Source organism: Haliotis rufescens, unplaced genomic scaffold (genome assembly GCF_023055435.1).
Source record: "Haliotis rufescens isolate VD_foot unplaced genomic scaffold, xgHalRufe1.0.p SCAF_64, whole genome shotgun sequence".
Lineage (NCBI taxonomy): Eukaryota > Metazoa > Mollusca > Gastropoda > Lepetellida > Haliotidae > Haliotis > Haliotis rufescens.
In genome coordinates, this window is record NW_025964355.1 from 1,476,094 (window position 1) to 1,548,182 (window position 72,089).

Consider the following 72,089-nt stretch of genomic DNA (forward strand, 5'->3'; position numbering starts at 1 on the left):
TTAGCTATGGGCAGCCCTGGGAAGGACACATAGTGAGTTGAGATTCGCGCTATTCCTTTCAGATAGGCCCTTAAAGATGCAAAACACACACTTGAAACAAAGCGATGTTGACACAGGTAATTACGGAAATGGAGAAACCTTTCTTGTGTTGGCCAGCACCTGCTGATGATAAGGGTGGTATGATAAAAGCGATATGGTACGATTTCTTCCCCATAACGAGATGGCCACGATACCGCACAAATATGCCGCGAGCTTGAGCTACGCCTGCATATAATAAGGTCTCGTGCAGTTTTTACTTATTGTTTAAACACCCCGGCACAACGACAATAGATGGCGCTATGTGCGGCACGTTCTCGTTCTGCACGTGCATCTCTTGGGACCCAGGGGTATGACGCGTTAAAGGAAACTTAAGATAATGCGCGCTGGCGGTAAGACCGTTGGGGAGCGCAACTATCTTTTAACAAAGTTGGGTGCATACATCTCTCTCCCTGGACATTTACTTGAAAGGAAATCTCCCAACACAGCTCGCCTGTGGTCTTGGATGACAGGGGTAACGGCTGCGGCCGCGTTCTCACGTGCATTAGCGTGCTCGTCGACATCACTTGACTTCCGATCCGACAAAACGAGGAAAATGCCGCGTTGGGGTCGTTAGAAATTCTTCCATGCACACAGATTCAACCCTCGTGTTCAGTCTCCCCGGCTCTTATCCAAATGTTGATGAGGATTGTCTTGACTTGATGCTCCTGTGCAGGAGAACACGGTAATCCAGGGTCCACGTCCACCCAAGTCGTCATTTCCCGGTCTGGGAACCTGCTCGGGGTGTTGTTTGGAGTTGCGGTGTAAGTCAATATAGGTGTCGAGGCGAAACAATCCGTCAACTCACGATGGTGTGAAAACCAGGGTGTGACGGGTGTCGTATTTCCAAATTGCCCCGCAAATAAAGTAATTATTGAAAACGGATTTTATTCGCTGGCAGACTTCATAAAATCTCATTACAACATACAAACTCTAATATTTCCCCACCGTGCGGTTTCCTCGCCGGAAGTCGTGCCGTTTCCTTGGGGACTGGTCACTTCCCGTTTACGTCATCGTCAAACAGCAGGACCGGGCTGAATAAAAGGGCGCCCCCTATTGTGAAACGAGTAAACAGTGCATACAAAAGAGCCTTTGATCAACGGCAAAGAAATCTACTGAGGGACGTAATTATTGTAATTAAACGCTTAATTGGTGGGGTAATTATCACCGCGCTGAAGGAACGTTTAGATAGGAAAGCCGATCCAAGAGGCAAACGTGCGAGTGAAAGAGTCGGGATTTGATTTTTTAGAATGGGTGTTGCTGCAATGATATCGCGTTCGCTTCTAATGGTAAACAATTAGGGATCCGGTAATTGACAATATAATCATCATGCGTTGGTGCAGAGTTGCTTTGATCAGTTTCAGTGTTATTATGACGAGGGTGATAACAGCGTCTATCCCCTAATGTGTTAGCAGTGCGGCCATGGGGTGATGGTGCGGGACTTGCGTCATTATTAGGTAGATAGCTTCATTGATGTGATAAGAGTGTTAACAGATGGGAGATAAGACAGAACGAAATTACATATGTTCGTTAATGGCAAGAAAAGACCGTCTTGTATCCAGAGGATGACGCATATAGGTTGGTAAAGACGCTGAGAATGGTTGACACATGTGTGTACTTGGAACTCTATCATAGAGACCATGCCGCACGTGCACCAACACACATTTACTTGCTAATCTTGTTTCACGTTCTGATTATTAAAAGTGAGTTTGATGTATAAACCCCAGGGAGATGAGAATGAAATAAGCGTTTTTACTGATTCATTGGCCGGGCTAATAATGTAGCGTTCTTTAGGGTGTGGATTTGTAGTATTAGAAGTATGACCCAAGCGAGTGGTTAGGCTCGATGTTTCCCCCACAAAGAGCGTTGCTCATTATATCAATCACTGGATTGTCAGGTCCGGACTCGATTATTTACACACTGTCGTCACATAACTGGAATATTACGGGGTTAAAGAACAAAGAAACAAACAAACGAAAAGAATTATATCCATCTTGTCTGAAATGACGCCAAGTCACCAATTAAATAATAGCCACACTCGCATAACACATGCACAATTACGTGTACGCTGTCTTTAAAGTACATTTTGGCATCAATGTCAGGGTCTCAGCGTTGGAAACATTTTCTCCATAATTACAGAAACATTACTTCATTTCCATACTACCCTCCCATAAACAGGTTATCAGGAACTCGAACATATTACACGCACATCTAGTACACGTGTTCGTAATAAAATGTTACATGTAATTAAAATAAAGTCTCGTTTTTAACGTTTTGATATATGCGGTCGGTGTTTGCTCGAGACAAACCGATCTGTTGATTACCAGCCTTTGCTGCTGTTTTTAACAAAGGTAATGCGAACTAAACGCAACAAAGGATCTGATAAATAGCCATGTTCTCTATCAATTAGACTTTCGCCGAGTCTGTACTTAAAGAAAAACATGGCATTCTGGTTATTGTACATGTGTTTTTGTTGATTAGCAGGGCACTGTTCCACTAATCGATCTTAACGCTACGATTGTCTTAAATCGATGTTAAAGTATGGGAGTAGTCTGTCTTACAGACCCTGATACAAATATATATCAAATACAGCCCATGCAAGTCTATAATGTTTGGCAAGTCTAGATTACTGCAGTATCAGGAATGAAGAGATCACTGGGCTCCCTTTTATTATATTTTTATTAAGATAACTGAACAACTGTTTTTTCTGTACAATATGTTCATTTCAAAGACTAGATGTTAGTCTAGTATGGGAGTTAAGAACACTTTGTGGAACGGCGCTCAGGTCTATAGCAATACCAGAAGGACGCCATTTTTTATATTTTAAAAGGAACACAATAAGATGATAGTTTATTTAAATTGAGATTACATTTTCGATTAAACGATAATTTTTCAGAAACTTATGACGGCCTATCTTGCAATCTCGCCAGAAGTATAGGATGCCGCCTTTACCATTAGCTCGCTTATCTACATCAGTGAATTTCGGAAAGTTGAAACGCTAAGGGGAGCTGATGACAGTTAGGAGTGAAATAGTATGTATAAATACTCCCCGAAACATAAACATAGCTACATCGGTTACACATTTTCTGGATAATGTGCAAAGTAATAAAGTCTCTCGTTTTACACGTTGAGGGATTTGATTTGTGCTGGCATTAGACTGACGAATGGCCTAACTGCAGAGATCTTCTCGCGGTATTCGGTATTTACAACCTTCGTCTTAATTAACAAGCAATAAACCTACTAAACATCAAGACAAGTGCAGGAATCTAAATAAACGCCACGAATACTCCACATGGAGGTGGGAAAGACTCCGGGGAGACAAATTGGTCTGGCTCTCTGGATTCTCGACAGCGGCCATCTTGTACAAATTATACAATTAACGACATATTGACATGTTGTAGAATGGCTGCTATCCCTCCCGTGTGATAACGGGGATAAACCACGGGGGTACATCGTCTTAATCACATAAAGCTGATTACATGTTGAAGGATGGCATACGCGCATTCCGCCATTTTCGTATCAGCAGACGATATCCAGCCTCGCTATGAGAGTCACGTGATGACAACCTCAAGTAGCAAGATGGCCGCTGTATGTGGTCTGTTATCTGCCCCGATGACACGTGACACGTGTTGCTGCTATATTTGCCCCCGTTCGTGATAAGACGGGATTCACGCTTCTGGTTGTGATACTTTAATTGGGTCTCATAAACTGATAATATCACAATTGCTGCTCCAATAGTCATAACACGATAGGAGGTGATTAAGTTTGAATAATAAACATCATTAATCTAATTGGAACATGAAGTGCCTGAGCGTGTGCTATACGCGATAATTGCCGCCCTCAATCTAGCATGTATTGTTTTCTTATAGGAACATTTTTCTATTCGACGTGGATTAATATCACGCTTGTGGGCCTATTTTAATAGTATTGATCTTGAATTTAATCCATAGTTGCGTACATTAGTGGTGCCGAGATAAAACTCTGATGATTCCAGAATTGCTCTCATTGCAATCCTTCATATCAATCCGTAGGCACCTTTCCGTGCAGGGGGTGTCATTAAGTGGAAAACATATCTGACCTGGGCACCGCTCCACAAAGCGATCTCAGCGCTACGGCTATTCTAAGCCAGTGTTAAAGTATGGATGTGATGGCTGAGCGGAACGGGGCCCTGGATGATCTACACCTACGTTGGATCGTTGCTCGTGCTATCAACCACTGGTTTGCAGGACCATCAATTGATGTCTCGGTCTGGCGTATACCAGTGAGAGAGTGAGCTGGGTTAACGCCGCCTTTAAATGTCTTTCTGTTATATGATGGCTTGTCGTCTTAATGTTAAGAAGACACAAAGTGCCGTTGGTCTTAGACGTTTAACTCTTTGGTCAAGCCCACGGGCACGATAGCTTCTGTCAGCTTCAGGGTGGGAGGATGCCTGAAGTGATGCAGATCATTGGCGCTTATACTTACCCCTTTGGTGAAGCCCATGGGTACACATGATGCTGATAGAGCCAGAAACATTATCAAGGAAACTATGGGATTCGAACCCGCAACCATACGTTTCTTGTACGCTTCTTTGCACATGAATCTGGGGCGCCTTGGACGAATCACCATTCGTGAGGTGAGGTGAAATTGGGCATTGCGTCGCATTCAAGATCATTGCAATTATACAGAGACGTGCATGTACGTGTATGTGTATGGCTGCTTATGCCAGTTTGACTGTGCTAGCCAAATGAGGTACCATACCGCAGTTTATCATAAGTACTCCACTTATACCAGTCCTGGATTTTATCCACTTAAAGGTAATCTTTTATCGTCTTTTGGTTTCGCGCGACCGGGGATCGAACCACCGACCAACGTTCTGTCGCGCCAAAGACAACTGGGATACCTACAATACATTCTTATACGAAGACGTCGACCCGTGAAGATTCGGGGTAGAACAGGTCTTCAGCAACCCATGCTTGTCGTAAAAGGCGACTAAGCTTGTCGTAAGAGGCGATCGGGTCGTCAGGCTCGATGACTTGGTTGATGCATGTCATCGTATCCCAATTGCATGGATCGATGTTCATGATGTATATCACTGGATTGTCTGGTCCAGACTCAAATAATTACAGACCGGCGCCATACAGCTGGAATATTGTTGAGTGCGGCGTTAAACAACAATTAAACAAACAAACAGATATATGAAGACGTTAAAACCTTAGTGAGGTCTGCTGGGGAGGGATCCTTTGTGTATATAATATCTACTTGGGATCAAAGTTAAGAGACACAGGACTTGTTTTTTGTGATCGTCTCACGATCCAGCTCATTCTGCTATAAGAAGAGCCCAACACGTGATGTTCACATGCACTTGAGCAAAGATGGGTTCGTTGCACAAACATGCGCCCTACGTTTAAATGATTGCTCTGCCTGTGCCTATCAGACAGTTCATTTTTTCGTAAGATTTTTTTACAAGCAATGATTGTCAGCAAACGGACTATGATAACGAAGGCAACGGGCACTTGCATTCTAAATCTCCAAATTCTATCAAACAGGCCCAGATAACATGGAAGAGGTTTTGTTCCACAATGTCATGTACACGCTAGTGACAATGGATTCTGTGGGTGAGTGAGTTTGATTTAACGCCGCTTTAAACAGAATCTGTTAATATATTACGGCGTGTCAGCTGTGCCACGAAACCCACAGTGACGCAGGTCTTGGACCTTCAAAGCTTTGGTAAAACCCACGGTTAGTAAAAGGTTAGTAATGGAGGCGAATCTGAAATTCGAAACCGACTACCGGATCCTGGCAACTAAGGGGGTGCAACTCTGCACAGTGGTTTACGGCGTCCTATGTGTCAGTGAGCCCACTGGCTGCTGAGACGAATGTCTAAGGCGCATGTCATGTCATGTTTGCCATGAGTGTAATATCATAGGAACTAGTGTTTACTGTCGTTAACCAGTTATTGGCAGACAAAATACTAATTATTTTTCTATAATGTGTTTGGGGAAGATGTTTGTATGGGTAGCAGAAACGAGGCAACCCAAGCTAAATTGGTACAGAATAACCCTACTTTGATGAAGACTATTAAAAACTCGGTGATTGACATCAACCGGCTTGATGAAGTTCCCATACTGAAACACAAGGCTACGCGATACATATACCTATAGACAGGCGCCCAGTCTGTGTCATGAACGATACAGCGACATCTGTTGTAAGTGAAGAAACTATATCCATCCGAGGCTTAATTGTTTACATATCATGGCGGCAGCAGACAGACTCTCAACACGGAGGGGGTGGGGATGAAATGATCTGACAGGTTTCTGTACACAAACACTCTAATTGCTGCCATTATAAACTATCAATATTGTCTCTCGTGCGCCCTTCTGGTCTGCGATGTTGATGTAGCAACGCTGCATGATAGTGTAATTATCACGTGTCAGACATGCGCACAAATGCGGACAATACGAAAAAGACATGCGCACAAAAGGGGCACTACCAATGGCTAATGATGATACGAAAGGGAGAAGGGTTGCATTTAATGACTTGGAGGGACAAAAGGAAGATGACAACGATAACGTTGGGAACGGGGAGATGAGAAAGGGGAGGAGTGGGAAGAGGTGGTGGTGGTGGAAGTGGAGGAGGGGGTCGGGGACTTTGTGTTTGTGTGTAGTTGGCGTAAAAGCGTCAACTCCACGATATAAAGTTTAGGCGATACCAGTAATTTCTGATGGAACGGCTTCTGTCGCGGATGAAATCCTTTCTACTCATCTTGAAATGGACTCCAGTGGTCATCTTTGTTTGTTTGGCCGGACAGCGGTAAGGTCAGAGGGCAATAAGGATGGACGTACAAACGATCACCTGTTGGTTATGCCTGCTATTATTGCCAGCGCATCCCATCCTGATCAACATCGACTGCTAACGAGAACCGTTCTTCGTAGACCGGCACGAATAGGCGGAAATGTTGTAACTGTTGGTTTTATTAGGCCGAGTCAGGGAGGTCTCGAGTAGATGGTTTAATGATTTAAATGGCAGTCATCAGATTAGTGCGAGAAAAGTGTCAGAATGTATCGTGTGTTTGTTTGCTGAATATGTGCCTCTTTACAACGATACTAGATGGTCAAATGAATATTACAAGAGACAGCTAGACAGATAAATGGACACTGCCAGGGGAGGTAATTTACATAGCTTCTGCACATGGATAGCGCTGACTCGTCCTGGGGCAGTTAATGCTAAGCTCTATCAGGTGGAGGAAGGAGACATTGACACGAGGGGGAGTAGACACGGGAAAGTGTTGATGAGAAGATGGATTATGTAGTGAGTCTCGCCAATGTTGCGGCAAGAAAGTATACACCTCATGAGTACAAATGTTGAGTGTTGTTGGCCAAGTTAATTGTCGTCGCTCCTTTTGAAGTACCCAATTACCATGGATTTGTCGTCAAGTTGTATTTGGGTAGAGGGATATCAGTACTAGGGATGTTGGTACAGGGATGATTGTACTGGAGATGTTGGTAGTGGGGATGTTGGTAGTGGGGATGTTGGTAGTGGGGGGGTTCGTAGTGAGGATGTTGGTTTTGGGGTTGTTTGTAGTGAGAATGTAGGTACAAGGGATGTCGGTAGTGGGAATGTTGGTATTAGGGATGTTGGCACTGGGGATGTTGGTACAGGGGATGTTAGTAGTGGGATGTTGGTACTAGGGATGTTGACAATGGGTATGTTCGTACTGGGGATGTTGATAGCGGGGATGTTGGTAGTGGGGATGTTGGTAGTGGGGGTGTTCGTAGTGAGGATGTTGGTAGTGGGGATGTCGGTAGTGGGGATGTGAGTAGTGGGGATGTTAGTGCTGGGGATGCTGGTAGTGAGGATGTTGGTAGTGGGGATGTTTGTAGTGAGGATGTTGGTAGTGGGGTTGTTGGTAGTGAGGATGTTGGTAGTGAGGATGTTGGTAGTGAGGATGTTGGTAGTGAGGATGTTGGTGGTGGGGATGTGAGTAGTGAGGATGTTGGTAGTGAGGATGTTGGGACAGGGATGTTGGTAGTGGGGATGTTGGTAGTGTGGATGTTCGTAGTGAAGATGTCGGTAGTGAGGATGTTGGTAGTGGGGATGTTAGTGATGGGGATGCTGGTAGTGAGGATGTTGGTAGTGGGATGTTTTTAGTGAGGATGTTGGTAGTGGGGTTGTTGGTAGTGAGGATGTTGGTAGTGGAGATGTTGGTAGTGAGGATGTTGGTAGTGGGGATGTTGGTAATGAGGATGTTGGTAGTGGGAAAGTTGGTAGTGAGGATGTTGGTAGTGGGGATGCTGGTAGTGAGGATGTTGGTAGTGAGGATGTTGGTAGTGAGGATGTTGGTAGTGGGGATGTTGGTAGTGAGGATTTTGGTAGTGGGGATGTGAGTAGTGGGGATGTTGGTACTTGGGATGTTGGTAGTGGGGTTGTTGGTAGTGGGGATGTTGGTAGTGAGGATGTTGTAGTGAGGATGTTGGTAGTGAGGATGTTGGTAGTGGGGATGTTCGGACAGGGGATGTTGGTAGTGAGGATGTTGGTAGTGGGGATGTTGGTAGTGAGATGTTGGTAGTGGGGATGTTGGTAGTGAGGATGTTGGTAGTGGGGATGTTGGTAGTGGGGATGTTGGTAGTGAGGATGTTGGTTGTGGGGATGTGAGTAGTGGGGATGTTGGTACTGGGGATGTGAGTATGCGGGATGTTGGTACTGGGGATGTTGGGACAGGGGATGTTGGTAGTGGGGATGTCGGTAGTGGGGATGTCGGTAGTGAGGATGTTGGTAGTGGGGATGTGAGTAGTGAGGATGTTGGTTGTGGGGATGTGAGTATGCGGGATGTTGGTACTGGGGATGTTGGGACAGGGGATGTTGGTAGTGGGGATGTCGGTAGTGGGGATGTCGGTAGTGAGGATGTTGGTAGTGGGGATGTTGGTAGTGAGGATGTTGGTTGTGGGGATGTGAGTAGTGGGGATGTTGGTACTGGGGATGTTGGGACAGGGGATGTTGGTAGTGGGGATGTGAGTAGTGGGGATGACGGTATCGGGGATGTCGGTAGTGAGGATGTTGGTAGTGGGGATGTTGGTAGTGAGGATGTTGGTACTGGGGATGTTCGGACAGGGGATGCTGGTAGTGGGGATGTTAGGTCTGGGGATGTGGTACTAGGGATGTTGGTAGTGGGGATGCTGGTAGTGAGGATGTTGGTAGTGAGGATGTTGGTAGTGAGGATGTTGGTAGTGGGGATGTTGGTAGTGAGGATGTTGGTAGTAGGGATGCTGGTAGTGAGGATGTTGGTAGTGGGGATGTTGGTAGTGAGGATGTTGGTAGTGAGGATGTTGGTAGTGGGGTTGTTGGTAGTGAGGATGTTGGTCGTAAGGATGTTGGGACAGGGGATGTTGGTGCTAGGGATGTTGGTACTAGGGATGATGGTACTGGGGATATTGGTAGTGGGATCTTGGTAGGGGGGGGTGGGGGGGGGGGGGGGGGTGTCTGTAGTGGGGATGTTGGTAGTTGGTAGTGAGGATGTTGATAGTAAGGATGTTGGTACTGGGGATGTTGGGACAGGTGATGCTGGTACTAGGGATGATGGTACTGGGGATATCGGTAGTGGGATCTTGGTGGTGGTGGTGGGGGGGGGGGGGGGGGGGGGGGGGGTCGGTAGTGGGGATGTTGGTAGTGAGGATGTTTATTGTAAGGATGTTGGTACTGGGGATGTTGGGACAGGTGATGCTGGTACTAGGGATGTTGGTACTAGGGATGTTGGTACTGGGGATGTTGGTACTGGGGATGTTGGGACAGTGGATGTTGGTAGTGGGGATGTTGGGACAGGGGATGTTGATAGTGAGGATGTTGGTACTGGGGATGTTGGTACTGGGGATGTTTGTAGTGGTGATGTTGGTACTGGGGATGTTTGTAGTGGGTATGTTTGTACTGGGGATGTTGGCACTGGGGATGCTGGTAGTGAGGATGTTAGGTCTAGGGATGTTGGTACTGGGGATGTTGGGACAGGGGATGTTGGTAGTGGGGATGTTGGGAAAGGGGATGCTGGTAGTGAGGATGTTAGGTCTGTGGATGTTGGTACTGGGGATGTTTGGACAGGGGATGTTGGTAGTTGGGATGTTGGTAGTGAGGACGTTGGTAGTGGGGATGTTGGTAGTGAGGATGTTGGTAATGGGGATGTTGGTAGTGGGGGTGTTAGTAGTGAGGATGTTAGTAGTGGGGATGTTAGTAGTGAGGATGTTGGTAGTGGGGATGTTGGTAGTGGGGATGTTGGTAGTGGGGATGTCGATAGTGAGGATGTTGGTAGTGGGGATATTGGTAGTGAGGATGTTGGTAGTGAGGATGTTGGTAGTGGGGATGTTGATAGTGGGGATGTTAGTAGTGAGGATGTTTGTAGTGAGGATGTTGGTAGTGGGGATGTTGGTAGTGGGGATGTTGATAATGGGGATGTTAGTAGTGAGGATGTTGGTAGTGAGGATTTTGGCAGTGGGGATGTTGGTAGTGAGGATGTTGGTAATAGGGATGTTGGTAGTGGGGATGTTGGTAGTGGGGATGTTGGTAGTGAGGATTTTGGTAGTAGGGATGTTGGTAGTGAGGATGTTGGTAATGGGGGTGCTTGTAGTGAGGATGTTGGTAGTGGGGATGTTAGTAGTGAGGATGTTAGTAGTGGGGATGTTGGTAGTGAGGATGTTGGTAATGGGGATGTTAGTAGTGGGGATGTTGGTAGTGGGGATGTTGGTAGTGAGGATTTTGGTAGTGGGGATGTTGGTAGTGGGGATGTTGATAGTGGGGATGTTAGTAGTGAGGATGTTTGTAGTGAGGATGTTGGTAGTGGGGATGTTGGTAGTGGGGATGTTGATAATGGGGATGTTAGTAGTGAGGATGTTGGTAGTGAGGATTTTGGCAGTGGGGATGTTGGTAGTGAGGATGTTGGTAATAGGGATGTTGGTAGTGGGGATGTTGGTAGTGGGGATGTTGGTAGTGAGGATTTTGGTAGTAGGGATGTTGGTAGTGAGGATGTTGGTAATGGGGGTGCTTGTAGTGAGGATGTTGGTAGTGGGGATGTTAGTAGTGAGGATGTTAGTAGTGGGGATGTTGGTAGTGAGGATGTTGGTAATGGGGATGTTAGTAGTGGGGATGTTGGTAGTGGGGATGTTGGTAGTGAGGATTTTGGTAGTGGGGATGTGAGTAGTGGGGATGTTAGTAGTGAGGATGTTGGTAGTGGGGATGTTAGAAGTGGGGATGTTGGTAGTGGGGATGTTGGTAGTGGGGATGTTGATAGTGAGGATGTTAGTAGTGAGGATGTTGGTAGTGGGGATATTGGTAGTGAGGATGTTGGTAGTGAGGATGTTGGTAGTGGGGATGTTGGTAGTGAGGATGTTAGGTCTGGGGATGTTGGCACTGGGGATGTTGGTAATAGGGATCTGTCAGAGGGTTTAGTAGCTGATGATAACACGGCATAGAATCGTCGATGCAGGATACAATATACCTGACAGCCTATTATTAACAAGAAAGAAATTCAGAATCACAGAAACATATCTGAAAATATCATGTTTAAACATAACTATGCGTGAACAACATGCAGTACATGTTTTGGTTCATAACCGCAGTGTAGTTGAGGTTTATATACTACTCAAAACAAGTTAAAGAACACCACTACTGGAAGACGTTGTGTTGCAGTACCCACAGCCATGGCAGATTGACTATAGCCAGATGCAAAACTCGGGTGTTCTGTAACTTCTTTTGGGTAGTGTAGAGATTCATATATCGATCGTTCGATACACGTCTATGGGTGATATCAGTTCAGGAAACTGCTTGCACGCAGCTCCACGTATATAATTTAAACTGTGAACAATAAATCTATCTAAACACCAAACCAAAATAATTCTGTCCGTTGAATGATCAAACGTGTTTGACTGATCTATTTAATTGGACACATTGAGAAATATCATGCTTCTTGTCTGTCAACCAGATGATGCATATACCTACATATAAAGAGAAGGAAACGAAAGTTGTGTTTGTTTGTTGGTTGTTACGCCGCATTCAGCAATATTCCAGCTGTATGACGGCGGTCTGTAAATAATCGAGTCTGGACCAGACAATCCAGTGATGGGCATCATAAGCATAGATCCACGCAATTGGGATACGATGACATCTATCAACCAAGTCAGCGAGCCTGAACACCCGACCCCGTTAGTCGCCTCTTACGACAAGCATAGTCGCCTTTTACGGCAAGCTCTATTCTATCCCGGAATCTTCAGCTGTACCAGACGATCCAGTGTTTGATATTGTGGGCAATAATCCACGCGGTCAGGGTACGTTGACATACTAGCAACCATCCGATCCTTTTGGTTAACTCTTCCCACAAGCATTGTTGCTGAAGACCCGGATCTTCACGGGTAGAAACGAAAGTACTTTCAGAAACAGTCTATAAAACATACTAAACATTTTCGAAGCACTGACACAAAAAGTAATTACATTTTCGTGTGTTGCGTATTAAAAATCACGGATATTCAAAACATGCCTGGTGTAATTTTAAAATAATCCGACGATGTGCATATGTAGGTAGGCTTTGAACATCACATAAAATAACTTTTATGGCCCCACACATCTCCCGTACGGACGAGGTGGATAGATAATGTTGGGTAAAGTATGGAGATTAGTGGAGTAAGGATACACCTTTGCGTCTGTGAGTGTTGATACGTTGAGCTGACATATACAATGCCTCGGTGTTGGCTTCTCTAGGCTCTTCCAGAATGACGTCCATGTTCTTCTGAAATCTTATCTTTGTCTCCCAGACATGTCCTATTCATGTTTAGACCCAGGAAATTGACGGGGAGCTATCATTTGCAAGATTAGTGTCAAAAGATTTAAATTTAATTATGCCATTGTTAGCTTCCCCATTCTATAATGCCAGCGTCACCTTAATCCAATTTGTCATCGCAGTGCCTAATTTCCCTGAAAATTCATAGGCCCATCAACCGATGGAAAAACATTGATTCGAGAGTTTAAATATATATAAGATTTCTCATTCAATATTTTCTCAACACTCTAATAATTGACGCGACCCGCAACCCGTCAGGCTCTTCGGGGGGAACGTGTAATATAATCCGGGAAATACAAACCCGAGAACCGGATCGCTTGGACCGGGCGGATTCCACCACCCCTAAGTGATCGTTGAGCACTCAACGACACTTGTTTTGTAAACTACCCCGGGTGGCAGTATATTCATCACGGCGCTGCTTGTTTTCGTTTGCCGTATTCCTTTGTGATCTTCACGTTAACAAGGGAGACAAATATTTGTAGACAGACTCCTATGGCTCAACCCTAATTCAGGGGGCGGGGGAGACCTGTGAAGGGGGCCGGGGTATCATCTGGTAATTGATTGTCAAAGCCACCTCAGTTCACATGACAGTCAAATCTACCCAGCGTCGCAGCGTTGAACCCGCATTCATTACGTCATACGAATGCTTTTATGACTGAGGAACATGCACAAGAAAAAAGCGAGGCCAATGTCAGTTTAACAAATGATTTGGCAAAAAAACTATCCATCTGAAATTAATGTCTCATAAAATGTCTGATAAAAAAGTGTCAATACGAAACTATTGTCTGATTCGCGTGACCGAAACTTCTTTAATGCAACGTTTCGTGACGTTGTAAATGTTAATCGTGTTTTGAACCTTGACATTAATTTATACCATGAAACGCTCATTTCACTTGAGCATCGTACTACTTTTGGTAAAAACTCAAGAGCGTGCAAGGTATAGGTGCAATAAATTGTGAATCTAATTTATGATAGATATATATCGTCAACGTCAACGCCAGAGATTAACGCCAGAGAATAACCAGTTTCGACCATAAGACGCAACAAACGCCATTGAATGGATAACTGTAAATCAGTGATGACACCCGTTGTTCGCGAAAAGGTATCACATTTTCAAAATGAGTCACTCATATCCGGCTTGAACTTCTACCCTATTGGGTTTTAATCTCATTTTGTTATTAAAGAGAATACGGTAAACGTCCTGCAAACTTGACCCAATATCTACCAACGTTAAAACAGAACATAACCAACATTCACTACGTATGTACACACGAAAATGCCGTCGAATCACACCCCGAGCTTAAAAAAACCCTTCCAATCACCCACCGTTTTCATTGAACTATATTATAATTTTGCATTTAATATCAGTATCATTAAATATATCTATTTCCTGTAAACGCGAAACAGTCTAGACTAATTCAAGGAGTCACGTGACATCCCGAAGGCCAGCCCTCCGGCGACAAAATTCGCCTTCACCAATGTGCCGCGAGATGAGAGCCTAATAGTCTCCTAATACCCGGTGTGCGACCTCGCTATACCTGTCAAGTGCGTATGAATATTTGAAATATTTTTGTCATTACCATAAGCTAAAACCACTCTTACCATGTATGGTGTGTCACGCACAGGCTGCTAAGTAGGGGTCACGTGGTCATTAATCTGGCTATCTTGATTCGATCTATACATACCATCACGGACTGGGAGATTTCTTTTGTCACCCCGAGTGGGATATCTCTTTGTCAAACTTTACTATGGTTAAATATTGAAGGAATAAACATATTAAAGCAGAATAGTTCACAAATTGGTAATAAAAGTGTGTTATTTGATTTCGCGAGTGTACATTCAATAGCTTAATAATAACGGCAGATCTTACCACATTCCAGCATAGGAAAGACGATCATGTTATGAAACGCGTCCTTGAAAAGAATATGGACGAGAGATTTGTGAAATATAAATATTTGCTAATTGCAATGACGAGTACGGATGGATGTGAAAAAATAACATAGCGTGATATATCTTATTGAACAGGGGAAAAAACATTGTGAAGCGAAGTAGGCTAAAGAACAGCAATAACAGAAACAGGGAGTTAAGTCGTGACAATATTTTCATACGTAATAAATAGAAGACGCACTCCCACATCATGCGCATCTAAACTTATGATAAAAATTAAAATTAAATAAATAGAAGACGCTGTAATACATTATTGGAATAATATTGTATAAAGAAAAATAAGCAAGATGAAGTAGAGTGCTTTTTCACTCAACTGTTGCTTATAATTTCGATAAAGTATACCATAAGTCCTCTTTTTGTTTGTTTGTGTGTTTGTTGTTTAACGCCGCACTCACCACTATTCAAGCTATGTGACGGCGGTCTGTAAATAATCGAGGCTGGGCCAGACAATCAAGTGATTGACATCATGCGCATCGATCCACACAGGATACGAGGATGTGCGTCAACAAGTCAGCTAGTCTGACCACCCGATCCCGTTAGACGCCTCTTACGACAAGCATAGTCACATTTTACGGCAAGCCTGGGTTGCTGAAGACCTATTCTACCCCGGATCTTTAAGGGTAGAGTCATCTTTCTTATTTAGAGGAATGAACATTGCAAAAATAATCTTATTCAGCATATTTCCAAGTGACGTGTTTTATTGTTTATAACTGGTTACTGTTCAGCTCTCTTGCTTTAAAGTTAGTTTACAAGAAAAGGACAAGGTCAAAGCCCGAAGTGGTGCCAAGTTTGGTCTCCTTGGTCTGTTGAAACTACCGTTACTTCACTCTCATATTGTTTTATAGTATTAATCGTACACGTTATCAAAGACAGGGGCGTGAACAATGGCAACTTGTCATCGCTGAGCCCCAGCACAGAGTATGTTTGTGTTATTCCGGACCAAATGTAGGTTTCAAGATATGGAATTATGTTCATAAACGAAAAATGATTACAAAAGAATAGGAAAAGAAGGCATCAATTTCAACGAAGAAAGGATCACTTTTTTTGTTTACTTTACCATATTTTGTAAAACATTCATTATAAAAGCCTTCCGTCACAGCCTTACACATCCAATCAAGAATGTAAATATTTCAATCAACACACAGACTATTTCTTACTATACTGTCGGGCAAAAGAAAGTATACACCCATGTTTGATGGTGGCTAAAAATGAAACAACCAAGACACGGTTATACGATGGGGATGTACAGTTAACTACGTTTATAACGAACACGCTTATATCGAACTGACGGATAAAACGAACCTACTTTTTTGTCCCGACAATTTGCTGTCGTTATGCTGTCGTTATGCTGTTAACGAACTACGGTTATAACGAACTAAGATTAGTGGTCCCTTTGAGTTCGTTATAACCGTACTTTACTGTATGTGATACGGGTATCATAGTTGTGTTTTGGACCTTGCGGTTGCAGCGTTTCGGCGACTGTTTTTAGCTGAAAACTGTATCAGATAACGTTTGTAATTGTTTTGGTCACGTCCAATTTTCATATGTACACTTACTTTTGCCTGGGATTTTTTCCCGTGGAATACCAAGAACATTTTCAAGACACATTTCCTGTTTGAGTGAATACCTTCTTATTCCTAACAGTTTACAAAACGTGGAAATATTAGAAGAATTCAAATGAATTATATTGCATTACTAAACATGAATGAACAAATAAAACGTAGTTATTCTATAATATTATTTTTAACATAAAAAATGAGCATCTGTTTTATTAAGTGCATAAGCTAATTTGACCTGCAGCAATTATTCATTGTGATATGGACGGAATTATGAATATCATGAACTCACTTATGATTCATGTTAAATCCCCCACCCCCAGTTGTGTACACTTTCTGCCTGACAACCTGTAATGGGTGTCTTTTCACTTGTAATCCACTTTCAAGGGATTAAAATCCTGGAGATGTTTAAGATAAGGGGATCGGTGTCCTAACATGATAGTCCGCTGTTGGCCCCTAATAGCATAAAGTAAAAATGGGGATTTAACAATTAACGTATTTAGATCTCAATAAATCTACAAATACGAATTTGAACGCTGACATGACAAAATCAACAGGGTAACTAGGATACGCGAGAGGAGGGACCAACGACATCGTCGTGGGTTATCTGATTGAATAGGGTCGTCACAATAATAGACGCCGTCTCGACGTTTGCAATATTTATTGAACTTTCAAGTCTTCAGTAAAACAAACGCGAACACGTGCATGAATATAATTATTCTTAAACGTAGTGTATTTATGTATGCAGTGGACATTTGCCCTGTTCGTGGCATGTAAAGTATCGGGCAAAAGAAGTATTCACCCATGTAACATAGTGGTAAAAAATTAAACAAACAATAAATGTTTATTCGATGGTCATGTATTTGCCACGGGTATCATAGTTGTGTTTTGGACCTAAAGTTAGCAATGTTTCGGCGAACTTTTGTATTTTTGTGGTCTAATCCAAGGGCATATTTTCTTTTGCCCAGCTGATCATGTGCGCGCATATACGATATGTGGTTTGTGTGGGGGCTCCTTTGTGATTGTAAACATTTATGTATCTATCTTGTGTAGTTACATTCTAATATCATCCTTTGTATAATGACATTTAGAACGTCTCCTTTGTCAGAAACGGCCTTGCAAGGACCTTATTGTACTGTTTACTTTATGTATAAATGTATCTTGTATGTACGCGTGACACCTTTTAATAAACATTCATTCATTCATTCATTCATTCATTCTGAATTATTTGTTCTCGATGAGGATTTTATCGCAACGTCTTACACTGAACTGCCGGGCAAAAGAGAGTATATATCCATGTTTGATTGTAGCTAAATATGAAACAAACAAATCATGGTTAATCGATGGTGGTGGGCATCATATGCGATATTACATTGTTGTTGTTAAACAATGATTGTAACTGTATTACATTGTTTCTGATCCGATTCGGTGGAAGCTCATTGCATTTTATTTGGAAGAAATGGTAAGGAAGTTATTATATTTAGATGCTCGAATTATCAGTAAACTTTCAGAATGGCATAGATAGTTGTCAGGCGTTATAGAAACATGACGAATATTCTGTGATGTTCTGGTGACACTTGACTCGTTTGGCACTCTGTGGAAAGTGCTGGAAGCCAGTTAGAATATATAAGTGGAGCGGGCGCGTGCCTGCCATCTCACATTTCATCTGACATTACATCAAGACCAGCTTTCGTGTGAAGATCACTCACCATCCCGGATTCCCAGCCTAAGCCTATCTGGGAAGCTTGACCACTGTAACGGCGAGGTGATTATTAATTCTTGTACATGTCATTGTCATTTCCACTCCTCTCACATTTATGCTGCCATCGAATACAGCACTACCACTCCGCCATATTGCCATTATAACTGCTGTCATTTGTATTGATTTGTAAACCTTGTTAATTTCGCGATACAATTGTTGATTGTGTACCATTTGTTCGCTGTTTGTTGGTTTCACACTTATTTCTTTTACGTGCAGATTTCTGGGTTAATATATTGTTTCAATTTGGAAAACGACACGTAACAACATGCATTACATCAATGAGTATCAGGTGACGTGCACATGACGTCTCAAGTAAGATGGGACTCGCAATTTCAAATCCAATGTAAGTGTGTACTTTCTTTTCCCCGGCAGTTTATACCAAATACTGCGGGACGTCGCTTTTCATCAAGTAATCATGTTCACACTTTCACCGAAAGACGTCAGCGAAGATGCCATGAAATGAGGGTTTAATAAAACTGTAGACCTTTGAATATTTTACCTCAATCCACACATCGTTACTTCGGGTAAATCGTAATTAACGGTATTTATATCTGACTTCGCTTTTCGTGATGCATGCACGTGTTTGACGTGAGAGAGTCACGTGACTATCCACGTAGGTGGCGCGTCGCCTGAGCCGGGCTCTTTTTCTGCGAACCTAATTTTCGAACTCATCAAAGATGGCGCCAATGGCTACAAACGTGATAGGTTGAAGCAAAAGTCGACGAAATGTCGCGGCAAAGTAATTGAGATAAATAAGTTAATCGCAGCCATAAAGCGATATAAAGATATAAGCTTCGTGGGTTATGAGGTATCCCCCTGTCAACCGCCATGCTGTGTTCGTCGTCTCAACCAACGTTTCGCCGCTAGTGTTTTAATTACGTGTTTTTCAGATGCATGTGCGCATGCGGAACGACTGTTGCATTATGGTATAGAATTTCTAATCAGATTCGGACGATAAATGCAACAGTTGTGGATCGCGTTCGTCTTTTTATTCCCTGATTCCTTACGCGCAGAACAACCACCAATCATTAAAAGCAGGCTAGCATGGCATATAAAATCAGTTTCGTTACATTTTATAGCTTACACTCTCATTCAAAAAATGAAATGTTAATTTTTTCCCTCGATATCGCGTAATTTTTGTCGAAATAGAGATGTGAAAGCAGCCTCTTAAGGTTGAAGAGCTGCCCCAGGGGAGACAACCGTGATTCTACCAGGCCACTAGCGATTCGAGAAATGATTAGCCGGCGTGTTTGGTACAAGTTATATGGATAGCGACAGGTGAATTCGGCCCCGCCAATTTGCGGTGTCTGTGATTCGGTCATGCTTGGCTGATATTTACAAGCAAAGAAACAACACCAAATTTTCACCAAATTTCTATAATTACTCGCACAGGGAACGGGGAATGTGAAACGTTTTAGCTACCCTTGTCTCCACAGAGAAAGTATTCCAGAGAACAGCTGACATTTCATGAAATCAACACCACTGCGGTGATATTATTTGATATGAAATGGCCATTCCCATGACGGGAGGGAGCTTCTCGCACAGGCGAATACGCAACGCACCGTTTGCCAAAATCGTAAATTTTCTCGCAAAATGTTTCGCATGGGTATTGAGCAAACGCTAAGAAATCCCCGGGATGCTGTTAAATGTTTTAGGTGATTGGAACTACGAGTTTATTAACTTTATTATCGCCCATGGTGTTCTGGGGATTTTTTACGAGGACCATACAACCATGTTTTCTGAAGTGTGAAGATGCATGTGTTTTTAAGCGTAATATGAAATATTAGTTCGTCAATTGCTTTTTGGAAAAAAATATGTTTTTGCACGGAAGAGCTTTATTCCTAAAGGCGCATTGCTAGGATATTTGATGTTCTTTTGGGACTGAAAAACTACCTAAACAATTATATCGGAAGGCAATCTGGGGGTTTATTTTCCGTTGATGAATGCTCATAGGTTTAACAGATCAATTATAAAAAGAAATGTAATCATATGATTCTGATAACGCTGTTTCCATTTTCCCAAATCTCGTAAATGTAATGTTCTTAAGAAGCAATCGATAATGGGTGTTTCGTAACACGTGTTTGTTTGAAGCAACCCCAGGAATCTCATCAATCACGGAAAGATGTTTTCTGACATGGTCTATTGTGTGTCCTTTATTGACAGAACATGCAGATATTATCTCATGAAGTGTGAATGTGTTTAGTGTCACGTGCTTGAAGTAAACTGCCGGGCAAAAGAAAGTACACACCCTTGTTTTATGGTGGCTAGAAGTGAAGCACACAAGACATGGTTATTCTATGCTGATGTATTTCTTACGGATTTCACAGTTGTGTTTGGACCTTAAAGGGGAAGTGTACACGCAAAAAACACTTTCTTTCTTTTTCTAAACAAAACGCAATTTTAGAATTAATTAGTATCTGTGTTTGAAAATATACACTCATTTTTTTCACAGTGAAAGTAGGAAGCTCACAATAGTGTGAAAATGATATGCCGTTATGAGGCCTTCGTTTTTCGAGCTAAACAGGCCTGAGTTATCCCCCTTAGATTATGACGTAATTGGTGCCAATTCAACTGGGTCCCTGTCTATTCTCAACGCAAAAGATATCAAGTACCAGTTTGCGGTAAAACAACATGGCCTACGACACACTCCGGCGCAGTGGTGACTCAGCATAACACTATGCTGGCTGGCATCTGAGACGCAAGAATCACACACCTAGACCTACACCACGTGAAGCGGCTCTAACAAAGCATGATGACGTCATAATGTTTATCAATTGGCACCAATGACGTCATATTGCAAGGGGCATAAGCCATGGTGTTTTTGTTGTGGAAATAGAACACTTGGTAAATGTGAAAAATATAAATCGTTTTAATGCGAAAAATATGTTGATTAATTGTGATATTTTTATATTTTTGTCTATGACACTTCTAGGTTAACACTTTTAATGTGGAAAAAGTACTAGAAAAATAGGTTAATTTCCGTGTGAACTTGCCCTTTAAGTTTGCAGTGTTTCGGCGACTGTGTTTAGTTTATTGATAACGTTTGTGATTTTTTGGTCAAATCCAATTTTCAAGTGCATACTTCATTTTGCCCGAGTCACTTGCATATTGAAGGCCGTAGATGTGTTGTACTTTAGCATGGCTTTGAGCTGACAAGGATGATCATAATCATTTGTGGGATTCGAACTTGTCGGGACTGAACAGAATACTGTTCCAAACTATAAACTACAACATATTCACGACCAGTAACGGTAGAAGATTGATATATAGTCCTCGATATATAGAGGTGCTAGAGCTGGCTATGGTGCTCTAGGGGCTAAGGGGTGCTATAGATGGGCAGGGGTGCTAGAGCTGGTTATGGGTGCTCTAGGGGCTAAGGGGTGCTATAGATGGGCAGGGGTGCTAGAGCTGGCTATGGGTGCTCTAGGGGCTAAGGGGTGCTATAGATGGGCGGGGGTGCTATAGCTGGTTATGGGTGCTCTAGGGGCTTAGGGGTGCTCTAGGGGCTTAGGGGTGCTATAGATGGGCAGGGGTGCTAGAGCTGGCTATGGGTGCTCTAGGGGCTAAGGGGTGCTATAGATGGGCAGGGGTGCTAGAGTTGGTTATGGGTGCTCTAGGGGCTAAGGGGTGCTAGAGCTGGGAAGAGGTGCTAGAGCTGGGAAGAGGTGCTAGAGCGAAGGAGTGCTAGGGCTGCGAAGGAAAACAGTTGTCCGGTTACCTCCAGCTAAACAATGTAAGGTTGGCTGGTTTGTTGTTTAACGCCGCACTCAGTAATACCCCAGCTATATGACGGCGGTCTGTAAATAATCGAATCTGGACCAGACAATCCAGTGACTAATATCATGAGCATAGATCCATGCAATTAGGATCGATGACATGCATCAACCTAGTCAGCTAGCTTGACCACCCGATCAAGTTAGTCGCCTTTTACGACAAGCAATGTAAGTACCTATTGGTACATATACATACATAATATGATCAAATATTATCCCTTTAATTAAATTGAGACATTCCATATATTAATTGCTCACATGGCGGTGCTTCCGAACGAACGTGGTTTCACTTAGAATAACATGTAGTCACAGAAATAAAGTTATGCTACTTCAAATATATATCAAGAAAATAAAAAATACAATCCGAATGGAGACCAGAACAGTTTCAGATTTGCGGCAATCTAGTCAAATTATTCTGTACATGCATTGAATCCTTTTTGAACTTATTTTATTCTTTGAGGTCTTGGAGACAGACTACGTTAAACTGTACATCTTTCCTCCCATCCTCATCCTTGTCCGGGTTATGTATTTTTTTACACGTGTATGGGTACAAGAAGTGGTGCAGATGCTAAAGGCACTAAGTTCACCTGTTCTCTACGTTAAATCCTTATCTCCGAATGAAATTGTTTGTGTTGGTCTTTCAATAAAAACTACAAACGACAAGGTGACCTCTGACCCAGTGCAAGGAGCCAATACATCACGTTCTGCTATAACAACATGTTGAATAACTGCCCAATCTCCCACCGTCATCAGTCGTCGTGTCACGGCTCACCGCTACGTAGTTACGGACGTCGTGGCTGATGTAGTTTGAGACTTTGATGTCCATGGTGGTGGTATTTCGGCCAGGGGTATAAACACATTTAGAACTAGAGTCACAAAGCGGTTGGTCAAAGACTGTAAACGTTAAACTGGGCATAGCGGGCGACTTGTGAAGACATCAGCAGGGATATGGTCAATCACAAGTTGTACTGGTTAGCTAACTTCGCAGCGCCAGCGCTGTTACCGCACTAAGACTTGAGTATACGTTCTCCGTTGTACAGCGCCGTGACTGTGGAATTAATAAATTCTTAAAAACTATTTTTTACTGAAAGCCAAAGCAAGTCTAGATCAAACTAAACCAAGAGAATCAAGAATCAAGGACCTGGTACAAAAATAGAGTATTAAAATGGTGCAGAGAAGACTAACAACTAGTCTCTGAAATGAACATATCGTACAGAAAAAACAGTTGTACAGTTATCTTAATAAAAATATAATAAAAGGGAGCCCAGTGACTCTCTTCTTTTTCTGACTTGCCAAACATTATAGACTTGCATTGGCTGTATTTGATATATATTTGTATCAGGGTCTGTAAGACAGACTAGGTGCAGAGTTAAGAACATGGTATATATATATATATATAATATACATAACATAAAATGCATGAAATCATGATGAAAATGGAAAAAATACAGGTGATAGAACCCAATCCATATGTATGATTTTCACAAGTTTTTAAATTTATTGTCATCGTTCATCAGGGGTATATTTGGGAGATAAAAGTATCTGATTATAATTTATCCATAGATTTTAATGGCAATTACAGAAATTGTTGAAAAAACGCCAAATTACAATTTAAAAAAAATAATGTTTTCATAGACAAAGTATTAACCTACATTCTCATGTCTGCTAAAATTGTAGATATCAATCTGAAGGTTAATATCAATAATTCGATATCAGTTTCCCGCTGCGATGATTAAAAAAAAATAGGATCAACATATCATCAAAACAATTATTTGAATAATATTTGGTTTAGAAAAATAAATATTTCCTTCCAACGCATGTCCATTTTTTAAAATTTTTCTCTCCAGGTGTATATATTTGATGTCATGCAAATGGGAAATCTGAACAGATCTGTCCGTTAAAACTCGATCAGAGCGGACAGATCGCGACAAAAAACTGGCGCAACGTATTTTCAACTAAAACCTGCTTCTGTTTCAATGACGTCATTTCAGCGCGTAATACATTTGCTTTCCTCTCCTTAGAGGAATAAGAAACTTTGGAATCTTGCGGATGCGCTAAACCGTGACGTCCCCACTGGCGTCCTACGTCAGTGAATGAAAGAGGGAGCGTTAATTTAAACATATTGTATGGTCGTTAAAAAAAATAGTAAAAAACGTGTAGACGCATATGCAAAAACAAATCGGAAAAAGAAAAAAAATGCAAAAAGGATATTTCCTAAATTTCCTATTTTTTACACTCTGTAACAGTGCAAATTGTTTACTTTTTTTAGAGAAAATGTTTGCAAAAAAACCCATTTAAAACTTAATATTGTGGAAAAGGGAAAATAATGCACGGTTGTCGTCTTCAGAGGTAAAGTTGAACTGGTTTTAACCTCGCGTTCAAAATCGTTTGACTTACATAGCGACGTGTATTCACGTGTGCGTGGCAGCTTGTACTAGTCCGAACTTAAGCCGGTTTTATTGTGCTAACCTACTGAGATACCATGCCGCTGTTCAACATGGGTACCCCTCCCAGACACTGTGTAATGGCTCCACGCCTACAAATCCTTGTTTCCTTAGTGTCGAGCGCCAGGCAGGGTAACAACAAGTACCATCTTTTATCGTCTTGTGGTATGACGTCTTTTGATGGTGATGATGATGATAATGATAATAATAGTCAACTAATATCGCACATTTTTCCATGCACAATGCATGCTTGAAAAACACAATCGCAGGGAATGACTCAATCTTGAAAGACGATCAGGAACAGATGAGGTTTAAGACGAGATCTGAAGAATGAAACACTTGGAGGCCGTTTCAATTGGAGATTATTCCTCTCTGTGGCGGCGGCGAAAGAGAAGTTTTCAAAGCTGAGTATTCTGTTAGTTGTCAGTCTTTTGTATAAAATGAAAATAACTAGTAGTACTAATATTTGGTATTTAGATTCTAGTTAGTAACAAACTAATCAGAAGCAGTTTCGATATTCGTTGATAATTAAATATAGAATTTTAACACAGCCAAACACCGTTGTGACGAATTTAAGGGACCTTCGTAAATACTTCGAGTTATACGAGGTTCGACACAACCGAAATTGATGAAAAAGAAGGAATACGCTTTTACTTCGAGACAAGTTCGACACATCAAAGTTCGACACAACGGTATTTGACTGTATATACGAATACTAGTATCCCGGTAAAAGTATTCTTGCACAAATTTATTCCTACCTTTATACTAAAGATATTTCGAATGAGCGATTTAATTTTAGAGATAAGCCTGAGAACAAAATATTTTTCGGGCATTTTAGAAAACAGTTTATAATCCAAAAGCACTCCCTCCACCCCTCCCCATCCCCGTAGAATTGCATTACGTGGGCTACTGTTAAGAAAATAGTCTTGGCTTCAAAATGACCAACTTTGGTTGAATGCCGTTATCATCTTTGAAACAGATCTCATATCTCACACTTGCTTTTTAAGCAAGAATCCCGTGCACGTTGTCTCAGTACTGTATAAAACAAAATCTATTGCTTCCGTCCGTGCATGATAATAGCAGATGTGCTACATTCTGATCTTCGTTTCTTGAAACATATTCACAACAGAGGAAAAAAACCCTAACCATTTGTCATCGTTCATGCGACATATACAATGTCATTGTTCAACCAGCACTTCGCACTCGACACCCTGTCGGCATAACAAGACCGTGAAGCCATTTGCTGTGTCAAAGACGGGTACAAAGATCGTACATTGATGAGATCGTGTTGTTCATGCTTCTCCTATAGCTGAGCAACAACTACAAAACTAATTAGGGTCACTTGTTCGAACACTGGTCCGGAGAAAAACACTTTGACCGGAGTTGTACTCATTTTTTATCCACCTGTGCGGGTGCTGAGGAAATAAAATGGTGTCCTTTTTTAGACAAGAACAACGAAGGTCATGGCACTTGAACATGTTGTTTTCCTACAACCAATAACACAGCCAATAAGTTTTGAAAAGGTGATAAATAGAGGATTTATTTGCAAACAATTTGCTCACCTGTCACCGTCACTTAATAGAGTTTCGGGGAATATTGCAAAAACTACGGTTAAATAAAGTACCTCTTCGCGCACTCTGCAGGAACAATCTGGCTTAAACGCGCAGCGCATGTCGTGATTCTAAAAGCCAAAGTTGTTACCAAATTCTAGGAGAACTCGCGGAATGTTCTTTATTCCGAATGCTATTCTTCTCCCGTTCATTCCGATCCTGTGGAGTTAGCAGAAAAGTCTAAACAAATAATCTACACAACGTTGTTTGCGTCGATCTACTTCTAGTCAATTTTCCGCCGTTGGGAGACGGAATGTCAGCTTCGTGTACAATGTCGAAGATAATGGCAGGGACCACGGATGGGGACACACAGGAGAACATAACGCTATCCATTCGGAATTAACATCTCATACCTCGTTTCGCATTTGGCAGCAATGGGGGCTCTTCTTAGCTCCCATGACAATCCAATTCGTCAAGACATGCCACGAGAATCAAGGAGAAATTGCGTGAATTACTTTGAAAACGCCGGAGTGAATAGGCTATTAAGATAACAAGCTCATCAACCGCGCTTTGTTACGGAGTTAATTACTTAGACTGTGAGGGGCTACCGGACCCCACCCCCCGCCGCGCCACCCCCGGGCCTTGCCACATACACCCAAGGTGCTCAGGGCATCTGTATTGTGCCATGGTCTGTTTTCTGTCAGAACTGGAACTGGGTTCCATCTACACATTAAACCAATCCGTACACAAACAAAAGAACCAGTTTGGTGTCAAGATCCTTAATACGTAATGACTGGTAAATGAGAGTTATCCGCCCTTACTCAACACCACTCAAGGCCGCTGCTGTTCAATGTCATAAGATGGCTACTTGTGTAAAATGGTGTAACGATTAATCGCGAGTGGTCCTTCAATGGCTTAATGAGTGTTCGTGCGAGCGATCAAATTAAATCAACGAGTGCAATTAACGTGAGTGAAATAGCGAGAAAGATGATTCCAGGCAGTGTAACTCATTACGTCTATGTCAGATGCCAGGACACTCCCGTATTTCTGTTTTATTTCAATGGCGAAGCAAATCTCAGGCAGCTTTAAAAATTATTATGATAACCTTTCGTGTGTACCGAAAAACTTTCCCTGGTGTCTGTTTTGATGTCCCCACCTCCTCCCAAACCGTGCGTAATATACTTAGTCTAACATTTTTCAGGTATTGTAAGCATGACTTTACATGGCTCGAACTGTTGCTTATATCGAAGTGAACATGCTTTCCTTTGATCCATTCAACTTCGAGACAACCGTAGCATCATGGGAATCTGGAAATAACCACGCGTTGATATATCTACTTAATTTGATAATTTAATAGGAGTCGTGTGTACTACTGGACTCGATTACATAGTTTAACTCTTATTAAGCTTGTTCGTAAAATACTATTCCCGCATTCACACAAGTATATGAACTTAAAGAACTGTAATGTTAATTCTTTAAATTACTTTTGCTGAGTTGCGTCCCTTATCGCTGCAAGGATTCTCTGATGTTGGGTTCGATACCTAGGTTCTCCCCGTTTTGTTTTTTTGGCAGTGGTTTCAAAGAGGAAGCTCTGAATTAAGTGACGCTTGTCGTACGCGAGACGATCTAACTTAAACCCTGCACAAAACGGTTGAACCCCAATTTACACGTATCCATCTCATTCGATTCGTGGTCTGGACAAAATTTGAATTAATATTAACAAACAAATCATACAATGATAATCTTAAGTTTTCAGTAAAACGTACGCGGTGGGTGGCAGGGTTGCACACTCCCTTGCTTGTTTTATTTGTGTGTTTTATTTGTTTGTTTGTTTGTTTAACGCCACAGTCAGCAATATTCCAGCCATATGAATGAGGCATGTGCATAATCGAATCTGGACTAGACAGTCCTCATTGATATTCTGAGCAACGATTGACGCCGATGGCGCTATCAACCAGGTCACCAGGCCTTACCACCCAATCCACTTGGTCGCCAAGCATAGGTTTACTGAACGCAAATTGCCAAATCATTAAATTCACGCCTCCTTTTCTTCTCAATTTTTTTTTATCCGCGTTATATGCAATATATAAACTGCAAGGCTAAAAAAATAAACACTTTAAGATTGGATTTGACCAAAAAACCCAAATGTTATTAAAACGTTACAAGGCTGAAAACATTCGCAGTCGAAACAAGGCACACTTCAGGTGCAAAACACAACTTTGATACCCGTATCAAACACATCATCATCTAAAAAACATTTTCTGTTTTTGTTTCATTTTTAGCCACCATCAAACATGGGTGTGTATCCGCTTTTAGTTTTAGACGTTCTTATGTCGGCTCTCCGAGTGATAACTCTTGTGTACGATGGTCTAAACACCTTCAAGAATATCATGTCCAAAAAGAAAGCACAAAATGTAAATTCATTATCAACAACGAAAGTACTAATGTTGTTATTTGTCAACTCAACTGTCAGCCATGGCGATATCGGGATGATGATGCTCGTGTGTGGCATTCTGGGATATTTCTCTGGATTGCCTATTAGTGTCATATTCTTCAGTTAAAGATAAACAACAATATATTTATCGCAGTGTACTGACATGCAATTTCCTGGGACACTCGAAAGTAATGAGTTATTGGAATTTTTCACTTTCCAAAAATATCGTCAAAATATGGAAGTCGTTTTCTTAGACGAAACACAAATAAGCTATAAGGTATATAGTTTTAAGGAAGACATTCCGGAAGTGGTAGTTAATCAAAGATTGGTTTGAACACCTTTCACCAGTAACATCTTACAGACTGCCTGGTGAACTGTAGTTGTGCCATGGGTGTCTACAAGGACCAAATCCACTATTGGGATGGTATTGCGATGTAAAAACACTATTGCGATACCCTGACAGTATTATTGCAATTACAGTAAACTACGGTTATAACGAACTCATAGGGACTACTAATTTTAATTCGTTATAACCGTAGTTCGTTATAAGCATATATACAGCATAATTACAGCAAATAGCCGGGACTAAAAAGCAAGTTCGTTATATCCGTCAGTTCGTTATAACCGTTTTCGTTATAACCGGAGTTTACTGTATTGATTCTTATTGCGATAGAATGACGCCCTTGGGTTATATTCTCAATGCAATGTAGAGATTATGAAAACTCATGGTCTCGTTTGTGTGAGAGACTTGGCACTACAGACATGGTCCAGTTTTATTTTTTTATTTTTTTAAAGTAACGGGGAATCTGAAGAGAAAAAAACTAAAATCGTTCCTTGGAGCATCACAGTTCTCACTGCATGACATATGTTTGAATAGTTACCTGAACTGCCGGGCACAAAAAGTATTCACTTGAAAAGTGTATATTACCAAAATATTACAAACGCGATGAAAAGGTTACCAGGCTGAAACAGTCACCGAAACACAGGACTTGTATCAGGCAGGTCGCGTCCATGATACACGTATAAAATATATCACCATCGAATAACCATTTCTTGTTTGATTCATAAACAGGCACCATCAACCACGGGTGTATACATTTCTGGCCAGGAATCTGGGTTTGATTCCCCACTGGGTTCACTGATTGAAGCCTATTCTTGGTGTCTAAGACACACTCACTCACCCACTAGACTCACTCACTCACTCACTCATCCACTCACACACTCACACACTCACTCACGGCTCTTGTAATTGAATAAGAATATGTGAGTAATCTGTTATAAGCTATATTTAAATATGTACAGATTACAACAAGACCCGTATAAAATTGGCATTTGATTCCTTTAATGATGTATTCCCTAGGCCACAAACATATGCGTTTACCATCCTGACCCAACGCGCTTTAAACACCATGTACGTTATATCAAACCGATTTTGAACTACACATTTAGTGTACACTGATTTCAGAAAGGTTTCGCTGCACAGTCGAATCTACAGAGAAACGAAAGGGTGTAATTGTTAAATTACTTTTTAAAAAGAACAAATAGAAAATAAATGTAAATAGCTTGTATTTCTCGGAAAAAAAGTTTCTGGAAATCGGTTTTAAATCGAGGTGTTAGAGCCGTACATAATCACAAATACTATTGAATTTCTTGGTTCTTCCTATGAAAACAATTCCTGCAACAGAATTCTTATAAAAACATATTCCCATCACGTTTCATCGTGCATTTTATTCATAACACTGCTTTTGCAATTGCAAGCATTGTGAAACTGTTTTGTGCATACATACGGGATGATATAAAGTCCTGGTCCCCAAAAGTAAAACGGTTATTTCACTTTAAAGACTGGTATAACATCTTTTGTTAACACCGAAACTTTCACAAATATAACACCATACGGTCATGTTTCGCTGTAGTTTTGCATAACCTTATAAGACATCATCTTGCTTGGTCAGGTGAGAATTTAATAAAGGGTTTGTTATGATATTTGGATAAAATTAGGAGACAGGTGTCATCCGCAAATGGTCAAACTGACAGATAATATTGCTGTAGTGATAGCTGTCCGTGTCTCGTGCTGGTCCCACGTGCTGTCGGCCCGGGGGTAGGGAATTGGCCCTAAGGGTAGCGGGCACCTGTCCGTGGTGTCTCGTGCTCGTCAAGGCGGGGCGGTCATGGTAAAAGTGTCTTCATTAGAGTACCACAGGTTCCGTTCGATTTAACTTTTCTTGATAGTGGGATAGGTGCTTGTACGAGCAAATATGTGTCAAATCCAATCTGTCATATATTATTGAACGGTACTGATAGTGTCAAATTAGTAACGGTAATATTGGTATTTCTAGCAACCCTCAGATTTTAATAGAAATACAATTTACATTTTGTTGAAGTAAATCAATAACAAATTGCTGAGTGTTAATAAAGTAAACCCGGCTGTTAAAACTATTTGTACTTGTAACTGGATTGACATTATATGGTTAGGTTATAAAGAAATATTTAAATGTTTTTCATACGTATGTATATATACCTGTTATTGGAAAGTGTAAAGCATGAACATTTATTACTTCAAGTACATTGTTATACCGATTTCGATATCTTAAATAAGAACTATTGCCAAATATTGTTGATTGTTTGATATTATTTGAAATATTTGCAATTATCAAAAATTATATTGTACTCGTTAAAATATGAACATAGAATACGTTCTTATGTTTGTTAATATTTTGAGAGCATTATTAAATTATTTGTAGAATACAATGGTAAAAACCATTGTATTTATGAAAATATATTTATGTACGTTAAAAAGTTCAACGATCAAATGTAAAATTATGCGTTTCAGTAATGATGTTAAAATAGTTTCAATAGAGCAATATTAGAAATCGCCTGGGGAGTTTGGAATTTTCTTTCTACTTCCGACATATGGAAAAGTTCTTTCAACTTGCCGCATTCTTACAACAATGCATTTTTGTTGAAGCACAGGGACACAGGAGCTATGAAAAAACGCGACAAGAGAAAACACTCCAAGAATTTGCAGCTGATGTTAATTTTGTTTTCGAGCTTCAACTAAACAACAAATAATAATGAATTTTGTCAAGCATATTTTGGCAGCATATTTATCTTCGTACATGCGTACTTCCAAAATATCGTGTTAACAATGTACCGTGAAGCTCTCACCATGCGTCGAGTTCCGTTCATCAGCCGGATTCAAGGATTCAACAGATTCATGCATAGCTTTCCCCGAAGATGCTTCAGTATAAATGGAAAATAGCCAAAATGGTTCATGTAAGAAGTCCTCGTATTCTTCACTTTAAAAATTGAACAAAATACAAACGAAATGTTAAACTCGTTTTATTCGTTGAGACAAATAATGCAACTATTTTCCTTCGATAACCAGTGTTGTAAAATCACAGCCCCATTCCTGCCGCTGAGTTTGCTTGACCAGTGGTCAGTATAGCACGTGAGCGTTCCCCTGGGTAGTCCGGCTGCGGTCAATGTCTATAAGAAAATACACACTGTAATGAGCGGCGGGGAGACACTTGTGTTTCAACAATTGAAAAGATAGCCAAATATTTATCATCACGCTTGTCGGACAGGCTTATTCAGGCGATAACAGCTCGTGAGTGGTGAAGTCATTATAATTTGTCATTATACGCATTTGAAGGGCTGATGGCTCGAATGGACACAAAAGAAAGGTCAATCGTAAGGTGAACTATCTCACACAAGATAGACACTTTAAAAAATATTATTTTGTTAAATTGTTATTTAAATATTCCCGAACTTTTAGAAATACGTGCTTGTTGAAATGAGTGTATTACATGCTGTTGTTTGGCGAGAAGGGTGGATATCCCTCGATAATGAAATTTACATTTAACGGGGGGTTTATATACAATAAACTCCCTAGATATACGTAGTTTAGGTCGATGTTTAATTAATATTTCATTCATTTGATTAATAATTCCATAGAACACTGCAATAAAAACTCGAAATGATTTTAACACTCAATGGCCAAGCATATCAAACTGACAAGTATATAACTCGAGTGTTCAACATATTAAAAATACGTCGAAACTGACACAGACGTTGGCCTTGTTTTTTGTCATTCATCCATCGCTAGCAGATCAATATTTTCTTCGAGATTTTCTGTTATTTCTACAAAGAATATCGGGTAAAGATGTTTCTCAGAAAGATATTTCTAAATGTTTTGTTTTAATTAACGAAAGAATTATTTAGAGTATAAAATGCATCTTTCTTAAAATTATGTAACTTTTAAGTCACGTGTCCTCGCGTGTTTCTGTTATGACTTAAATTTTATTTCGATGAAATCGGTAGATTTCGTTCCCGTTTTGGTTAATTATGTATTGAGGTAAGCAACATACGGAGGAATCAGTCTCATATCCGGGACTTGCACAACGTTCATGCATTAATCGATATCACGCCACGAGGATACGCGTGCAAACCGGATCATGTGTCAACGCTGATCAAATATTACACATGCATAAAACCAAGTTGAGAAGAAAAAAAAAGGTTCCTTCCGAGAATAAATATGTTAATATCACCAACGAATGTTCATAATTAACACTTAAAAAATATAAAACTGACACCCAATGCAATTTACGATAAAACGACAAAACTAATAAATGCGATAATATGATGTTGAAAAGGCGCAATAAAAACAGTCCCTTTTCTTATGTATATACAGATGTGTGTGTGTGTGTGTGTGTGTGTGTGTGTGTGTGTGTGTGTGTTCAAATGCATGTTTATATTCATGTGTGGTGTGTGTTTAAATACGTGTTCTTTGTGGTTGAGGGTAAATGACAGTATAAATAGCATCACACCCTCAAGTTAGATTCAGAGTTGAGATTTGAAACATTTCGTAGATTCCTTGCCACATTCGCGTTATTTAGCTGGAATAATCCAAATGAAAATCTGTTAATTATATGTATATATAAGATCACAAACATGACTGATTTTACATATGTCACATTTAAAAAAACGTGCTCCTGTGCTCTTTCAATTACTTAGATAAAAAGCCCTTAAATTTAAACTCAAGGAATTTCTTGAATTTCTGAAAGTGGCAGTTTGATTGAGATCTCACTTTATGTCGAGAACGTGGGACATGTGCCCTCGACCAGATCCCCCGACACATGATTTCCTCGTCAAACCCCCGGGGTAGCGTTAGATGGGGAGGGGGAGGGGGGTAGAGGGATAATGTTCTCTTAGTTTACCCACGTGCTGGTCAAACCATAATGACATCTCCTGAGACCGATTCTCAACATCACTTTCACTTTTATCTCCCCGTGTCTTAAGAGCTTGGTATTAACAATTTAGAACTTCTAAAACGAAGCAAGTTATTGCCATCACACAATGAAAATTGTCATTTTCCCCTCTCTATACGCTCAAATGATCCTTTGCATGTGTGAGAAATTCCTTCTAAAATCGCGGATAGATCATTCGTTATTGACTATGAGTTAGGGCCATAGAACAGCTCGCTCCCTCACACTCTAGTCAACACATTTCCGCGGCAGTCGATCGCGTCTCCCAACGCCCGCTAAATTTATTGTAAAATTACCGTCAGCTCTTCTTCATCAGTAACTTGGAGCTAATCGCGCCCAAGCTCCAAGTCTCATCTCATTTCCAACTTAATGCTATCAATTAAAGCGATAGCCAATTAGCGACGCTCTGAGGAATTAATAGGAGTTCTCTTTCAATTAGGCTCGCCGACCCACAGGAGCGAGCGCACGAGCGAGGGGAGGTACTACGCATGCGCATAAGTTAGGATCGCTGAAAGCACTTGTTACTGCCATCCCATTATAACAATCAAGCAAGGTGCATACGGGTCGCACTCGGAGTGAAGACAGAAAGCTTGTTTTGAAGACTCGTCTAGTTCGGTCGTTACCTTTCATCTCAGCTAGCCGGTCTGTTGTGTTCCAGAGCGACAGAATACCCCAGCCGAGACGTAGTTTGAATTTGAAGTGACGCTCTAGTTTCCAAACGTAGGCCACTGATGACAGATTTTATTTTGTGTTTTTGTTCAATTTGAGTGTATGCAGAACCAGACAGAAGTACCCTGCCCTCAGGGTGAAACGTATGAACGACTGAGAGAATATTCGGTCCGTCTTTTGCAACAGTTATATCAACACAGGATGGACACCTTAGTCAACAGACTCGCCGATACCCGCGGCCCAGACAGCCCGGTGTCCGATGACGATCACTCCGAAACATTTCCCGACACGGATATAGAGGAGAGTGAGAAGATTCCCAAGGAGGGGAGAGAGTCGGACACTCCCACACCCACCCCTAGTCCCGGGGGGTCACGTCACACACCCTCACCCCACAGGGCGGAATCTCCGGATGAGCCGAAAGTTCAAACGACATCGTTTAGGGTGGCAGATATTCTCGACCCCAGCAAATTCACCGGCACTACAAAATCCCGGGTGTGGCATCCGTGGAGGGACGAGAGCTCCTGTGACCCCAGTCAACTGGATGACCTCACACATAGCTCAGGTAAAATATTGATCTGCTTTTTTTGTTGACACATTTTATTGATTTGTTCTTATTTTCGTATCTGTTTACACAGAAGCACATGTTCGTCAATGTTATAGAATAACCATAGGCAGTCTCACAGAGTAAATTGTCAGTTCGTTTTTATTATTATATTCTTTTGACTTTCTCTTGAAAATAATTATTTACTCAGAAATATCAGTCATGCAAAACCTTTTATTTAAATTCGATTAATGTGTATCAGTCGAGCGTAAAAATAGCATACGTTTTCTTCTTAAAGTAAATGTGTTGCATTCTATTCAATGTATTTCATTTCTATCAAGGAAATTGTAGAACAGACCTATATATATGTCATAGCATATTTTGTTGTCAAAACGAACAAATATATACATACTAAAATTACTTGTTTTTTTGTTTGTGATACTGTTCTTTGATTATCAACTTATAAACTAAACATTGTAGATTTTTTGAACGACAGTTGCAGTTTTCCAAACAAATGTGGCGAAAATTTCTATTTAAACGGATCAATACTGCGACCACGTATTTTGTTCATATTAAAACCTCACAAATATACCATATACATATTTTCACCAACCCATAAAACCGGTTATGTTTTGCCATGTTGCTCTATGTTTTGTTTATCATAATAAATCTTTATTTCGTGTCACGTTGAGGTTATTTATTCTTATATTTATTTTATTGAGCCAATACAAGCTTTCTTGCCTCCTCCGTCTGCATTCGTCATTATCGTCGTCAAACTTGGAGCCATTACGCTTCGCTTCTACTTTTTATTTGATCTGGGTCTTTATGCAATCTGCTTTTTACGTAATCGGTTCAAGTTCGTTTTAAATGGAAATCCACATTTTCCAACACCAGAACGAATTTTTTGCGGAATCCGAAAAAACACATGATAAAATTCAGCCGAAAAAACAACCAACCCACTTTTAAAAAATTCAATTATATCAGTATACAGCCTTTTTTTAACACTTTAATTCTTATGTGTCGATGTGAAAGCAATATACTTGAACACAATATGCCTTTTCCAAATCGAAATTATTTAAGATACTTTCACGGTTATTTCATCTTAACTTAATCTGTCAACGCGTATTGTAAGAGACCCATGTCCCAATGATAATAATTAGTTAAGTCAGATTCCTAAGAATTTCTACGACGGGGATACCAATGTTCCCACGGGGAGGGTAGATTAGAAGCGTGTGTCCCGGCTAGCTGTAGATCATCACACACAAATCTAATGTCTCGTCACGGCAAATCACCTATCTGCTAACTCTACATAACCACAACAAGATCTGGTTACATGCCCCTGAAAATCAAGAGAAAGAAGCTTTTCAGTAATTATATATTTATTTGTATTACTCGCGCAGCGTCCTGTAAGAGCTTCTGTCAACAAATCTGGTAAACTCATTAATAGATTAAAGGCACTGTCGCTGTCTTGAGTGTCCCTGACCAGTGGTCAATGACTTTGTGGGGTTATTAGACAGCACGTGTAATGCGTTGTACCAGCGGGGGGGACTTTGAAGAAGTCGTTATGTTATATTACAAGAGTCATTATCGATGTTTGGGTTCACTTACATAGCACTAAACTCTAAACTCCACACATCTCCTGGTTTTACAGAGACCTGTTTACCCTAAACGTGTTTTACATTGACCGTGACGGCATTGTAGTACATCAAGTCAGAAACATACGTTACAAAGGCCATCAAATACCACTCCTTTTAACAAAAAACATTAACACTAAATTGAAAAAAAAACCCTATTTAAATCACCCAGTCGAATATATTTCATGGTCACTGAATACGCAGAATAAGTGATATAAATTGACTGTCACGGTGCAGTTTTGCTGTCGAATATATTTCATGGTCACTGAATACGCAAAATAAGTGATATAAATGGACTGTCACGGTGCAGTTTTTGTTGAGATTGTAATACCGATTAGTTGAAAGTGTACTTACATAATCATTAAATGTGTTTTTCAATATTGACTATTCCTATACTTAATAATCAATGAAAGTAAACCATCTTTGACAACATTTTTCTCACATTCTGCTGGTGAATCAAATAGTAATTTTGATAAATTCTTTATAAACAGTTCCACGTAATAGAAGGGAGCACAGTGTAAAGACGAACGCTCAAATAGACAAAATGGGATATTTCCTCTGTGACAATATCTCCCCATCTGGAGCATACTGGGTCAATAGAAATTGGCAACATATATTTACTTAATAACATAAAGCGTCAACATATTTAATATACGAGTTTATATTGAATTACTGCAACATTTGGAAATGATATTTACTTGACATATGCATTACGTATCATCGATGTTAAGAAACGTCCTTCCCCTGGTACTCGCCTGTCAAACTGAGATATACTTCTAATTACTTTTTGCCGTTTTATTAAATGTTGAAGTAAACACCATCGACAAATTGAGTGAAAAATCAACCGCACTGGCGATCAGATTTTAATTAAAGCCTCACAATTCCTGCGTCAGCTGTCATCGATCTGCAAATTCCGATTGGAGGTTAAGCCGAATTATTTTGATACGCCTATCACATTACAAAACGAATAATATATATTTAATAAGAAATCGTAGAAAGGGGGAATTGTTTTCCCCCATGGAATATGTGAATAATTCGATTTTTAAACCTTCAACTGACATTCCTTCGATAACATACATTTATGTCAGGATGTTTATGGAAAGGAAAATCGGGCCATAAAATAACATATATTTTACGAAATACAAACAGTTTAGCAATACGCGAGTTGATGTTAGCTGCTCAAATACTGGGTCATTTCAATGCGTGGTTTTTATTACTTCGGCTTACGACAGTGGAAGATATTTAGCGTTACCGACACGTGTTGTTCATGTGTGCGTTCTTATATAAACATACAATAATTACCATGTTAATTAAAAGCTCATATTTCCTGTATGAATTTCAAACATAACGCGTGTGCTTAACGCCGGTGATGTTGCGTAAACATTGGGAGGAACGAATCTCCACGGAAGTAGTTAACTAGTTAAGCGACAGGCATCATCAAGAAACTAGCGGGTTAATTAGCTTACATGGAAATAACACGTTTTTAAATCGAAAATGCCACTTTTTAACACACGGTATATGAAGCAAGAAGACAGCTCGCTCTTTTAGACGTGATCGTGTGTCTATCACGTTCGTTCAAGGCTAAACTCCATTAGCCAACAGCATCGAGATGGTTCGCATAGGAGCTCCCAAAACAGGATAAACGATTAACTGTAATAATTTTGAAATCCATTCTTTCCGGAAACATGGTTGGTAAATGAGCCATGTCAAAATATTGATTATAAGTTAGCAAATGCAACAGGAAAAGACCCCCCCTCCCATTCTGCCTAACCCCGTCCCTTGTTTCTCATGGTCTTGGTTTAAATGTCCATGCATGTAGCTTAACCGTAGATAGCTAAGAAAATTTATCTTGCATGCAAAGGGGCGCTATTATTCTTCTACATATGAACAGCGTCAAATGGAATTTTAATGCATCGTATGATTATTACAAGAAAACATACCATTACAATGTAGAGTTGTTTACGTTAGCCAATAAGAAAAAACTACATCAAAATGCATTTAAATGGGTATTATGCTGTTGGTTGTGTCTTGCAGAATGTTAAGTGTTATTCGATGAGAACTTTGCGGGGCAGAAAATATGCTGTAGAAAACGTATGTACGAACTGAAATAACAGTTTATAAGGTTTAATGTTTTCGACAAATGCATTCAAACAGGCAACCGATCGCGATGTTTTAAAAAAAACCACCGCACGTACTGTCAAAGGTGTAAAGATGTTTTTGTGTGTGAACTTTTCCTACATTTTAAATAAAAGAATATTACAATTCTTGTTAATCTCAACATGAATTATGTATGAAGACATTGGAATTAACAGAGTGGGGTGATAATAGGGAAACTGAATTATACTGGTGAAATAACTTATGGGCGATCTTCGGTTTTAATATATTGTGACGAGTGGCTTAAGAGCTGTCGTGTCGTTTGACGTAGCTGATACGTTGGGTCGGGTTAGGAAGCTGATTGTCGGGGGTGAGGGGTAGGGGAGGTGATGGGGGGGGGGGGGGGGGGGTGTAGGCTGGAGAAGGGTAAAAATAGTTACTCTAGAGGTTGTTCGATTGCGCGGATGAATAACATGAATGGAAAGTTAGAGAGAGACGCTAGTTGCGGGTGGGGCTTGGGGGTGGGGGAGGAGATGGGGGTAACCGGTTTGCAGTTCATATAATAGCGACTTCATCAGACTTGACCGGTCTCTACTCCAACACACAATCGCAGGGTCAACTCAGGCTATCTCGGCTCCATCACAACCACTAGAAAGCGTTCAACTGAGAAATTTGCCAATTAAATATTAGCGATTTTAGTGTCGCGCGACACTAGGGCAGAAATTAGCAAGCACATCTGTTCCACTGGCTTCTCCCATCTCCAGCGATTAATAGACGGGGGTGGGGGTGAGGGGTGGTGTGAGGGGGAGGGGACTGACCCGATATGAAAAGATTGGAAATTGATGATGTCCCATGAGACTGAATGTAGCTGGGCCGAATGGCGATCTAAAGATGCGCTTTAAGATAGGTTGAAAAGCGTCGCTGACGCATTTAATGTTTAAATCATCCCTTTGTCTGCTCGTTTATTCTTCTATAGTCGGTACGGCGGGATCGACCCAGTATTTATGCATCTTTAGACAAGACGCCACTTGACAATGATAAACCTCTCCCGTTGCTGAAAGTCCTAATGTCGCAAGGAGGCAATACAGCTATGAGTGTTTGTTCCTGTGATCGGACACATATAAATCAAATATGTATGCGGGGAAAACAGACCGATATGCGGGGGGAACAATGTCCTAATTTGGTCAGCAGCTCGTGAAGTACTCCAGGATCAGAGAGAATCAGCACCGTGGACAATTGTTTCTAATGCTGAATCTGTTGGCTAAATTGTTATATTGCCGCCATGAATTGAACGCGGATCGCGACAGTGGGACGGAGCGGGTTTATCCAATCAGACACCTCCACAGAAGGGCTCGCTGAGCTATTATCATTTCAATAACATGTTCTTTTGCATTTTCACTTTTACTCTTCTTGTGAAACTTCACCAAATGCTACAGAAATTCAACTTTGTCGAGCTGGACAAAAGTTTCCATTTAACGGAGACAGACGGAGTTTTAAGATCTCAGTACCTCGTGGTGTGAACCTTACATCCGCATCTGTCACTCAAGCCAGCACGTGCGTTAAGTCATTTGTTACTATTTTCGAAAAAAATAGATTTTGCTAAATTTATGAAAAAAGCGTTTTCATATACAACGAAAATTCTAGAAAATAAAATCCATATCCCTCAATCATATATTACCGCTGCTGTGATAACATCAAACACATACTAAACAAACAACTTTATTGTAACTGCATATTCCCCAAAAACTAACACAAATCATAATGATGCAGAACATTAAAAAAAATCTATCAGTCACTACCAAGTTATACATAATGTAACCTGTAAATAGACTTACTAACGTAAGGTACGCTGTAAAGCTGAAATGATTACAACAAGCACTTTTCACATCCCTAGCAACCGTTTAGTTCTCTCAGCAACCAAATAAGAAAAACTAGATCAACCTAAACCAAGTCAAGTTTCCTTGATAAGACTGCAGATTCTTTTGAAAAAAATACAATTAATTGAATTATTTTAATTTTAATTAAATGTAATACTATTCATACACGTTATGTGTCCTACGCTTTAGAAAGGTTGGCTTTGTTTAAAACATCTATTTCCGCCCGGAGAGCGGAAGGTCCAGGGTTCGATCCCGGGCCGCGTCATACAAAAAGACGTTAAAAGATTGTACTTGTTGTTACCCTGTCTGGCGCTCGGCATTAAGGGGCTAAAACAAGGACTGGTCGGCTCGGAGTCAGTATACTGTGTCTGAGTGGGGTATTCATGTTAAACTGCGGCATGGTATCTCAGTGAGCTAGCACTATAAATCGGCATCAGTCCGGACTAGTACAAGCAGCCACACACACATACACGTGCATGCACGTCGCTATATAAGTGCAATAATCTTGGACGCGACGTTAAACCCAATTTCACCTCACCTAAAACATCTATTACGACTGGGGCATTCAACCGGAACGCAGGCAAACCCCGTTAATCGGATGTTACCGTCCCAAGCGAAATCGTCCGGAACGACGAATTTCCAGATTGACGAAACTTTGTTACTGGCCTTTGTGTTATAATTTTTATGTAGCATTTTTAGCAGTTATCGAAAGCAGGGGCTCTTTACTAACGGTGTTCGCTCTAAAGTTGTCCGGGAAAACGAGGTTTTACTCTGTGTCTTGAGAGTTCCAATTGGTACATTATTTGATTCGTTGCTCCAAAATGTGTTTCACATCTCTACCGAGTCGTCAATAAAACTATTTTAAAAGAAGAAAAATAACACCGACGAGTATTTATTGAATACATGCCATCAGGACAAAATACATATGTGTTTTTGGCGCTAACAAATTTCTATATCTGAATCTTGATCGTTTACAGATGTTGAAATTGGCTGTGAATATTGTTTAAGTCCGTATTCTCACTTTCCAGGTTCACCTCACGACGATGATCTCTTGTCACGTGACCATGGCGGCGACTCTGACGACAACGACATCATGGACGGTGATGACAAATGTGATGACGACGATGATAATGACGATAAGGACCGAGAAAGACGTCGTAATAAGTCGTCGTCATCTGACGGTGGAAAGGCAGGGAAACCAAGACGGGCGCGAACAGCCTTCACTTATGAACAATTGGTGGCCCTGGAAAACAAGTTCAAAACGACTCGCTATCTGTCAGTGTGCGAGCGACTCAACTTGGCCCTGTCCTTGAACCTCACTGAAACTCAGGTCAAAATCTGGTTCCAGAACAGAAGAACAAAATGGAAGAAGCAGAACCCAGGTTTGGATGTGAACAGTCCTACAATTCCTCCCTCATCTGGAAGTATGAGCACTTTTTCGTCACCTTACTCTGCCAGCATGTTGTACGGCCAAGGCCTCCATCCATACCTCCCAAATCACAATATATTAGGGCATCTTGGACTATTCAGAGCGCACGCGTCATATCCCGGACAGGCGCATTCGATATACTACCCCTACTTTAGCCAAACCACGTGATACGAATCACGTTATACGACATGGTGAAAAGTTTGCGTCAGAATGACGTGAAATGTATTACCACTCGTGGTAGACGTCCTGTCTCAGAATGACATCATAAACGGATATGACGTCACACCTAATTTATTGACGTCATAAATGACGTCATCGGGAAGAAATAGTGCTGGAGAGTCCTACATACTCTTATATTGAACTGTGCCAATAGACACCTCTCCCAGGAACACAATTGCCAGAAACACGAGTCAGAACAACAGAAAAGGAAGACTTCGGTCCGTTGCCATATAGCCGTCATTGAGACACCGTGTCCACATTGTTCGTCGTTGTCAGTTTCGACGGAGATGCTGCTGCAGGTGCAATGATGGAAGATGATTCTGGCACAGATGTCCGCCCTGGGGACGTGGTTAGGTTGTTACTGACGACGAAGTGACCTCATTCATAACTATTCTTCTGTACATATATGGCTGTGGTGAAATTAGATGTATATATATATATATATATATATCTGTATATATATATATATACATATATATATACATATATATATATACATCAAAGGTGCAAAAATAAATAGTGCTGAAAAAATAATGAATACAATATATGACTTATGTTTTGTTTTGGATCGCAGTGCTTTTAATTTATTCATAACCTTTGCCAATTAATGACCTTATTTTTCAGTTCACCCTCGATTATTCAGTGTATCTTACCCCTGTATTACGACAAATACCCTAACCCGGTCCATTCTCCGTGATTGCTCCTTTCGAAAGTGACGTCACCATCTATATATCTCTTATCACTAACAAACCCGTTAGCCCGGGATTTATCATACTAGATTGGGGATACAATACACTTGATAATCGAACCCTTTAGCCCCGGGATTTATCATACTAGATTGGGGATACAATACACGTGATAATCGCACCCTTTAGCCCCGGGATTTATCATACTAGATTGGGGATACAAATACACTGGATAATCGAGGGTGTTTTCAGTTAAACCGCTGAAAAACCCAGATAGGACCAATTTTATTTTAGTTTAACACCTTCAGGAGTAGCAAAGATATTCATGTGAATAGAAAACTTTGGATGCTGTAAATGTGTTTGGAAGTCTTGTTTATGTAATATACAGTATACTACGGTTATAACGAACTAAAAGGGATTGCTAATTTTGGTTCGTTACAAACGAAGTTCGTTGTAAGCATATATTCAGCATATCTTCAGCAAATGGCCGGGACATTAAAACAGTTCGTTATATCCCTCAGTTCGTTATAAGCGTGTTCGTTATATAATACTCGATACTTCGTTTAATTGCGTAGTATGTGAACAAAACGTTTCGACACCGATACGAGAAAAATAGGGTTGAAAATTGCAAAACAGCATGAGTTGGAGCAACGATACCGTTGATTGAGTTATGGTTACAACATATCTAAATTAACTAGCTGTATAACTAAACCTCTGGACGAAAAACCCAATATACATCCACGTTTGATGGTGACTAAAATGAAACTAATAAGAAATAGTTATTCGATGGTCCTGTGTTTGACACGGGCATCGTGGTTGTGTCTTGGACCTTGAGTTTGTCGTGTACTGTGTTCATCCTATTTACGTGTTGAGAACGTTTGTATTTTTTGGGATAAAATCCAATTTTCAAGCTTTCTTTTGCTCGACAGTTTAGATAACTATTCTAGTCATACAGAACTCATGCCCCGAGAACTCTAATGCTCCAAGGAAATATGTGAGCCACAACGAATTGATTATTTTCTCTTCGGATTCAGGGTTACTTTAAAAAATAAAATACAACGTTGTTTTCTAGGGAATCCGATATTTTTATGAGGCTCATATTATATTTCGCTATAAACAAAATAACTCATGGAGAAAATATGCCAACTTTCGACGATTCTTAAAGAGGAATAAGACGGACAAAATGTATGAAACCAAAACATAATGTATATTAATGGACATTATCTGCAACAGGCACGGTACACGTATGTGTTAAATATATATATATATATATATATATATATATATATATATATATATATATATATATATATATATATATATATATGAAATTGGAGAAATGGTGACTTTTGATGGCATTTTATCAAAATACATTGATATTATCTTCAAATATTCGATTTGTAATAATCCACTTCAGCAACTCAGGACAAGTGTTACAGCACGTTATTATCTATAACGACGTCACACATTGATCACAATCTTTAAAACATACTAACATTTCTACCTTTTCTATATTTTGTATGTGTCACACACAACAGCAACTGCTTTGTTGTTTAACGCCCTCGGTAATATACTGTCTATGCGATAGGATTTTTAGAATAATCAAGTCATCAGACAATCTTGTGATTGACATCACGAACATCGATATACGCAATTAAGATGCGATGACATGAATCAACCAAGTCAGCGAGATTGACCACCCGATCCCGTTAGTCGCTTACGGCAAGCATGGGTTGGTAAAGAGTGCATCTAACCCGGATCTTCACGGGACAATGTAGTGTGTGTGTGGATGTCACATACATCGAGTGTCATTATGATATCACCTAGATAATGTTGGTAAAACAAACCCATCCATATGCTTTAGGCGACTGATAAACTGCAGTCGATAATCACGTACTGGAACACACGGCAAATTAGTTGTCCATTACGACGTGACATAGACGTGTGACTGTACGTGATCCGCCGGCTACAACACTCAGCCCACGTGTGACAGTTCCCCAACCACACGGACCTAACACCTCGCCCCTGCAGGGTTAACCGTCCCCTTGAAGCGCAGCATGGCATTCCACTCACGGCGTTTAATCTAACGCTATATATACAACCTGTGCAACTGCTTTAGCACTTCTTCATTTCTGGTTTGAAATAATATACTAGTAAATACTAACATAAACAATTAATATAATAATAACACACACATACATACAGACAGGCATACACATACAGATAGACACACACACATACATACACATACATATAGACAGACACACACATTCAGACAACCATACAAACAGACAGACAGACATACGCACATACACATACAGATAGACAGACACAAATACATACACATACAGACAGACATACACACATACAGACAGTCATACACATACATACAGATAGACAGACAGACATACATACACATACAGACAGAGACACACACATACAGACAGTCATAGAAACACATACATACACATACAGATAGACAGACACACATACATACATACACAGAGACACACACACACAAATATACACATACAGACAGACATACACACATTCATAGAAACACATACATACATATACATACATACACACACACGCACATGCAGAGAGACAAACACACATACGCACATACATAAACATACCGACAGACATACACACATACAGAAAGACATACACACATACAGACAGACACATAGATAGACATACACAAACATACAGAGAGACATACGCACACATGCACATACAAACACACATACATACACATACGGACAGACACACATACATACAGACATACATACACACACATACAGACAGACATGCACACACACACACATACAGAAAGACATACACACATACAGACAGACACATATATAGACATACACAAACATACAGAGAGACATACGCACACATGCACATACAAACACACATATACACACATACATACACATACGGACATACACACATACATACAGACATACATACACACACATACACACATGCAGACAGACATACATACACATACACACATACAGATGGACACACGCATGCGCAGACACATACATACACATACAGACAGACAAACACACACACACATAGACTGACATACACACACATATACATACACACACACACATACAGATAGACACACCCACATATACACATACAGACGTGTGTTAAACGTGTATGCCTTAAAAGATTAGCCAATCATGATGTCAATCATTGAATTGTCTGGTCCAGACCCGATTATTTCCAGAGCGCGGCTTTAACCACAACAAATAAGCAAGAAACAAATCACGAATCCCCACCTGTCTACTGCGTAAGCTATGTTTCCATATCAACTAGTCATTTGTAACAATCGTATACCTGTACTAAAGGTTTGATGAAATACATATGTTTGTTCACAATTTGACGTACCCATACTGAAATCCTAACACTGACACGTAAATCGATTATCGATTGTCATTTTTCGAAGCCATTTCAACAGGTATTTGATTATTCTCTCAATCGCTTTTATTTTGATGCGAACAAGAACTTGTGTCTTCCAGAATAACGTGTACGATCCTATAATACAAATATCCATCCGATATCGACGGTGTCGTAGATATATATTTACATGCCATTCTACCTAGGTGTTCCTGACGTTACAAGAAAGTTCAAGATATAGGAAACTAGATAGTGAGTTCAGCTGAACAGTGTTCAGGTGTTCAGTGTTCAGGTGTTCAGTGTTCAGGTGTGTATATACTGCCGGCCAAGAGAAGATAGTACTTGACCAAATAATTACAAACGTTATCAAAACGTTTCTAGATTGAAAACAGTCACTGAAACGTTGATACCAGTCTCATATACATCACTGTGAAATTACCATTTCTTGTCTTTTTTCCATTTTAGCCACCATCAAATATAGGTGTATATTTTCTTTGCCCGGCAGTTTATACTGTTGAAATCCTCCCCAAAGCCCTGCACCATGACCGTGGAATATATTTATTTTATTAAAAATAATAATCTAGAAATGCATACAAAAGCAAGTCTAGCCAGCTCAAGCTAGCTCTATCTGAAATCAGCATAGGGAATTTTTTTCAAGAAGGACATTGTGTAATATAAGATTTCAGAGACTAAATGTTAGTCTATCCTGCATAAGAACTGAGTTAATTGATCTGTCTATATGAAAGTGTTAGTAATGTGGAGTTTATGTGTATTTTATTATGCATCCGGTATCTTATCCTACTGCACCACATATGCATTAATTCCAATATTGATTTATTAATTGTACATGTTATTAATTGGTGTATTTGTACACAAAGCAATTGTCATGTCTGTAGCATGACGGTGCAACACTCTCACCGAGTGCTTCGTCACAAAAAACACATCTATTGCGCAAAGAAATAACACTTTAGTTACACAATGATGTTTTGGATGTATGTCATACCCTTCATTATCTATATCGGCAAATAGGGTTGTAAACTATTAAAACTTAAACCATGACATAATTGGGTTTAGATGTGACGTGAAATGAATAATTAGGTTACTGACTATTTTCAAGACATTACCATGTCTTTACTTGTATTCGTTTGCAACAAAATATTTGACTTTCACGAAAATCCATAAAATCCACAGCTCTGTTTTTGTCAGTTTAGGAAGTAACACAGTAGCGTAGAGAAAACATATTGCAAGTGTATTATTTATATATCAATAATCACATTTGCTAAAAAGTAATATGCTCTTCTTAAACTTAGTTTAATAGATGTGTTTATTGTGACGAAGCACGCGGTGAGAGTGTTGCACCTTCATGCTACAGACATGACAATTGCACCAATTAATAATATTTACAATTAAAAAATCAATATTGGAATTAACGCATATGTGGTGCAGTAGGATAAGATACCGGATGCATAATAAAATACACATAAACTGCACATTACTAACACTTACATATAGACAGATCAATTAACTCAGTTCTTATGCAGTTTTAAGGAATATTTGATACCAAGATATTTGGTCCAGAAATATATATACGTGTATATATGTGATTTGTTATATACATATTACCGCCTTCCTATTGGTAATATGTTTAAAAATAAAGACAGCAATGTCTGCCTATACTATGTGAATCATTTGAAACCTGTTTAAAATTCTGACCTGTCGATCTAGAATTGCAACACCCTTCTAGTAATAGCATATTCTCAAGTTCCCGTTGTGCTCAGCATATTGAGCTATTTTCCAGTAAAATCAAAACCCGATCCTTAGTTAGCCACCAAAACACTCCGTGTGAGAAAGTGGTAAGAGGTGTAGAGTGCTTGACAGTGGCCATGGCTCGGTCCTCAGCCTCTGTCTGTAGTCGTCATGTGGTTAACACGTTGCCAAACACGGCAGCATTCTCCCCACACCTTCTAACACGTGGTCACAGCCACATACATCAACAACCGAACCAGTTCGCATTGTAGAGCGTTCTGTTGGAAATATGCTCCCGCCGAGCACTGTCAGTCATGAAAACTATGGACAATGTCTGCATGGCTCAATCTGTATAAGGGGGCGGTGGGGTAGCCTCGTGGTTAAAGCGTTTGCTCGTTACGCCGAAGACCCAGGTTCGATTCCCCACATGGGTACAATATGTGAGGTCCATTTCTAGCGTTTCCCGTGGTGATATTGCTGGAATATTGACAAAAGCGGCTTAAACCCATACTCACTCACTCACTCACACAATCTTTTCATCGCCATGGTTGTCTGTGATCAGACTATAAGAAATAAGATATAAAGGAATTTAGACAAGAGTATTGTACCCTGTAATAACAGATTTCAAAGACTATAAATCAGTCTTGGGCATCAAGAAATAAAGGAATTTAGACAAGAGTATTTCTTGTGTAATAAAAGATTTCAAAGACTATATATCAGTCTTGGGCATCAAGAAATAAAGGAATTTAAAGAAGAGTATTGTACTGTGTAATAAATGATTTCATAGACTTTTTATCAGTCATGGGCATCAAGAAATAAAGGAATTTAGACAAGAGTATTGTACTGTGTAATAAAAGATTTCATAGACAATATATCAGTCTTGGGCATCAAGAAATAAAGGAATTTAGACAAGAGTATTGTACTGTGTAATAAAAGATTTCATAGACTTGTCTATATATCAGTCTTGGGCATCAAGAAATAAAGGAATTTAGACAAGAGTATTGTACTGTGTAATAAAAGATTTCATAGATTATATATCAGTCTTGGGGGTCAGCTGAAGCAACTAAATATATAACGTCAACGCCGAAGATTAATAGTCTCGATTACTAAACGAACTAGATTCCATTGGACGTAAAGGCAAACTAGTGGTGACAAGTATATCAGTGGATCACTGACAATCAGTTATGACACCAGGTGGTCGTGACAAGGGTAAACATGTCTTGATCTATCAGTTGGGGGATGACAGTGGGTGGGGTGGCAGAGCAGGTAGTGTCCAACCTCTCCCCATTTTCCCAGACACATTTACAGTTAACTACGTTTATAACGAACACCCTTATAACGAACTGACCGATATAATAAACTTATGTTTTAGTCCCGGCCATTTGTTGTATATATGTTGTATATATGCTTATAACGAACTACGGTTATTACGATCCAAAATTTAGCTTTAACTGTAAAATGTTTAATACATATAATTCGGACACAAATTGATATTTCTTTTGGAAAATATGTGTCGAAAACGTGACCGGATTATTGGAGAAAATCGAATATATGTCGAGTTACCCACAGTTACCCACAGTTACGGAGAAGAAACAAACCAGGAAGATGTGAAACAGGATGATGCAGTTCAGGTGCAAAAGATGTCTTGTCTCTGAAGGTCTTTTTCTTATTGAAATCAGTGTCGGAGCGTAATTTCAGTTAATTTGGATTAAACGTAAATTACACATATCATTAGTATTGTCTGTTCTCCGTGAAGAATGTGTGCTCGCAAAGAAGTATATTGGCATTGATATGCTATTGACCATATTAAAGTATGTTTTATACATATACAATGTGTCTGACATTAAAGTATGTGTTATACATATACAATGTGTCTGACATTAAAGTATGTGTCATGCATATACAATGTGTCTGACATTAAAGTATGTGTTATACATATACAATGTGTCTGGCATTAAAGTATGTGTTATACATATACAATGTGTCTGACATGAAAGTATGTGTTATACATATACAATGTGTCTGACATTAAAGTATGTGTTATACATATACAATGTGTCTGGCATTAAAGGATGTGTTATACATATACAATGTGTCTGACATTAAAGTATGTGTTATACATATACAATGTGTCTGACATTAAAGTATGTGTTATACATATACAATGTGTCTGACATTATAGTATGTGTTATACATATACAATGTGTCTGACATTAAAGTATGTGTTATACATATACAATGTGTCTGACATTAAAGTATGTGTTATGACATTAAAGTATGTGTTATACATATACAATGTGTCTGACATTAAAGTATGTGTTATACATATACAATGTGTCTGACATTAAAGTATGTGTTATACATATACAATGTGTCTGACATGAAAGTATGTGTTATACATATACAATGTGTCTGACATTAAAGTATGTGTTATGACATTAAAGTATGTGTTATACATATACAATGTGTCTGACATTAAAGTATGTGTTATACATATGCAATGTGTCTGACATTAAAGTATTTGTTATACATATACAATGTGTCTGACATTAAAGTATGTGTTATACATATACAATGTGTCTGACATTAAAGTATGTGTTATACATATACAATGTGTCTGACATTAAAGTATGTGTTATACATATACAATGTGTCTGACATTAAAGTATGTGTTATACATATACAATGTGTCTGACATTAAAGTATGTGTTATACATATACAATGTGTCTGACATTAAAGTATGTGTCATACATATACAATGTGTCTGACATTAAAGTATGTGTTAAACATGTACAATGTGTCTGACATGAAAGTATGTGTTATGACATTAAAGTATGTGTTATACATATACAATGTGTCTGACATGAAAGTATGTGTTATACATATACAATGTGTCTGACATTAAAGTATGTGTTATACATATACAATGCGTCTGACATTAAAGTATTTGTTATACATATACAATGTGTCTGACATTAAAGTATGTGTTATGACATTAAAGTATGTGTTATACATATACAATGTGTCTGACATGAAAGTATGTGTTATACATATTCAATGTGTCTGACATTAAAGTATGTGTTATACATATACAATGTGTCTGACATTAAAGTATGTGTTATACATATACAATGTGTCTGACATTAAAGTATTTTTTATACATATGCAATGTGTCTGACATTAAAGTATGTGTTATACATATACAATGTGTCTGACATTAAAGTATGTGTTATACATATACAATGTGTCTGACATTAAAGTATGTGTTATACATATGCAATGTGTCTGACATTAAAGTATGTGTTATACATATACAATGTGTCTGACATGAAAGTATTTGTTATACATATACAATGTGTCTGACATTAAAGTATGTGTTATACATATACAATGTGTCTGACATTAAAGTATGTGTTATACATATACAATGTGTCTGACATTAAAGTATGTGTTATGACATTAAAGTATGTGTTATACATATACAATGTGTCTGACATTAAAGTATGTTTTATACATATGCAATGTGTCTGACATTAAAGTATTTGTTATACATATACAATGTGTCTGACATTAAAGTATGTGTTATACATATACAATGTGTCTGACATTAAAGTATGTGTTATACATGTACAATGTGTCTGACATTAAAGTATGTGTTATACATATACAATGTGTCTGACATTAAAGTATGTGTTATACATATACAATGTGTCTGACATGAAAGTTTGTGTTATACATATACAATGTGTCTGACATTAAAGTATGTGTCATACATATACAATGTGTCTGACATTAAAGTATGTGTTAAACATATACAATGTGTCTGACATGAAAGTATGTGTTATGACATTAAAGTATGTGTTATTCATATACAATGTGTCTGACATGAAAGTATGTGTTATACATATACAATGTGTCTGACATTAAAGTATGTGTTATACATATACAATGCGTCTGACATTAAAGTATGTGTTATACATATACAATGTGTCTGACATTAAAGTATGTGTTATGACATTAAAGTATGTGTTATACATATACAATGTGTCTGACATGAAAGTATGTGTTATACATATACAATGTGTCTGACATTAAAGTATGTGTTATACATATGCAATGTGTCTGACATGAAAGTATGTGTTATACATATACAATGTGTCTGACATTACAGTATTTTTTATACATATGCAATGTGTCTGACATTAAAGTATGTGTTATACATATACAATGTGTCTGACATTAAAGTATGTGTTATACATATACAATGTGTCTGACATTAAAGTATGTGTTATACATATACAATGTGTCTGACATTAAAGTATGTGTTATACATATGCAATGTGTCTGACATTAAAGTATGTGTTATACATATACAATGTGTCTGACATTAAAGTATGTGTTATACATATACAATGTGTCTGACATTAAAGTATGTGTTATACATATACAATGTGTCTGACATTAAAGTATGTGATGCACACATTCAACGTGTCCCACATGTAACATGTCGGTTATGCATAAAGAAATACAGTAAACTACGTTTATAACGAACACGCTTATAACGAACTGACCGACATAACGAACTTTTGTTAGTCCCGACCATTTGTTGTATAAGGGTGGGTGAGTTTATGCTTTACGTCACATCGGCAATATATTTTAGCCATATCGTGATTTGTTGTAGAAATGTTGTATATATATGCTTATAACGAACTGCGGTTATTACGAACTACAACTAGTGGTCCCTTCGAGGTCGTTATAACCGTAGTTTACTGTTTTATGCAATGTGTCCGATATAAAAAATTATGTGTTACGCTTATAAAATGCGTCCAACATGAAAAATAATGTGTCATTCATATACCATATGGCCGATATGAAAAGTATGCATTATACATATCAATGTGTCCGACATTACAAATATGTCATACATATGTTTCCTCCATGAAATAATTGTGTTATACGTAATATAAGCAAACAAATATATCAGAGATTAATAAGATAAAATTTTCAAAGCATGCATAATACAAGATGTGTGTCAGGTTTTATAATATATGTCACGTATATGTAACGGGTCTCGTAAGCAAAATATGTGGATACATTTGTTGCAATTTGTTTTACATAATTTAGTGATTCATAAACACATGATCATGATGTAGTCGGAATCGTACAATCGACTCTTTCTATTGGATATGGAAAGGTTTTGTGGCTTTATTTACCTGTTTCTCCATAGGTTGTGTTGTGTTGTGTTGTGTTGTGTTGTGTGTTGTGTTGTGTTGTGTTGTGTTAGGTTAGGTTATGCACAATTATCCATCATGCCTATATTTAGCCGCTATGAACTTCTTCATGTCGGGGAAACATGGGAAATGACTCCATGAATTAATGACCTGATGTCACAATTTTTATACTTCGAAGTGAAGAGCAAAACACACCCCTTTTAAAAAGCATTGTTTTGAGGAAATGCCCATATAGTTAAAGAGATTAATGTTATTTTATAAACTGAAAAGGATCCTGTGCAGAGGTATATTTGGACCTGAAGAGTGCGTGACTAAACAGCGTTACCAGTATTATCACGCGCCTCCATTTAACTCACTCCTAAATCACCTGTAGTCAAAACAATTTACCAGTTTTGTTTTAAGCAGTAAACAGGCTGGCTGTCGGTTGCCTCCCACAGTACGTCATCTATAATATGTGCGTATTCTACGAAAACAAACTAACCAGGCTCCACGTACAAAACAATTACATACATGCCCACGTGTTTTTCTAGCAATAACTTTCCGTGAAAAGAACAAGCCAAACACATATAAAGCATAGTTAACTGCTATCATCACAATACGATTATGGCTTGAACTATAACACATGTACAACGCTCTAAATAAAACAACGCGACAAAACCCTTTCCATGATCAACTGTCTACTCAAAGCAACATCCATTGTCCATTGTTCAATCAACGCAATGCAGATCAACCTGTAACTGGTTTGCTCTGGTTTGTTTGTTTGTTTGTTTGTTTGTTTGTTTGTTGTTTAACACCGCACACGGCAATATTCCAGTTATATGACGGCGGTCTGTAAATAATCGAATCTGGACAAGACAATCCAGTGATTAATATCATGAGCATCGATCCACACAATTAGGATCGATGACATGCATCAACCAAGTCAGACCACCCGATCCCGTTAGCCGCCTCTTACGACAAGCATAGTCGCCTTTTACGGCAAGCATGGGTTGCTGAAAAAAACTATTCTACACCGGATCTTCACGGGTCGTCAGTGACTGGAACTCTTTGAGCCATAAGATAGATATTTGGTTATTCATAATTTCGGGACAACCGTATGATCAATTGTAGTGATCCGTTTGATAATGCGAACGACTAAACGAAAAATATCAAACTTCATAAACTGGTAAATAATAGCCTCAAAACCCTTTCCATTGGAAGAAACAGAGTCGATTGTAAGATTCCGATTATATCATGAGTATGTGTTTGTGAATAATCAGTGAAAGTGATATTATATCAGTTGTTTGCAAAAACGTGAGCCTATCCTGTGCCAGCGCTGGCACCGTTCACAAACACACGCAAAGGCAAGTCAAATTTGGAAACATCCTCCATATGTCTACAATACCACTTTTTGACAGCTTTACTAAGGCCTTGAATGTTGTAACACTGCACGAACAACTTTTGAACATGAGTCGTATGACGCACTTTGAAATCGTCGTAGAAGTAGCATGCTCGACTCCACCTCAAAGGTACACATTTCAGTTTTGTATTTGGTTTGTGTAAATGGTCGGTGAATAGTTAGTTATAAGTCACATAATTTTGTTTTCAATACGCCTGTTTAATTCCACAGAAATACTCAAGATATCTCATTACATTCTCTGCATGGAGGGGGCTACCGGAAGAGGGGGTCAAGTATGGTCTAACTATTCCGCATTCCCCAGAAAAAGGCGTCATCATTTGTGATAGTTTGACACTTCCAGTTTGACTTATCTTGGAGTACATTTTACAAGCGACAGAGTTCCACTTAAACGACGCCCTCCATTGGCGTGCAAAAAATGTACTTGTGAACTGTTCATGATCAGTATCAAAATCGTCGTGTCGTCAAAAAACTGACAGATAGTTTATTCAGTGGCAGTCCATCGGCCCATTATACATTACTACAGTAAACTACGGTTATAACGAACTCAAAGGGACTACTAATTTTAGTTCGTTATAACCGTAATTCGTTATAAGCATATATACAGCATAACTACAGGATATAGTCGGGACTGAAAAGTCATTTCGTTATATCCGTTAGTACGTTATAAGCGTGCTCGTTATAACCGTAGTTTACTGTATATGAAAAGTATATAACAATCCATTTATGAAAAAAATAGGAATTTATGTGTGTCTTAATAGCAGGCCTTTGCTTAGTCTGTCTCTCAGTGAGTGAGTGAGTTAAAGTTTAACGTCACATCGGCAATATTTCAGTCATATCGTGACGACTGTCTTTCAGACTCTACAGACTAAATTTGAAATGAAATCAATCTAATTCAAGCCTAGAGTGATTTGGCAAGTCTAGATTGCCTGAGCCTGTTCTGGTCGCTATTGGGATTTTATTTAATGTTTTGTGGGACTAAATGTTATTCTAGTTTTTGGTATTATCGTCCGTTATAACCGTAATTCGTTATAAGCATATATACAGCATAACTACAGGATATAGTCGGGACTGAAAAGTCATTTCGTTATATCCGTTAGTACGTCAAAAGCGTGCTCGTTATAACCATAGTTTACTGTATATGAAAAGTATATAACAATCCATTTATGAAAAAAATAGGAATTTATGTGTGTCTTAATAGCAGGCCTTTGCTTAGTCTGTCTCTCAGTGAGTGAGTGAGTTAAAGTTTAACGTCACATCGGCAATATTTCAGCCATATCGTGACGACTGTCTTTCAGACTCTACAGACTAAATTTGAAATGAAATCAATCCAATTCAAGCCTAGAGTTATTTGGCAAGTCTAGATTGCCTGAGCCTTTTCTGGTCGCTATTAGGATTTTATGTAATGTTTTGTGGGACTAAATGTTATTCTAGTTTTTGGTATTATCGTCCGTTATAACCGTAATTCGTTATAAGCATATATACAGCATAACTACAGGATATAGTCGGGACTGAAAAGTCATTTCGTTATATCCGTTAGTACGTCATAAGCGTGCTCGTTATAACCGTAGTTTACTGTATATGAAAAGTATATATCAATCCATTTATGAAAAAAATAGGAATTTATGTGTGTCTTAATAGCAGGCCTTTGCTTAGTCTGTCTCTCAGTGAGTGAGTGAGTTAAAGTTTAACGTCACATCGGAAATATTTCAGTCATATCGTGGCGTATCTCAGACTCTATAGAATAAATTTGAAATGAAATCAATCCAACTCATGTCTAGAGTTATTTGTCAAGTCTAGATTGCCTGAGCCTGTTCTGGTCGCTATTGGGATTTTATTTAATGTTATATGGGACTAAATGTTATTCTAGGTTTTGGTATTACCGTCCTTGTACCCGATCAGACAAGGCGACCAGTGTAAGCACGTACCACGCTCATTACATAATATGTTTTTCACACATCTGGAAAAATAAAGCAAAAATAAGTTTGCTTAAAACGCTAAACAGATAGAGGACAGTCCGAACACAAAGGAGCAGTAAGGAAAATTAAACATGTCGAATAAATAATCCTTAAAACCAAATTGTCACGTGGCATTTTGGTTCAAGACGACGTTGACAATTTTCTACATATGTGTAGAATACGACGACAATTCTAATCATTCGCTTTTCAAAACCAACAAAAGATGTTTGTCTTAGGAAAAAGAGGCTGGAAACCAATTTTGCTTCTCGTCAGTCCTAAAAGCGTATGCCAAACATTCTAATGATGCGGAGGTAGCCATGATATGGCGATGCTATCAATATTATGATATCTCGTAACTAGTTTCATGGTGGGGGTACGTCTTGGCATATGTTGCAAACTGGTGCTTAATCACTTTACGGCCATGGTAAATTTGCGTCAAAATACTTTCAATAAGGTTTGTGGCTGCACAGAGCTTCATGACGTCGGGCCTCATTTAACACGGGCAGCCCTTTACTCTAAACCGCCTACCTGAACTATTTTCTTTCGCAGCACAACTTTGCAATATTTTCTTCCTAGTAAAACCATCCGCTCTACCGGGCTTTACAAACAGAGAAACAAATGGATAAATACTTAAGCTGCAAATTATCTGTGTTTGACTTTAACGGATGTTTAACATGAAAACACTAAAGTGGACCTATTTTCCGCGGTCGGACTAACTTATGTTTTACTCGGTTGTTTGTATTGTTGCGCTCCAGTGCATGAAGAACGCGCACGCCGAGCAGCGCCATGACAAAGCTAGCTCAGCCTCGCTATGGTTCGGCTGTGAGACCATTAATTCTGCTTTCGGTTATTTATGTTTCATTACGAATCCGTAGCTTAACAGCCGAGAGCATTCCAAACTTTGTCTGTGGCCCTACTCCCCCTCCTAAACATTTTGGGAGAATAGGAAAGACGGGAAAAAATTCCTCCCCAACAACCATTTCGGTATGATAGATGGTAAGGTCAGAGATAGGGGTCATAGCAGAGAAAGTGACGGAATTACACTTGCTGAATTCTGGTTTTGTGTAACTAACATAAACACTATTCTCCAAACAGAGACGAGAGAAGAAATAACGCTGTTAGGAGCTTTAGAAGGGCCATGCTTGTTGTAACGTCTCCGTAATTTTATTTTTTTATGAAGCGTAGAATTTCTTTTCAAAATGACATAAGCACAGTTTATCTTTCAAATATACGCTAAATAGTTTCGTTCATCTTTGAACGTTGTTCTTATTTTCTTTTGAAGGAGCAAGGCAGCAGTTTTGATACGACATTTGTAACGGTATAGTTGCGCTAACGGTAAAGAGTATTGACACACGTTACGGGGCCTTGCTAGTTCAAATCCTATATCAAAACAGCGACTCGTGTTTCGTCATACCGCCTTTGTTATCCAACGAAACGACTTGCACTACACGACAAAAACTAACTTCGTTCAACATGTGCAAAAAGAATTTTAAACGGTGACATCTTGAATTCAAGAATTCAATCATTACGTTGTGTCCACGTTTAAAGTCACCGTTGATCGTTCGGGCTATGATCAATGTTTCTTATATGTACATGTATATTCTTATATTCAAATTAAAATGATCAAAACACGTTAAAAGATTGTACTTGTTACCTGCCGAGCGCATTGAGGGAATGAAACCACGGACAGGGCGGAGTCAGTATACTGTTTCTGAATGGGGTGACAAAATTAAACTGCGGCATGGTATCTCAGTGGCCTAGCACTATAAAACCGTCTTTTGTCCGGACCAGTACAAACAGCAACACGCACGCACGCACGCACGCACTCAGGCACGCACGCAATCACGCAATCACGCACGCACATGTTTCATAATACCATTTCACCTAACCTAGAGTGAAGCTGCGTGTCAGGATCCGCGGCAGCTAATGGTTTGAACCCAGTATTATCATCCTTGGCCTGTTAGAACCATCTTGCATGTTCTATTAACGTGGCAAACGTCCACGACCTGCGTCCCCCCCCCCCCCCCCCCCCCCCTCCTCCTCCATTACCCTGACACACCGTCATATCACTGAAATATTGTTCAAAGCACCAAATGACATAACAGCTACGTCTTGTTCGACGTAAGACTGTACAAGATCATATTGGTAATGGTGAGGTTCACAATTTGGTTGACAAAGTACACCACAGATTATCATGAACATTAATCTCACGCTATCCCTCACACGCTATGGATCTCCATGGGGACTTCGCGTTAGAATAGGTCCCTAGCAACCTATGCTTGTGTTAAGAGGTCACCAAAAGGATCGGAAGGTTGCTATGTCAACGTACCCTGACCGCGTGGTTCATTGCTGACAATATCCATATCTCTATTGTGATCGGATTCTTCACTTGTCTGTTTGCATGTCGTCGTACCTCCATGGTAAAACAACAAACAAACAAAAATATACTGAATACTCCTTTTAGTACAATATTGAAATGCTGTAAGTTTCTATAAAGATTTGACATTACCCGTCACTAATTTTGTCTTCGCTTATTTTGTCTTCGCTCCAAACATCTCGAAGGGTAGCTTTGTGGCTAAAGCGTTCGTTCGCTCGTCACGCCGAGGACCCGTCGATATATTGGTCACTCATTCACCCACCCACCCACCCACCAACTCACTCACTCACTCACTCACTCACTCACCCACCCACCCACCCACCCACTCACTCACTCACTCACTCACTCACTCACTCACTCACTCACTCACTCACTCACTCACTCACCCACCCACCCACCCACCAACTCACTCACTCACTCACTCACTCACTCACTCACTCACTCACTCACTCACTCACTCACTCACTCACTCACTCACTCACCCACCCACCCACCCACCCACCCACTCACTCACTCACTCACTCACTCACTCACTCACTCACTCACTCACTCACTCACTCACTCACTCACTCACCCACCCACCCACTCACTCACTCACTCACTCACCCACCCACCCACCCACCCACCCACCCACTCACTCACTCACTCACCCACTCACTCACTCACTCACTCACTCACTCACTCACTCACTCACTCACTCACTCACTCACTCACTCACCCACCCACCCACCCACCCACCCACTCACTCACTCACTCACTCACTCACTCACTCACTCTGGGGCGTCACCATGTATTAAGGCCAGGTCCTTATCGTGAAATTTACCTTTCCGAAAATTCATGGAATCACGGTGTGAACCCAAGTTCGACTCTTCACATGGTGCAATGTGCAAGCCACTCTCTATGTTCTCCTGTTTGACATAGAGGCATAAAATGATACAGTAAACTACGTTTATAACGAACTCAAAGATATCACTAATTCTAAAGTACTCACGGAAATGAAAAAAACCCGTTTTTTCGATCTCAGATTTTAAATAAATGCAGTTAATATACAAAATTTATAAATATTCAAACAACCCAATTAGTACTGATTGGGCCTTGACACAAATACAGCGTATCAATGGTTTTTAAGTCTTTTTACACGTAAAAGTGTAAAAATATGAACAAAACAGACTATTGTGAAACTGAGCATAACCAGGTGTTGGTAGATCAAGGTGAATGTCCATGACCTATGACACCTTGACGACAGGTGAAAACAGGTGCTTGAAACCCACGTGCATGTGATTTGTCAGTGGTTAGTGATTTGTCAGTGGCATTGTGGGATAGTGAATCATCGTCAAAATATCAGAACGTAAAAGTAACATATTCCCTTCTCAAACAACAACTTACATGTCATTATTATTATGTACATAAACAGAGCTGTTATTTTTATTGTTGTTTTGATCACTTTTTTCCAGGCTAATTTACATAATGCCTATAGCCTGTTTCTGCCATGTCAATTTGGACTTCGTCAGTTAGTTATAAGCGTGTTCGTTATAAACGTAGTACCAACTCACGTACATTTATGCAGAGTCACTTAGATAACAAGGTCCAGTCGCAGTGGGTTCGAATCCCAGATTCGAGCACCATACCATGCTGGTGAAATTCACCCGAGACTAATATTTTCTAAAAAAAACAAATGCCTCGAAAAAGAAAATATACTTCCATGTTTGATGGTGGCTAAAACCAAAAAAATAGTAATTCGATGTGAGTGTATTTGACAAGGGTATCGTGCTTTTTGGACATTATTTCAAAGTGTTTGGGGCCTTAATTTTGAAGTGTTTCGGCAATAATTTCAACCTAGTAACATTTTGATAACGTTTGGTGAAATCCAAATTTCAAGTGTATGCTTCCTTCCCCGGCAGTTCATTTCATGTTCTATATTATCTAACTCCTTTGTTCACACAAATTTAAAAAAGCCTATCTGACAAATTGGCAAATGCAGATTTCGTACGGACTATAAAAATTGCCTACTGTAATAATCTGGATCTGCTAGCGCTAAAGAGTAACCAACTTGAGATATTCCAGTACCAGCACTACGTTCAGTGGTGTGACTTGCGTCACCTTGGCTTTCCTCCAAAACTTAGCTCGACTAACATCTAGTCTCTGAATTGAAAATATGTTACAGAAAAAATAGTTGCTACATTATCTTAATAAAATAATAAAAAAGAGCCCAGAGATTCTCTGCAGTAGTCCAAACTTGCCAACTGTCATAGACTTGCATGGGCTGTTTTGGATATATTTGTTTCAGTGTCTGTATGGCAGTGAGTGAGTATGGTTTTACGCCGCTTTTAGTAATATTCCAGCAATGTCACGGCGAGGGACACCAGACATGGGCTTCACACATTGTATCCATGTCGGGAATCGAACCCGGGTTTTCAGCGTGTAGAGCGAACGCTTTAATCACTAGGCTACCCGACCGCCCCCTTTATGACATTGTAACATTTAGCTCACACGCTATAAAACCTCTGAAGTGCTGTTAAAAACTGCACCACAACGTCAACGTAAGAGTGAGTGAGTGAGTGAGTTGGGTTTAACGCCTCGTTCAATCAGTTTAATCTGTGATAAGGTCGACGCAGACACGAGCAGGGATATAGAGCTGACAAACCAAGAATTATAATATAGGCAACTCTGAGAATCGAACTCGTGATCATTGGATGTGGCACGACTGGGGACGCAAGTCCACCATGCCACAGTTTAAAATGAATACCCCACTCAGACACCAAGCCGACCAGTCTGGTATCCCCTTAATGTCGAGCACCAGGCATGGCAACAAGTACCATATTTTGACGGTATTTGGTATGACGCAGCTGGGAATCGAACCTTCGACCTTACGCACTCCTGGCAGATGCTTTGTCCAACAGACCATGGATGCGGTGCGGTCACATATAACGCGGAAGATGTGGCGTGGGAGGTGCACGCTGTGAGAGGCATTGAGAACCGCCATAGATTGTTCTCAGTGTGAGATAAGAACCCGTTGACATATGTAGTGATGTGTTGACAGCGTGCCCCCCCCCCCCCCCCCCCCCCCCCCCATTATAAGCCCAGCACTGAACGGAACTCTACAAGGCAGCAGGCATCCCGACGGCGGCATCAGGGGATGCGGAGTTAGTGTGATGCAACTACGTGTATTATTGTCATTGATCGGGTGTAATCCGAACCCACTTTCAGCAACCTGTGACACGATGCACTTCAACAGCATGCCACCCAGTCATTCTGTCCATGTTTGCCTAGCTTTAGATAAACACTGACAGATACACAAACGGTGTGAGTAATAATAATAATAACTATAACAGTTGTAACGATGCGGAGGACGTGGTGGATGCAACTGATAATGTATGTAAGGCTGCAGGCAGAAACTATGTTTCTTTTTATGAACACAAGTTCATTCTCGTGTTGTCGGTAGCACCAGGTCATTCTCGTGTTGTCAGAAGCACAAGTTCATTCTCTTGTTGTCAGAAGCACGAGGTCATTCTCGTGTTGTCAGAAGCACGATGTCATTCTCGTGCTGTCAGAGGCACAAGATTATTCTCGTGTTGTCAGAAGCACTAGGTCCTTCTCGTGTTGTCAGAAGCACAATGCCATTCTCGTGTTGTCAGAAGCACGAGGTTATTCTCGTGTTGTCAGAAGCACTGGGTCATTCTCGTGTTGTCAGAAGCACAAGTTCATTCTCGTGTTGTCAGAAGCACAAGGTCATTCTCGTGTTGTCAGAAGCACAAGGTCATTCTCGTGTTATCAGTAGCACGAGGTCATTCTCGTGTTGTCAGAAGCACAATGTCATTCTCGTGATGTCAGAAGCACAGGTCATTCTCGTGTTGTCAGAAGCACAAGCTCCTTCTCGTGTTGTCAGAAGCACGAGGTCATTCTCGTGTTGTCAGAAGCACTAGGTCATTCTCGTGTTGTCAGAAGCACAAGGTCATTCTCGTGTTGTCAGAAGCACGAGATCATTCTCGTGTTGTCAGAAGCACTGGGTCATTCTCGTGTTGTCAGAAGCACAAGTTCATTCTCGTGTTGTCAGAAGCACAAGTTCATTCTCGTGTTGTCAGAAGCACTAGGTCATTCTCGTGTTGTCAGAAGCACGAGGTCATTCTCGTGTTGTCAGAAGCACAATGTCATTCTCGTGTTGTCAGAAGCACTAGGTCATTCACGTGTGGTCAGAAGCACAAGTTCATTCTCGTGATGTCAGAAGCACAAGGTCATTCTCGTGTTGTCAGAAGCACAAGTTCATTCTCGTGTTGTCAGAAGCACGAGGTCATTCTCGTGTTGTTAGAAGCACGAGGTCATTCTCGTGTTGTCAGAAGCACAAGTTCATTCTCGTGATGTCAGAAGCACGAGATCATTTACGTGTTGTCAGTAGCACGAGGTCATTCTCGTGTTGTCAGAAGCACTAAGTCGTTCACGTGTTGTCAGAAGCACTAGATCATTCTCGTTTGGTCAGAAGCACTAGATCGTTCTCGTGTTGTCAGAAGCACAAGGTCGTTCACGTGTTGTCAGAAGCACTAGATCATTGTCGTGTTGTCATGGAGTCATATATACAGAACGTCATAGCAACAGCAGGAATACAAGGGTTGGGGAAGTCATATATACTGGACGTCACAACAAAAACGTCGTATACCGGGGCTGGAGGGAATCTGATATACCGGACGTCGAAAGAACCTCAAAACTACTCAACCCTGGAGAAAAGGGACAGTTATTAAGGGAGCACGGTCATACATTGGGGAACACTGATAGATTGATTACAGCAGGTAAACGAGGAGAGAGTGAAGATTACACGACTCGCTCCATTAGAACCCACGCAAATCAAAGAAAGAGCGATGGACCCTGCTAAGAAACAGCGTCCATCATTACTACCGTGTGGCAAAACAACGCTCACTCATTCCCCCTCCCCCGCGCACTAACCCCACCCCTCCCCCGACCCTCCTGCGAGTCATTCTCCCCTCCCATCTTAGACCTCTAATCTAACACAGCTCTAGCAAATCTTGGGACAGTTTGTTTAGAGTTTCAAGCGTATTGTTTTCTTCTCGCCGTGGCATTTATCATCCGTCTACATTGTTTCTCGTTTTGTGAGTGTTTGTGTTATTGTAAAACATATTTATCAATGGTGGAAGTAGAATACCAGATGTTTCTCCACCTCGGTACTTGTCCTCCGGCGTATCGAGTTTTCACGCCATGGAAATATGACATTTGAACCAAAGAATTGTTAAATAACGTGAAAAGTTTGAAATAATATTTTGCTAATCGTTCCTAGCATGTGCATTTTCTGAAGAATTTACTTTTCGAAAGTGGCATGCAAAATATTGGTGTCATATTTCTTACGATTGTATCTTTTAAAATCCTCGTTAAACATTACTGAGAAGACAATACTTGTTTTGAGAGTAATTTGAAGAACGATAACGTTTTTCGATAATTTGTCTTCACCGAACACTAAGGGATGACTGGACAGTAAGGTTGGGAATGTTTGTTTTTTAAAAATATAAACTGTCGGGGGAAAAATCACGGTGTTTGATGGTGGTCAAAAAATGAAATTAACAAGAAACGGTTATTCGATGGTGATATATTTGATAGCCTACGGATATCATTCTTGTAATCTGGACATATGTCTCAAATATATCACCATCGTATATAGATATGTTCTTAAGGCCGCATATGTCTCAAATACATCACCATCGTATTTAAATATGTTTTTAAGGCCCTTATGACAACAATGATATATATATATATAAACACACACACATACATGTATGTATGTATGTATGTATGTATGTATGTATGTATGTATGTATGTATGTATGTATGTATGTATGTAGGTAGGTAGGTAGGTAGGTAGGTATATGTTTTGAAGTTTTTAATATATATATATATATATATACTTCAAAACACATAAAAAATCTAAATTAAATCTTTACATAATAATATATTACAGAATATGACATTCTTTATGCTGTAAGCTAAATATATCATTGGAATTTTGTGATAGATTTTTAAAAACACAAAATAACCGGAGTTAATAAAAGTTACAACACAGTTGAACCAAATTGTGATAGATTGTCATATATATTACATGTGCTTCTGTTAAAAACATCAACTGCCATTGTACAGTAGTATGTCAACCAGACTACTATCTATCTCAGTGAAGGAATAAACATTCCTGATATTATTTTACCCACTGACATTGTTTTGGGTAAACCATTCTTATCAATGACGGAACAGAAGATGTTTTTGTGCCACAGTAGCATTCAAGTGAGGAACGGATTTACCACAAAGGAACAAAATACGAAACACAGACAACAATACACAAAACATTATTATCAAACATCCAGAAAATAAATAAGTACATAAACAAGTTTAATGACGAACAGCTATTAACTTACTGAACGGGGCCCATTTAACTTCTATCAGTTCCTACGATATAATGATGGTAACGATTTTAACATTCCTTTTAGGATTTTAAACCATGGTTTTATAATCAGCCGCCAAACGTGTAATTGTCTTCCAACGTCGAGGCTTTAGACAACTGTTTAAATGCATACAATCGTGATCGGATCATTGGTGTGAAACGTGCTTAGATACTCATGCTAAAAAATAATGCAACATCGGAAATTAGGGAAATTTAAAACAGCCATAATGCAGTGGTTTGTGCATCTGGGTGATATAAATATTCAACAAAAAGAATTAGTTTAAATTAATATTTAATGAAAGCTAAATGGGAGAATGAGCTAAATAATATATCTTTAAACATTGCCGAACAGCGTCGTCAAAGGGAATATGTATACAACTGTACGTGTTGAAAAGGTTATTTATTGATATATTGATTACAGATTCCGAGCACAATGGAGTTCAATACCACAGCATGCAAGTTCAAGGGAAACCTCCGGGTGTTTAGGTGTACTCATTCGTGTATTTATGTCACTGTACAAACAGAAGAGCTGACATTGATATGATGGCTATACTTGTTATCAATACTATACATGATCACTGTGCATTCCCCAGGGAGTTGAGAATGCAAATGAAATGAACACTGATCCGAGTTAAAATATCATGTGTTCTTGGCATACGTTGCGTGTGGTGTAGCGCTGTAAAGCTTTCAGTTGGGTTTTATTATTTCCATATTAAAATAAAAAAATAAATGCAGCAAAGAGGGTTTGGGTGATCCTGGCACAGTCAGGCTGGTTAGGCTCATCATCAGCTCAGGGCCCTTGCCCCCTCTACACGCAGCCCAGACAGCGAATGGGACTTCTCTCAGGAAGAGCTGCCTAGACAAGCCCAACCAGAACTTTTCGGACAAAGTGAAGACTCCCCAACACTGCAGCCTTCTGCATTACCCAGATTGTCAGAAGGCCTGTTTTCCTGGCAGCAAACTCGGGTACTCTCCCAAAGTCAGTCAACAGATTGGGAGGTACCAAACCTAAGGCACCGAGAACAATAGGTAGTCGGACAACTTGGTACTTGGGATGCAAGCATGACATTTCGAAAGCGAGGTCTGCATATTTGCCATGTTTTACATGAATCTTGTCAGTGACATTAGTGTCAAAAGGGACACAAAATTCAATGACATAAATGATTTCATTGGATAATGATGATTATGAATATTATCATAAGATCAATTTCACTAAATATTATTGGAGACAGCATAACGAGTAGTGAAATTCCTTTCTTATCGCGACACGATTTGTATGTGCATAAAATTAGCAGGTTTCAAAATACAATACTTATTATAAAAAAACTTATGAGACACAACACCATTAAATATAGAATACTAAACATATCAAGAAATATGATACATGTGTAAACATAAATTAATTTATTTCATTACGAAATTTACGTGATCGATAAATGTTTCATACATATCTATGTGACTAAAAATAGCAATGATGTTCCTTTAATTTAAATATAACATAACACAACTCAAAAGGCATAACCCTTTTATTCCGGACACTTCATTATACGGATGATTACTGAGAAACGTCTCCACAAATACAACAACCATTACTCTGCTTCTGTTATTCGTTAATCCGGGCATTTTCTAAACCGGACGATTTTACTGAGAACATGGTCCGGATTAACGAGGTTTCATTGTATATATAGTATATATAGCTGCTGTACACCTACATGTATGGATCTGGTGAGGTATGGTTGCCACAGAGAGTTGGTCATGGCACTGTACTGAAGCACCTACAAGATGTACAGATAAAGTCTGTAAAAGTAACCCTTAAAGTTACTGCCAAACTCCACAATATTGCTCCAAAAGGGATGATTTACATCATTATAATTATCTCAATTACATTGATGTAGACATATTTAAAATCAACTGTGTCAGATTTGCTTCTCCTGTCACAACCTCCTGACAGAAACTGGCACATATTATCAAATACCAAGGCGTGAACGCCTATGTCCTTTCTGCATTGTGCCATCTGTCGAAGATGAATTTCATTTCTACCTCATCCGTCCATTCAATACAGCATTACAAACCAGTTTTCGTCCAATGGGACAAGCTGATATCACTGTTTCCTGTAACAATAATGCCATTATTACATAGATTGCATTTTTAAAGTTATTTGCTCCAAAAATGAGAATTTTTTTTTAAAATGGATGTTCCAGTAATATATGTTTACACATAAATTAGAGTCAAATTGTATCACCTATGCCTGTATGAATGTAATATCATTTTTGTGTCTGTACATATAGAGCTCTCGTCAGGCGACGTATGGTAAAACTCGGTACAGAGGCCAGCGGCCCATTTACGTGAATAAAACCCAAACACTTATATACATACTACTCAAAACAAGTTAAAGAACACCTGGATTTTTTTTATATGACTATAGTTAATCTGTCGTGGCTGGTTGGTATTGCAAAACACAGCCTTCCCATTGTGAGAGTTATTTTACCTCGTGTGTGTAGCTTATATCAGAGCAATCTCAGGTGGAGTCAAGTGATTAGTTGTTATTGTGTCGTCCAAGTAATGTGAGCCGTTCACATGCGCAGGTGAGACATAAAATCCACCGCATAATAAAACCTTAACACAACATTAACCACCATCAGACACAAAGAGAGACAAAGTGGATGTCAGTAATTTCAACTTAAGTTAAATGGTTAGCTCACATAAATATTATCCAAATGTAAAATGAAGAAAACTATATTTGATTTTGATCCAAAACGAAGATATTTGTGTGCAAACATGCCACTCAGTCTCGCACCTGCAAGATGTGACACGACTGCCATCGTTGTACACTTTTCTACATTAAGCACGTATCTTTATTTCATTTTACGATTTTATGAACACATAATTGTGCCTAAACTCGTAAGAAAGAGTCTAGTGTTATTACCGTTAACAATGATTTGAAGAATAAATATTTACCGATTGCCAAGGCAGAACATTCCATCAATTTTCCTTAATGCACTCAGGCTTTGACTTTGAATGACGTTGTATATGTCATAGAGCAGTTATGAAATGCATGTTCTTTAATTGGCACCGCGCACTGAAGTTCACGGTGAGCTACTCTGCGAACGTGTCTATATCACTTGAGAGGCTGTGTTACCGGCAATCAAGGGCTTGTGTGAGTTGTGTGTCTGTAGATAATACGGTGAATTTGCTTAAATTGTCTGAGCAGGATCATTGCAGTCCGATGTTTGTGGTGGACAACTGTCATTCTTCAGAACACACCGACTCCATTCAAATTGAAACATTTCACAAATTACTGTATTCGTTTTACAAGGCGTGTGCGGCTTAGAGCCAAACATTGAAATAAATGTTCAAGTTATTAATTCATTGAAGAACCTCAGCCACGGCCGGGTGTTTGTATGGGTGCACAAAAGGGCCAAAACCCACATACAATTACATCTCATTATTGCAAACGTCCTCTCGATGTCATTGTGCATTTTTCCTCATGTTGCACGACTTTGTATCAAAACACACGAAACGTGAACTCCCAACACAAAAGTGTGTTTTTTACGAGACCAAGTTCAACAATCGTTGAATTCATTAACAAACGACTTTAACCTCGCGTGGCACGCGCTGTGTCGTGGACAACCAGACTATATCACGAGCCGACCTGAAATGTCTAGCGCAGCGCACGGCGAGTTTGGGTAAACTCAGTATATTTATCAGCCGCGAGATGTATTCAAAATTTTCTTAAATGATCGAAACAGGATACCGAGAAGCTGTGGAGCAAAGGAGATCTTTTGAGCCGGCGGAATTTTACTAATGGTTGAAAAGCGACCTGTGGCTTTAGAAGGAGCACGATCTTTCCCAACAAAAACACGTCGCTTCATAACATCAAAGACAAACTCGGGATACACCCAAACTTCTCGTGTTCGGCGTTATATACAGGGACAACCCAGAAAATTGTTAAACATAATTTTTCTCTATTTTGTATCTAAACATAGAGTAATTAGTCAATGGTCTCCGATAGTCTGTCCCGGGGTTGCAAATGTATCGCTTACCTTCTTCACAGAACGTCTTCACAAGACGGTCCTTTGGCAAGTGTGTGAAAAGTCACTATCTCCTCTACATCCCATCACTACCACACAATGGATGAAGATATACAACGTACAGTTCTCAAACATTGACTTTTAATCAGGTTTTTGACAGGTGTGCGTTATAAAAATGGACACACCCTACTCTTTTGGTAAATGTGTTTTCTTGTAATGTAATATGAAAAGTGAAGATTCTTTGATGAAGGCAGGGGAAGTATCATGTGTGGTAAAGTATTACACGATATAAGTAAATAACTCCATAATATTTTCTTAAAAGGCGCACTCAGTGCCCTTATTAGCAAGTACTCATGTTTAGCTTTAAAACTGCATTAGCTTAATAGTTTACGATATAATTGAAGTGAAAGTTTCAAAATGATCGTATTGTGGGTAATTATTTTGTATGAAATACTTCCTAATAAATACACTTTAAACGTTATGGTGAATTGAAGATGGGTTCCAATTATTAGCTTCGAAGACGCCTTGAATACTTTTAGACTATCCGAACGAAAAACTAAAAATGTTTTGTGGCATACAAGGATGCGCGATAACTTTTGAAAAAATATTCAGATGTGAATACATATTCAGAAGTTATCTGAAAGTTTACAATAGTCTTAGACTAATACATGCATCACAACCGCGTTCTCTGCAGGTGAATTAATTGCATGCATATCTGTTCATTCACATATTCACAGAACCAACATGAACACGGATGTATTTGTTTCTGATGTGTTGTTTATTTCACACACACACACATACACGCACGCACACACGCACGCACGCACGCACGCACGCACGCAAACACACACACACACACACACATATATATATATATATATATATTCATGCTTACTCATAAAGTGTTTTTCGTATTTTGCCATGATTACAATAAATTGTATACGTAGTCACATAGCTCTTGCACTAATGTGTGCTTGTCTAGTGGTAACATGTATATATATTTAACCAAATGATGGTCCAAGAATCCCTCTTGTGCGTGTACTTAAGGAAAAGGCATGTATTCACAAAATGACGCATGTTGGTCGGCACTTTTTGGTCAACAACGGTAGGTCAGATGCATGTCACACACGACGTTCAATGCTTTTTGTTTGTGACGCCAAGTACATGTTGTTTGTGACGCCAAGTACATGTTGTTTGTGACGCCAAGGACATGTTGTTTATGACGCCAAGTACATGTTGTTTGTGACGCCAAGTACATGTTGTTTGTGAAGCCAAGTACATGTTGTTTATGACGCCAAGTACTTGTTGTTTATGACGCCAAGTACTTGTTGTTTATGACGCCAAGTACATGTTGTTTATGACACCAAGTACATGTTATTTATGACGCCAAGTACTTGTTGTTTATGACGCCAAGTACATGTTGTTTATGACGCCAAGTACTTGTTGTTTATGACGCCAAGTACTTGTTGTTTATGACGCCAAGTATATGTTGTTTATGACGCCAAGTACTTGTTCATGACGCCAAGTACATGTTGTTTATGACGCCAAGAACATATTGTTCATGACGCTAAGTTCTTGTTGTTCATGACGCTAAGTACATGTTATTTGTGACAAGTACATGTTGTTTGTGACGCCAAGAACATGTTGTTTGTGACGCCAAGTACATGTTGTTTATGACGCCAAGTACATGTTGTTCATGACGCTAAGTACTTGTTGTTTGTGACGCCAAGAACATGTTATTTGTGACAAGTACATGTTGTTTGTGACACCAAGAACATGTTGTTTGTGACGACAAGTACATGTTGTTTATGACGCCAAGTACATGTTGTTCATGGCGCTAAGTACTTGTTGTTTGTGACGCCAAGAACATGTTGTTTGTGACGCCAAATACATGTTGTTGGTGACGCCAAGTACACGTTGTTTATGACGCCAAGTGCATGTTGTTTATGACGCCAAGAACATGTTGTTTATGACGCAATGTACATGTTGTTCATGACGCTAAGTACTTGTTGTTTGTGACGCCAAGAACATGTTGTTTGTGACGCCAAATACATGTTGTTGGTGACGCCAAGTACACGTTGTTTATGACGCCAAGTGCATGTTGTTTATGACGCCAAGAACATGTTGTTTATGACGCAATGTACATGTTGTTTATGACGCCAAGTACATGTTGTTTGTGACAAGTACTTGTTGTTTGTGACGCCAAGAACATGTTGTTTGTGACGACAAGTACATGTTTTCTGTGACGCCAAGTACATGTTGTTTGTGACGCCAAGTACATGTTGTTTGTGACGACAAGTACATGTTGTTTGTGACGCCATGTACATGTAGTTTATGACGCCAAGTACATGTTGTTTGTGACGCCAAGTACATGTTGTTTGTGACGCCATGTACATGTAGTTTATGACGCCAAGTACATGTTGTTTGTGACGACAAGAACATGTTGTTTGTGACGACAAGTACATGTTTTCTGTGACGCCAAGAACATGTTGTTTATGACGCCAAGTGCATGTTGTTTGTGACGCCAAGAACATGTTGTTTGTGACAAGTACTTGTTGTTTGTGACGCCAAGAACATGTTGTTTGTGACGACAAGTACATGTTTTCTGTGACGCCAAGTACATGTTGTTTGTGACGCCAAGTACATGTTGTTTGTGACGACAAGTACATGTTGTTTGTGACGCCATGTACATGTAGTTTATGAAGTCGAATACGTGCAATGTATGACTTTAACTATATGCAGTTTACAA

The 72,089-nt window shown here is 39.6% G+C and overlaps 2 protein-coding genes across 2 annotated transcripts; one reads left to right on the top strand and one right to left on the bottom strand.

Annotated features, from left to right (window-relative positions):
* Nucleotides 1–7,885: 7,885 nt before the first annotated feature.
* On the bottom strand, nucleotides 7,886–11,737 carry LOC125375966 (mucin-2-like). Its single transcript, XM_048387068.1, has 3 exons — nucleotides 11,732–11,737; nucleotides 9,752–11,468; nucleotides 7,886–9,591 (listed from the first exon to the last, which is right to left on the bottom strand). Exons 1-3 carry the CDS (start codon nucleotides 11,735–11,737, stop codon nucleotides 7,886–7,888), a joined length of 3,429 nt encoding a protein of 1,142 aa, XP_048243025.1.
* A 22,377-nt stretch (nucleotides 11,738–34,114) lies between these two features.
* LOC124151716 (homeobox protein slou-like) lies at nucleotides 34,115–42,580 on the top strand. The gene is made up of 2 exons (XM_046524312.2): nucleotides 34,115–34,829; nucleotides 41,442–42,580. Exons 1-2 carry the CDS (start codon nucleotides 34,370–34,372, stop codon nucleotides 42,008–42,010), a joined length of 1,029 nt encoding a protein of 342 aa, XP_046380268.1. The 5' UTR covers nucleotides 34,115–34,369; the 3' UTR covers nucleotides 42,011–42,580.
* The last annotated feature ends 29,509 nt before the right edge of the window (nucleotides 42,581–72,089 follow it).

Bases quoted from the DNA above. Each gene is read 5' to 3' on its own strand.
- LOC125375966 (XM_048387068.1), bottom strand. The intron at 9,592-9,751 runs GTACCAACATCC...CAACATCCCCAG, and splicing joins CACCTGTCCCAACATCCCCA to TACCAACATCCTTACTATCA.
- LOC124151716 (XM_046524312.2), top strand. From the start codon at position 34,370: ATGCAGAACCAGACAGAAGTACCCTGCCCTCAGGGTGAAACGTATGAA. The intron at 34,830-41,441 runs GTAAAATATTGA...CTCACTTTCCAG, and splicing joins TGACCTCACACATAGCTCAG to GTTCACCTCACGACGATGAT.